Source organism: Schistocerca cancellata, chromosome 5 (genome assembly GCF_023864275.1).
Source record: "Schistocerca cancellata isolate TAMUIC-IGC-003103 chromosome 5, iqSchCanc2.1, whole genome shotgun sequence".
Taxonomy (NCBI): Eukaryota; Metazoa; Arthropoda; class Insecta; order Orthoptera; family Acrididae; genus Schistocerca; species Schistocerca cancellata.
Genome location: NC_064630.1, coordinates 822,844,088 through 822,916,176, shown reverse-complemented (window position 1 = coordinate 822,916,176; position 72,089 = coordinate 822,844,088).

Sequence of the window (72,089 nt, the reverse complement as noted above, 5' to 3'; positions counted from 1 at the left end):
GCAATAAAGGAGGAACAGTGCATTGGAAAAGAGATAATTGACTCCCAACATAAGATCCTGTCGTTGCCACGGAAACGTTCCTACATTTAGAAAGAGATGGCATTGAACCTATACTACTCCATAGTGACGTAATTTCGGTGTTAATTCCTCATTGTGAGGGATCGACGGATGCAATAAACAAGGAATAGTGCACCCGAAAAGAGATACTCGCCTCACAATATAAGATCCTGTCAATGCCATAGAAACGTTCCTCGATTTAGAAAGAGATGGCATAGAACCTATAGTATTTCATGGCGACGCAATTTCTGTGTTAATTCTTCATTGTGAGGGATCGACGGATGCAATAAAGAAGGAATAGTGCACCCGAAAAGAGATACTCGCCTCCCAATATAAGATCCTGTCGTTGCCATAGAAACGTTCCCCGATTTAGAAAGAGAAGGTATAGAACCTAAGGTATTTCATAGCGACGCAATTTCTCTGATAATTCGTCATTGTGAGTTATCGACGGATGCAATAAATAAGGAATAGTGCATCCGAAAAGAGATACTCGCTTCCCAATATAAGAGCCTGTCGTTGCCATAGAAACGTTTTTCTATTTAGAAAGGGAAAGCATAGATCCTATATTACTTCTTAGCGACGCAATTTCTGTGTTAAATCATCATTGTGAGAGATCGACAGATGCAATAAAGAAGGAATAGTGCATCCGAGAACAGATGCTCGCCTCCCAATAGAAGATCCTGTCGTTGCCATAGAAACGTTCCTACATTTAGAAAGACAAGGCATAGAACCTATAGTAGTTCATAGCGACGCAATTTCTGTGTTAATTCGTCATTGTGACGGGTCGAAGGATGCAATAAAGAAGGAATACCTCGATTAGAAAGAGAAGGCATAAAACATATGGTAATTCATAGCGACGCTTTTTCTGTCTTAATTCGTCAATGTGAGGGATCGACGAATGCAATAAAGAAGGAATAGTGCATCGGAAAAGAGATAATCGCCCCCAATATAAGATCCTGTCGTTGCCATAGAAACGTTCCCCGATTTGGTAAGAGAAGGTATAGAACCTATAGTAGTTCATAGCGACGCAATTTCTGTGTAAATTTGTCATTGTGAGTTATCGACGGATGCAATAATGAAGGAATAGTGCAACCAAAAAGAGATACTCGAATCCCAATATAAGATGCTGTCGTTGCCACAGAAACGTTCTTCTATTTAGAAAGAGAAGGCATAGATCCTACAATACTTCATAGCGACCCAATTTCTGTGTTAAATCAACATTGTGAGAGATCGACAGATGCAATAAAGAAGGAATAGTGCATCCGAAAACAGATGCTCGCCTCCCAATAGAAGATCCTGTCGTTGCCATAGAAACGTTCCTCGATTTAGAAAGAGAAGGCATAGAACCTATAGTATTTCATAGCGACGCATTTTCTGTGTTAATTCGTCATTGTGAGGGATCGAAAGATGCAATAAAAAAGGAATAGTGCATCCTAAAAGAGATACTCGCCTCCCAATATAAGTAACTGTCGTTGCCATAGAAACGTTCCTCGATTTAGAAAGAGAAGGCATAGAACCTATACTATTTCATAGCGATGCAATTTCTGTGTTAATTCTTCATTGTGAGGGATCGACGGATGCAATAAAGAAGGAATAGTGCACCCGAAAAGAGATACTCGCCTCCCAATATAAGATCCTGTCGTTGCCATAGAAACGTTCCCCGATTTAGAAAGAGAAGGTATAGAACCTAAGGTATTTCATAGCGACGCAATTTCTCTGATAATTCGTCATTGTGAGTTATCGACGGATGCAATAAATAAGGAATAGTGCATCCGAAAAGAGATACTCGCTTCCCAATATAAGAGCCTGTCGTTGCCATAGAAACGTTTTTCTATTTAGAAAGGGAAAGCATAGATCCTATATTACTTCTTAGCGACGCAATTTCTGTGTTAAATCATCATTGTGAGAGATCGACAGATGCAATAAAGAAGGAATAGTGCATCCGAGAACAGATGCTCGCCTCCCAATAGAAGATCCTGTCGTTGCCATAGAAACGTTCCTCGATTTAGAAAGAGAAGGCATAGAACCTATTGTATTTCAGAGCGATGCAATTTATGTTTTAATTCGTCATTGTGAGGGATCGACGGATGCAATAAAGGAGGAATAGTGCATTGGAAAAGAGATACTTGCCTCATAATATAAGATCCCGTCGTTACCACAGAAACGTTCCTACATTTAGAAAGACAAGGCATAGAACCTATAGTAGTTCATAGCGACGCAATTTCTGTGTTAATTCGTCATTGTGACGGGTCGAAGGATGCAATAAAGAAGGAATACCTCGATTAGAAAGAGAAGGCATAAAACATATGGTATTTCATAGCGACGCTTTTTCTGTGTTAATTCGTCAATGTGAGGGATCGACGAATGCAATAAAGAAGGAATAGTGCATCGGAAAAGAGATAATCGCCCCCAATATAAGATCCTGTCGTTGCCACAGAAACGTTCTTCTATTTAGAAAGAGAAGGCATAGATCCTATAATACTTCATAGCGACCCAATTTCTGTGTTAAATCAACATTGTGAGAGATCGACAGATGCAATAAAGAAGGAATAGTGCATCCGAAAACAGATGCTCGCCTCCCAATAGAAGATCCTGTCGTTGCCATAGAAACGTTCCTCGATTTAGAAAGAGAAGGCATAGAACCTATAGTATTTCATAGCGACGCATTTTCTGTGTTAATTCGTCATTGTGAGGGATCGAAAGATGCAATAAAAAAGGAATAGTGCATCCTAAAAGAGATACTCGCCTCCCAATATAAGTAACTGTCGTTGCCATAGAAACGTTCCTCGATTTAGAAAGAGAAGGCATAGAACCTATACTATTTCATAGCGATGCAATTTCTGTGTTAATTCGTCATTGTGAGGGATCGACGGATGCAATAAAGAAGGAATAGTGCATCCGAAAAGAGATACTCGCCTCCCAACATAAGATCCTGTCGTTGCCATAGAAACGTTCCTCGATTTAGAAAGAGAAGGCATACAAGCTATTGTATTTCATAGCGACGCAATTTCTGTTTTAATTCGTCATTGTGAGGGATAGACGGATGCAATAAAGGAGGAATAGTGCATTGGAAAAGAGATACTTGCCTACCAATATAAGATCATGTCGTTGCCACAGAAACGTTCCTACATTTAGAAAGAGAAGGCATAGAACCTATAGAATTTCATAGCGACGCAATTTCTGTGTTGATTCCTCAATGTGACGGGTCGACGGATTGAATAAAGAGGGAATAGTGCATCCGAAAAGAGATACTGGCCTCCCAATATAAGATCCTGTCGTTGCCATAGAAACGTTCCTCGATTTAGAAAGAGAAGGCATAGAACATAGGGTATTTCATAGCGACGCAATTTCTGTGTTAATTCGTCATTATGAATTATCGACGGATGCAATAAAGAAGGAATAGTGCATCCGGAAAGAGATATTCGCCTCCAAATATGAGATCCTGTCGTTGCCATAGAAACGTTCCGCGATTTAGAAGGCGAAGGCATAGAACCTATAGTATTTCATAGCCACGCATTTTCTGTGTTAATTCGTTATTGTGAGGGATCGACGGAAGCAATAAAGAAGGAATAGTGAATCCGAAGAGAGATACTCGCCTCCCAATATAATATCCTGTCGTTGAGATAGAAACGTTCCTCGATTTAGAAAGAGTAGGCATAGAACCTAAGTTATTTCATAGCGACTTAATTTCTAAGTTAATTCGTCATTGTGAGGGATCGACGGATGCAATAAAGAAGGAATAGTGCATCCGAAGAGAGATACTCGCCTCCCAATATAATATCCTGTCGTTGCCATAGAAACGTTCCTCGATTTAGAAAGAGAAGGCATAGAACATAGGGTATTTCATAGCGACGCAATTTCTGTGTTAATTCGTCATTATGAGTTATCGACGGATGCAATAAAGAAGGAATAGTGCATCCGGAAAGAGGTATTCGCCTCCAAATATGAGATCCTGTCTTTGCCATTGAAACGTTCCTCGATTTAGAAAGAGAAGGCATAGAACATATAGTATTTCATAGGGACGCAATTTCTGTGTTAATTCGTCATTTACAGGGATCCACGGATGCAATAAAGAAGGAATAGTGCATCCGAAATGAGATACCCGCCTCCCAATATAAGAACCTGACGTTGCCATAGAAACGTTCCTCGATTTTGAAAGAGAAGGCATAGAAACTATAGTATTTCATAGCGACGCAATTTCTTTGTTAATTCGTCATTGTGAGGGATCGACGGATGCAATAAAGAAGGAATAGTGCATCCGAAAAGAGATACTCGCCTCTCAATATGAGATACTGTCGTTGCCATTGAAACGTTCCTCGATTTAGAAAGAGAAGGCATAGAACCTATAGTATTTCATAGCGACGCATTTTCTGTGTGAATTCGTCATTGTGAGGGATCGAAAGATGCAATAAAAAAGGAATAGTGCATCCTAAAGGAGATACTCGCCTCCCACTATAAGTAACTGTCATTGCCATAGAAACGTTCCTCGATTTAGAAAGAGAATTCATAGAACCTATACTATTTCAGAGCGATGCAATTTCTGTGTTAATTCGTCATTGTGAGGGATCGACGGATGCAATAAAGAAGGAATAGTGCATCCGAAAAGAGATATTCGCCTCCCAACATAAGATCCTGTAGTTGACATAGAAACGTTCCTCGATTTAGAAACAGAAGGCATAGAACCTAAGGTATTTCATAGCGACGCAATTACTGTGTTAATTCGTCATTGTGAGTTATCGACGGATGCAATAAAGGAGGAATAGAGCATCCGAAAAGAGATACTCGCCTCCCAATATAAGATCCTGTCGTTCCATAGAAACGTTCCTCGATTTAGAAAGAGAAGTCATAGAACCTACAGTATTTCATAGGGACGTAATATCTGTGTTAATTCGACACTGTGAGGGATCGAAGATGCAATAAAAAAAGAATAGTGCATCAGAAAAGAGATACTCGCCTCCAAATATAAGATCCTGTCGTTGGCATAGAAACGTTCTTCTATTTAGATAGAGAAGGCATGGATCCTATATTACTTCATAGCGATGCAATTTGTGTGTTAAATCAACATTGTGAGAGATCGACAGATGCAATAAAGAAGGAATAGTGCATCCGAAAACAGATGCTCGCCTCCCAATAGAAGATTTTGTCGTTGCCATAGAAACGTTCCTCGATTTAGAAAGAGAAGGCATAGAACCTATGGTATTTCATAGCGACGCAATTTCTGTTTTAATTCGTCATTGTGAGTTATCGACGGATGCAATAAAGAAGGAATAGTGCATCCGAAAAGAGATACTCGCTTCCCAATATAAGAACCTGTCGTTGCCATAGAAAGGTTACTCGATTTAGAAAGAGAAGTCATAGTACCTATAGTATTTCATAGGGACGTAATTTCGGTGTTAATTCGTCATTGTAAGGGATCTTCGGATGCAATAAAAAAAGAATAGTGCATCAGAAAAGAGATACTCGCCGCCCCATATATAAGATCCTGTCGTTGCCATAGAAACATTCTTCTATTTAGAAAGAGAAGGCATAGATCCTATAATACTTCATAGCGACCCAATTTCTGTGTTAAATCAACATTGTGAGAGATCGACAGATGCAATAAAGAAGGAATAGTGCATCCGAAAACAGATGCTCGCCTCCCAATAGAAAATCCTGTCGTTGCCATAGAAACGTTCCTCGATTTAGAAAGAGAAGGCATAGAACCTATAGTATTTCATAGCGACGCATTTTCTGTGTTAATTCGTCATTGTGAGGGATCGAAAGATGCAATAAAAAAGGAATAGTGCATCCTAAAAGAGATACTCGCCTCCCAATATAAGTAACTGTCGTTGCCATAGAAACGTTCCTCGATTTAGAAAGAGAAGGCATAGAACCTATACTATTTCATAGCGATGCAATTTCTGTGTTAATTCGTCATTGTGAGGGATCGACGGATGCAATAAAGAAGGAATAGTGCATCCGAAAAGAGATACTCGCCTCCCAACATAAGATCCTGTCGTTGCCATAGAAACGTTCCTCGATTTAGAAAGAGAAGGCATACAAGCTATTGTATTTCATAGCGACGCAATTTCTGTTTTAATTCGTCATTGTGAGGGATAGGCGGATGCAATAAAGGAGGAATAGTGCATTGAAAAAGAGATACTTGCCTACCAATATAAGATCATGTCGTTGCCACAGAAACGTTCCTACATTTAGAAAGAGAAGGCATAGAACCTATAGAATTTCATAGCGACGCAATTTCTGTGTTGATTCCTCAATGTGACGGGTCGACGGATTGAATAAGGAGGGAATAGTGCATCCGAAAAGAGATACTGGCCTCCCAATATAAGATCCTGTCGTTGCCATAGAAACGTTCCTCGATTTAGAAAGAGAAGGCATAGAACATAGGGTATTTCATAGCGACGCAATTTCTGTGTTAATTCGTCATTATGAATTATCGACGGATGCAATAAAGAAGGAATAGTGCATCCGGAAAGAGATATTCGCCTCCAAATATGAGATCCTGTCGTTGCCATAGAAACGTTCCGCGATTTAGAAGGAGAAGGCATAGAACATATAGTATTTCATAGCCACGCATTTTCTGTGTTAATTCGTCATTGTGAGGGATCGACGGATGCAATAAAGAAGGAATAGTGAATCCGAAGAGAGATACTCGCCTCCCAATATAATATCCTGTCGTTGCCATAGAAACGTTCCTCGATTTAGAAAGAGTAGGCATAGAACATAAGTTATTTCATAGCGACTTAATTTCTAAGTTAATTCGTCATTGTGAGGGATCGACGGATGCAATAAAGAAGGAATAGTGCATCCGAAGAGAGATACTCGCCTCCCAATATAATATCCTGTCGTTGCCATAGAAACGTTCCTCGATTTAGAAAGAGAAGGCATAGAACATAGGGTATTTCATAGCGACGCAATTTCTGTGTTAATTCGTCATTATGAGTTATCGACGGATGCAATAAAGAAGGAATAGTGCATCCGGAAAGAGATATTCGCCTCCAAATATGAGATCCTGTCGTTGCCATAGAAACGTTCCTCGATTTAGAAAGAGAAGGCATAGAACATATAGTATTTCATAGGGACGCAATTTCTGTGTTAATTCGTCATTTACAGGGATCCACGGATGCAATAAAGAAGGAATAGTGCATCCGAAATGAGATACCCGCCTCCCAATATAAGAACCTGACGTTGCCATAGAAATGTTCCTCGATTTTGAAAGAGAAGGCATAGAAACTATGGTATTTCATAGCGACGCAATTTCTTTGTTAATTCGTCATTGTGAGGGATCGACGGATGCAATAAACAAGGAATAGTGCATCCGAAAAGAGATACTCGCCTCCCAATAGAAGATCCTGTCGTTGCCATAGAAACGTTGCTCGATTTAGAAAGAGAAGGCATAGAACCTAATGTATTTCATAGGACGCAATTTCTGTGTTAATTCGTCATTGTGAGTTATCGACAGATGCAATAAAGAAGGAATAGTGCATCCGAAAAGAGATACTCGCCTCTCAATAAGAGATACTGTCGTTGCCATAGAAACGTTCCTCGATTTAGAAAGAGAAGGCATAGAAACTATAGTATTTCATAGCGACGCATTTTCTGTGTTAATTCGTCATTGTGAGGGATCGACGGATGCAATAAAAAAGGAATAGTGCATCCTAAAAGAGATACTCGCCTCCCAATATAAGTTCCTGTCGTTGCCATAGAAACGTACCTCGATTTAGAAAGGGAAGGCATAGAATCTATAGTATTTTAGAGTGACGCAATTTCTGTGTTAATTCGTCATTGTGAGGGATCGACGGATGCAATAAAGAATAAATAGTTCATCCGAAAAGAGATATTCGCCTCCAAATATGAGATCCTGTCGTTGCCATAGAAACGTTCCTCGATTTAGAAAGAGAAGGCATAGAACATATAGTATTTCATAGCGACGCAATTTCTGTTTTAATTCGTCATTGTGAGGGATCGACGGATGCAATAAAGGAGGAACAGTGCATTGGAAAAGAGATAATTGACTCCCAACATAAGATCCTGTCGTTGCCACGGAAACGTTCCTACATTTAGAAAGAGATGGCATTGAACCTATAGTACTCCATAGTGACGTAATTTCGGTGTTAATTCCTCATTGTGAGGGATCGACGGATGCAATAAAGAAGGAATAGTGCATCGGAAAAGAGATAATCGCCCCCAATATAAGATCCTGTCGTTGCCATAGAAACGTTCCTCGATTTAGAAAGAGAAGGCATAGAACCTATAGTATTTCAGGGCGTCGCAATATCTTTGTTAATTCGTCATTGTGAGGGATCGACGGATGCAATTAACAAGGAATAGTGCACCCGAAAAGAGATACTCGCCTCACAATATAAGATCCTGTCAATGCCATAGAAAAGTTCCTCGATTTAGAAAGAGATGGCATAGAACCTATAGTATTTCATGGCGACGCAATTTCTGTGTTAATTCTGCATTGTGAGGGATCGACGGATGCAATAAAGAAGGAATAGTGCACCCGAAAAGAGATACTCGCCTCCCAATATAAGATCCTGTCGTTGCCATAGAAACGTTCCCCGATTTAGAAAGAGAAGGTATAGAACCTAAGGTATTTCATAGCGACGCAATTTCTCTGTTAATTCGTCATTGTGAGTTATCGACGGATGCAATAAAGAATAAATAGTTCATCCGAAAAGAGATACTCTCCTCCAAATAAGAGATCCTGTCGTTGCCATAGAAACGTTCCTCGATTTAGTAAGAGAAGGCATAGAACCTATAGTATTTCATAGCGACGCAATTTCTGTGTTAATTCCTCATTGTGAGCGATCGACGGATGCAATAAAGAAGGAATAGTGCATCCAAGAACAGATGCTCGCCTCCCAAGAGATTATCATGTCGTTGCCATAGAAACGACCCTCGATTTAGCAAGAGTAGGCATAGAACCTATTGTATCTCATAGCGACGCAATTTCTGTTTTAATTCGTCATTGTGAGGGATCGACGGATGCAATAAAGGAGGAACAGTGCATTGGAAAAGAGATAATTGACTCCCAACATAAGATCCTGTCGTTGCCACGGAAACGTTCCTACATTTAGAAAGAGATGGCATTGAACCTATAGTACTCCATAGTGACGTAATTTCGGTGTTAATTCCTCATTGTGAGGGATCGACGGATCCAATAAAGAAGGAATAGTGCATCGGAAAACAGATAATCGCCCCCAATATAAGATCCTGTCGTTGCCATAGAAACGTTCCTCGATTTAGAAAGAGAAGGCATAGAACCTATAGTATTTCAGGGCGTCGCAATATCTTTGTTAATTCGTCATTGTGAGGGATCGACGGATGCAATAAACAAGGAATAGTGCACCCGAAAAGAGATACTCGCCTCACAATATAAGATCCTGTCAATGCCATAGAAAAGTTCCTCGATTTAGAAAGAGATGGCATAGAACCTATAGTATTTCATGGCGACGCAATTTCTGTGTTAATTCTGCATTGTGAGGGATCGACGGATGCAATAAAGAAGGAATAGTGCACCCGAAAAGAGATACTCGCCTCCCAATATAAGATCCTGTCGTTGCCATACAAACGTTCCCCGATTTAGAAAGAGAAGGTATAGAACCTAAGGTATTTCATAGCGACGCAATTTCTCTGTTAATTCGTCATTGTGAGTTATCGACGGATGCAATAAATAAGGAATAGTGCATCCGAAAAAAGATACTCGCCTCCCAATATAAGATCCTGTCGTTGCCATAGAAACGTTCCCCGATTTAGAAAGAGATGGCATAGAACCTATAGTATTTCATGGCGACGCAATTTCTGTGTTAATTCTGCATTGTGAGGGATCGACGGATGCAATAAAGAAGGAATAGTGCACCCGAAAAGAGATACTCGCCTCCCAATATAAGATCCTGTCGTTGCCATAGAAACGTTCCCCGATTTAGAAAGAGAAGGTATAGAACCTAAGGTATTTCATAGCGACGCAATTTCTCTGTTAATTCGTCATTGTGAGTTATCGACGGATGCAATAAATAAGGAATAGTGCATCCGAAAAGAGATGCTCGCCTCCCAATAGAAGATCCTGTCGTTGCCATAGAAACGTTCCTCGATTTAGAAAGAGAAGGCATAGAACCTATTGTATTTCAGAGCGATGCAATTTCTGTTTTAATTCGTCATTGTGAGGGATCGACGGATGCAATAAAGGAGGAATAGTGCATTGGAAAAGAGATAGTTGCCTCATAATATAAGATCCCGTCGTTGCCACAGAAACGTTCCTACATTTAGAAAGACAAGGCATAGAACCTATAGTAGTTCATAGCGACGCAATTTCTGTGTTAATTCGTCATTGTGACGGGTCGACGGATGCAATAAAGAAGGAATACCTCTATTAGAAAGAGAAGGCATAAAACATATGGTATTTCATAGCGACGCTTTTTCTGTGTTAATTCGTCAATGTGAGGGATCGACGAATGCAATAAAGAAGGAATAGTGCATCGGAAAAGAGATAATCGCCCCCAATATAAGATCCTGTCGTTGCCATAGAAACGTTCCCCGATTTGGTAAGAGAAGGTATAGAACCTATAGTAGTTCATAGCGACGCAATTTCTGTGTAAATTTGTCATTGTGAGTTATCGACGGATGCAATAATGAAGGAATAGTGCAACCAAAAAGAGATACTCGAATCCCAATATAAGATGCTGTCGTTGCCACAGAAACGTTCTTCTATTTAGAAAGAGAAGGCATAGATCCTATAATACTTCATAGCGACCCAATTTCTGTGTTAAATCAACATTGTGAGAGATCGACAGATGCAATAAAGAAGGAATAGTGCATCCGAAAACAGATGCTCGCCTCCCAATAGAAGATCCTGGCGTTGCCATAGAAACGTTCCTCGATTTAGAAAGAGAAGGCATAGAACCTATAGTATTTCATAGCGACGCATTTTCTGTGTTAATTCGTCATTGTGAGGGATCGAAAGATGCAATAAAAAAGGAATAGTGCATCCTAAAAGAGATACTCGCCTCCCAATATAAGTAACTGTCGTTGCCATGGAAACGTTCCTCGATTTAGAAAGAGAAGGCATAGAACCTATACTATTTCATAGCGATGCAATTTCTGTGTTAATTCGTCATTGTGAGGGATCGACGGATGCAATAAAGAAGGAATAGTGCATCCGAAAAGAGATATTCGCCTCCCAACATAAGATCCTGTCGTTGCCATAGAAACGTTCCTCGATTTAGAAAGAGAAGGCATACAAGCTATTGTATTTCATAGCGACGCAATTTCTGTTTTAATTCGTCATTGTGAGGGATAGACGGATGCAATAAAGGAGGAATAGTGCATTGGAAAAGAGATACTTGCCTACCAATATAAGATCATGTCGTTGCCACAGAAACGTTCCTACATTTAGAAAGAGAAGGCATAGAACCTATAGAATTTCATAGCGACGCAATTTCTGTGTTGATTCCTCATTGTGACGGGTCGACGGATTGAATAAAGAGGGAATAGTGCATCCGAAAAGAGATACTGGCCTCCCAATATAAGATCCTGTCGTTGCCATAGAAACGTTCCTCGATTTAGAAAGAGAAGGCATAGAACATAGGGTATTTCATAGCGACGCAATTTCTGTGTTAATTCGTCATTATGAATTATCGACGGATGCAATAAAGAAGGAATAGTGCATCCGGAAAGAGATATTCGCCTCCAAATATGAGATCCTGTCGTTGCCATAGAAACGTTCCTCGATTTAGAAAGAGAAGGCATAGAACATATAGTATTTCATAGGGACGCAATTTCTGTGTTAATTCGTCATTTACAGGGATCCACGGATGCAATAAAGAAGGAATAGTGCATCCGAAATGAGATACCCGCCTCCCAATATAAGAACCTGACGTTGCCATAGAAACGTTCCTCGATTTTGAAAGAGAAGGCATAGAAACTATAGTATTTCATAGCGACGCAATTTCTTTGTTAATTCTTCATTGTGAGGGATCGACGGATGCAATAAACAAGGAATAGTGCATCCGAAAAGAGATTCTCGCCTCCCAATAGAAGATCCTGTCGTTGCCATAGAAACGTTGCTCGATTTAGAAAGAGAAGGCATAGAACCTAATGTATTTCATAGGACGCAATTTCTGTGTTAATTCGTCATTGTGAGTTATCGACAGATGCAATAAAGAAGGAATAGTGCATCCGAAAAGAGATACTCGCCTCTCAATATGAGATACTGTCGTTGCCATAGAAACGTTCTTCGATTTAGAAAGAGAAGGCATAGAAACTATAGTTTTCATGGCGACGCATTTTCTGTGTTAATTCGTCATTGTGAGGGATCGACGGATGCAATAAAAAAGGAATAGTGCATCCTAAAAGAGATACTCGCCTCCCAATATAAGTACCTGTCGTTGCCATAGAAACGTACCTCGATTTAGAAAGGGAAGGCATAGAATCTATAGTATTTCAGAGTGACGCAATTTCTGTGTTAATTCGTCATTGTGAGGGATCGACGGATGCAATAAAGAATAAATAGTTCATCCGAAAAGAGATACTCTCCTCCAAATAAGAGATCCTGTCGTTGCCATAGAAACGTTCCTCGATTTAGTAAGAGAAGGCATAGAACCTATAGTATTTCATAGCGACGCAATTTCTGTGTTAATTCCTCATTGTGAGGGATCGACGGATGCAATAAAGAAGGAATAGTGCATCCGAGAACAGATGCTCGCCTCCCAATAGATTATCATGTCGTTGCCATAGAAACGACCCTCGATTTAGCAAGAGTAGGCATAGAACCTATTGTATCTCATAGCGACGCAATTTCTGTTTTAATTCGTCATTGTGAAGGATCGACGGATGCAATAAAGGAGGAATAGTGCGTTGGAAAAGAGATAATTGACTCCCAACATAAGATCCTGTCGTTGCCACGGAAACGTTCCTACATTTAGAAAGAGATGGCATTGAACCTATAGTACTCCATAGTGACGTAATTTCGATGTTAATTCCTCATTGTGAGGGATCGACGGATGCAATAAAGAAGGAATAGTGCATCGGAAAAGAGATAATCGCCCCCAATATAAGATCCTGTCGTTGCCATAGAAACGTTCCTCGATTTAGAAAGAGAAGGCATAGAACCTATAGTATTTCAGAGCGTCGCAATATCTTTGTTAATTCGTCATTGTGAGGGATCGACGGATGCAATAAACAAGGAATAGTGCACCCGAAAACAGATACTCGCCTCACAATATAAGATCCTGTCAATGCCATAGAAACGTTCCTCGATTTAGAAAGAGATGGCATAGAACCTATAGTATTTCATGGCGTCGCAATTTCTGTGTTAATTCGTCATTGTGAGGGATCGACGGATGCAATAAAGAAGGAATAGTGCACCCGAAAATAGATACTCGCCTCCCAATATAAGATCCTGTCGTTGCCATAGAAACGTTCCCCGATTTAGAAAGAGAAGGTATAGAACCTAAGGTATTTCATAGCGACGCAATTTCTCTGTTAATTCGTCATTGTGAGTTATCGACGGATGCAATAAATAAGGAATAGTGCATCCGAAAAGAGATACTCGCTTCCCAATATAAGAGCCTGTCGTTGCCATAGAAACGTTTTTCTATTTAGAACGGGAAAGCATAGATCTTATATTACTTCTTAGCGACGCAATTTCTGTGTTAAATCATCATTGTGAGAGATCGACAGATGCAATAAAGAAGGAATAGTGCATCCGAGAACAGATGCTCGCCTCCCAATAGAAGATCCTGTCGTTGCCATAGAAACGTTCCTCGATTTAGAAAGAGAAGGCATAGAACCTATTGTATTTCAGAGCGATGCAATTTCTGTTTTAATTCGTCATTGTGAGGGATCGACGGATGCAATAAAGGAGGAATAGTGCATTGGAAAAGAGATACTTGCCTCCCAATATAAGATCCCGTCGTTGCCACAGAAACGTTCCTACATTTAGAAAGACAAGGCATAGAACCTATAGTAGTTCATAGCGACGCAATTTCTGTGTTAATTCGTCATTGTGACGGGTCGACGGATGCAATAAAGAAGGAATACCTCGATTAGAAAGAGAAGGCATAAAACATATGGTATTTCATAGCGACGCTTTTTCTGTGTTAATTCGTCAATGTGAGGGATCGACGAATGCAATAAAGAAGGAATAGTGCATCGGAAAAGAGATAATCGCCCCCAATATAAGATCCTGTCGTTGCCATAGAAACGTTCCCCGATTTGGAAAGAGAAGGTATAGAACCCATAGTAGTTCATAGCGACGCAATTTCTGTGTAAATTCGTCATTGTGAGTTATCGACGGATGCAATAATGAAGGAATAGTGCAACCAAAGAGAGATACTCGAATCCCAATATAAGATGCTGTCGTTGCCACAGATACGTTCTTCTATTTAGAAAGAGAAGGCATAGATCCTATATTACATCATAGCGACGCAATTTCTGTGTTAAACCAACATTGTGAGAGGTCGACAGATGCAATAAAGAAGGAATAATGCATCCGAAAACAGATGCTCGCCTCCCAATAGATTATCCTGTCGTTGCCATAGAAACGTTCCTCGATTTAGAAAGAGTAGGCATAGAACCAATTTCTATTTCATAGCGACGCAATTTCTGTTTTGATTCGTCATTGTGAGGGATCGACGAATGCAATAAAGGAGTAATAGTGCATTGGAAAAGAGATAGTTGCCTCCCAACATAAGATCCTGTCGTTGCCACGGAAACGTTCCTACATTTAGAAAGAGATGGCATAGAACCTATAGTATTCCATAGTGACGCAATTTCTGTGTTAATTCCTCATTGTGAGGGGTCGACGGATGCAATAAAGAAGGAATAGTGCATCGGAAAAGAGATACTCGCCTCCTAATATAAGATCCTGTCGTTGCCATAGAAACGTTCCCCGATTTAGGAAGAGAAGGCATAGAAACTATAGTATTTCATAGCGATGCTATTTCTGTGTAAATTCGTCATTGTGAGGGATCGACGGATGCAATAAAAATAAAGAGCGCATCAGAAAAGAGATACTCACCTCCCAAAATAGGATCCTGTCGTTGCCATAGAAACGTTCCTCGATTTAGAAAGAGAAGGTATAGAACCTATAGTATTTCATAGCGACGTAATTTCTGTTTCAATTCGTCATTGTGAGCAATCGACTGATGTAATAAAGAAGGAATAGTGTATTGGAAATGAGATAATCGCCTCCCAATATAAGATCCTGTCGTTGCCATACAAACGTTCCTCGATATAGAAAGAGAAGGCATAGAACCTATAGTACTTCATAGCGACGCAATTTCTGCGTTGATTCGTCATTGTGAGGGATCGACGGATGCAATAAAGAAGGAATAGTGCATCCGAAAAGAGATACTCGATTCCCAACATAAGATCCTGTCGTTGACATAGAAACGTTCCTCGATTTAGAAACAGAAGGCATAGAACCTAAGGTATTTCATAGCGACGCAATTTCTGTGTTAATTCGTCATTGTGAGTTATCGACGGATGCAATAAAGGAGGAATAGAGCATCCGAAAAGAGATACTTGCTTCCCAATATAAGAACCTGTCGTTGCCATAGAAACGTTCCTCGATTTAGAAAGAGAAGTCATAGAACCTATAGTATTTCATAGGGACGTAATTTCTGTGTTAATTCGACACTGTGAGGGATCGAAGATGCAATAAAAAAAGAATAGTGCATCAGAAAAGAGATACTCGCCTCCAAATATAAGATCCTGTCGTTGGCATAGAAACGTTCTTCTATTTAGATAGGAAGGCATAGATCCTATATTACTTCATAGCGACGCAATTTGTGTGTTAAATCAACAATGTGAGAGATCGACAGATGCAATAAAGAAGGAATAGTGCATCCGAAAACAGATGCTCGCCTCCCAATAGAAGATCCTGTCGTTGCCATAGAAACGTTCCTCGATTTAGAAAGAGAAGTCATAGAACCTATGGTATTTCATAGCGACGCAATTTCTTTTTTAATTCGTCATTGTGAGTTATCGACGGATGCAATAAAGAAGGAATAGTGCATCCGAAAAGAGATACTCGCTTCTCAATATAAGAACCTGTCGTTGCCATAGAAAGGTTCCTCGATTTAGAAAGAGAAGTCATAGAACCTATAGTATATCATAGCGACGTAATTTCTGTGTTAATTCGACACTGTGGAGGATCGAAGATGCAATAAAAAAAGAATAGTGCATCAGAAAAGAGATACTCGCCTTCCAATATAAGATCCTGTCGTTGCCATAGAAACATTCTTCTATTTAGAAAGAGAAGGCATAGATCCTATAATACTTCATAGCAACCCAATTTCTGTGTTAAATCAACACTGTGAGTGATCGACAGGTGCAATAAAGAAGGAATAGTGCATCCGAAAACAGATGCTCGCCTCCCAATAGAAGATCCTGTCGTTGCCATAGAAACGTTCCTCGATTTAGAAAGAGAAGGCATAGAACCTATAGTATTTCATAGCGACGCAATTTCTGTTTTAATTCGTCATTGTGAGGGATAGACGGATGCAATAAAGGAGGAATAGTGCATTGGAAAAGAGATACTTGCCTACCAATATAAGATCATGTCGTTGCCACAGAAACGTTCCTACATTTAGAAAGAGAAGGCATAGAACCTATAGAATTTCATAGCGACGCAATTTCTGTGTTGATTCCTCATTGTGACAGGTCGACGGATCCAATAAAGAGGGAATAGTGCATCCGAAAAGAGATACTGGCCTCCCAATATAAGATCCTGTCGTTGCCATAGAAACGTTCCTCGATTTAGAAAGAGAAGGCATAGAACATAGAATATTTCATAGCGACGCAATTTCTGTGTTAATTCGTCATTATGAGTTATCGACGGATGCAATAAAGAAGGAATAGTGCATCCGGAAAGAGATATTCGCCTCCAAATATGAGATCCAGTCGTTGCCATAGAAACGTTCCTCGATTTAGAAGGAGAAGGCATAGAACCTATAGTATTTCATAGCGACGCATTTTCTGTGTTAATTCGTCATTGTGAGGGATCGACGGATGCAATAAAGAAGGAATAGTGCATCCGAAGAGAGATACTCGCCTCCCAATATAATATCCTGTCGTTGCCATAGAAACGTTCCTCGATTTAGGAAGAGTAGGCATAGAACTTAAGTTATTTCATAGCGACTTAATTTCTAAGTTAATTCGTCATTGTGAGTTATCGACGGATGCAATAAAGAAGGAATAGTGCATCCGAAAAGAGATACTCGCCTCCGAATAGAAGATTTTCTGTGTTAATTCGCCAATTTAGAGGGATCGACGAATGAAATAAAGAAGGAATAGTGCAATCGAAAGGAGATAACCGCCTCCCAATATAAGAACCTGTCGTTGCCATAGAAACGTTCCTCGATTTAGAAATAGAAGGCATAGAACCTATAGTATATCATAACGACGAAATTACTGTGTTAATTCGCCATTTAGAGGGATCGACGGATGCAATAAAGAAGGAATAGTGCATCCGAAAAAAGATACTCGCCTCCCAACATAAAACCCTGCCGTTGCCAAAGAAACGTTCCTCGATTTAGAAAGAGAAGGCATAGAACCTATAGTATTTCATAGCGACGCAATTTCTGTGTTAATTCGTCATTAACAGGGATCCACGGATGCAATAAAGAAGGAACAGTGCATCCGAAAAGAGATACTTGCCTCCCAATATGAGATCCTGTCGTTGCCATAGAAACGTTCCTCGATTTAGAAAGAGAAGGCATAGAACCTACAGTAATTCACAACGACGCAATTTCTGTGTTAATTCGTCATGTGGAGGGATCGATGGATGCAATAAAGAAGGAATAGTGCATCCGAAAAGAGATACTCGCATCCCAATATAAGAACCTGACGTTGCCATAGAAACGTTCCTTGATTTGGAAAGAGAAGGCATAGAAACTATAGTATTTCATAGCGATCAAATTTCTGTTTAATTCGTTATTGTGAGGGATCGACGGATGCAATAAAGAAGGAATAGTGCATCCGAAAAGAGATACTCGCCTCCCAATAGAAGATCCTGTCGTTGACATAGAAACGTTCCTCGATTTGGAAAGAGAAGGCATAGAACCTATAGTATTTCAGAGCGACGCAATTTCTGTGTTAAATCGTCACTGTGAGGGATCGCCGGATGCAATAAAGAAGTAACAGTGCATCCGAAAAGAGATACTCGCCTCCCAATATAAGATTCTCTCGTTGCCATAGAAACGTTCCTCGATTTAGAAAGAGAAGGCATAGAACATATAGTATTTCATAACGACGCATTTTCTGTGTTAATTCGATAAATAGAGGGATCGACGGATGCAATAAAGATGGAATAGTGCATCCGAAAAGAGATACTCGCCTCCCAATATAAGAACCTGTCGTTGCCATAGAAACGTTCCTCGATTTAGAAAGAGAAGGCATAGAACCTATAGTATTTCATAACGACGAAATTACTGTGAAAATTCGCCATTTAGAGGGATCGACGGATGCAATAAAGAAGGAATAGTGCATCCGAAAAAAGATACTCGCCTCCCAACATAAGATCCTGTCGTTGCCATAGAAACGTTCCTCGATTTAGAAAGAGAAGGCATAGAACCTATAGTATTTCATAGCGACGCAATTTATGTGTTAATTCGTCATTTACAGTTATCCACGGATGCAATAAAGAAGGAATAGTGCATCCGAAATGAGATAATCGCCTCCTAATATAAGAACCTGACGTTGCCATAGAAACGTTCCTCGATTTAGAAAGAGAAGTCATAGAAACTATAGTATTTCATAGCGATGCAATTACTTTGTTAATTCGTCATTGTGTGGGAACGACGGATGCAATAAAGAAGGAATAGTGCATCCGAAAAGAGATACTCGCCTCCCAATATAAGATCCAGTCGTTGGCATAGAAATGTTCCTCGATTTAGAAAAAGAAGGCACAGATCCTATACTATTTCATAGCGACGCAATTTCTGTGTTAATTCGTCATATAGAGGGATCGACGGATGCAATAAAGAATGAATAGTGCATCCGAAAGGAGATACTCGCCTCCGAATATAAGAACCTGACGTTGCCATAGAAACGTTCCTCGATTTAGAAAGAGAAAGCATAGAACCTAAGGTATTTCATAGGACGCAATTTCTGTGTTAATTCGTCATTGTGAGTTATCGATGGATGCAATAAAGAAGGAATAGTGCATCCGAAAAGAGATACTCGCCTCCCAATATAAGATCCTGTCGTTGCCATAGAAACGTTCCTCGATTTAGAAAGAGAAGGCATAGAACATAGGGTATTTCATAGCGACGCAATTTCTACGATAATTCGTCATTGGGAGTTATCGACGGATGCAATAAAGAAGGAATAGTGCATCCGAAAAGAGATACTCGCCTCCCAATATAAGATCCTGTCGTTGCCATAGAAACGTTCCTCGAATTAGAAAGAGAAGGCATAGAACCTATAGTATTCCATAGTGACGCGATTTCTGTGTTAATTCGTCATTGTGAGTGATCGACGGATGCAATAAAGAAGGAATAGTGCATCCGAAAAGAGATACTCGCCTCCCAATATAAGAACCTGTCGTTGCCTTAGAATCGTTCCTCGATTTAGGAAGAGAAGGCATATAACCTATAGTATTTCATAGCGATGCTATTTCTGTGTAAATTCCTCATTGTGAGGGATCGACGGATGCAATAAAAAGTAAATAGTGCATCAGAAAAGAGATACTCGCCTCCCAATATAAGATCCTGTCGGTGCCATAGAAACGTTCCTCTATTTAGAAAGAGAAAGCATAGAACCTATAGTATTTCATAGTGACGCAATTTCTGTGTTAATTCCACATTGTGAGGAATCGACGGATGCAATAAAGATGGAATAGTGCATCCGGAAAGAGATACTCGCCTCCAAATATACGAGGCTGTCGTCGCCATAGAAACGTTCCTCGATTTAGAGAGAGATGGCGTAGAACCTATAGTATTTCATAGCGACGCAATTTCTGTGTTAATTCGTCATTGTGAGAGATCGACGGATGCAATAAAGAATGAATTTTGCATCCAAAAAGAGATACTCGCCTCCCAATATAAGTAACTGTCGTTTCCATTGAAACGTTCCTCCATTTAGAAAGAGAAGGCATAGAACCTAAAGTAATTCATAGCGACGCAGTTTTAATATTAATTCGTCATTGTGAGGGATCGACAGGTGCAATAAAGAGGTAATAGTGCATCCGAAAAGAGATACTCGCCTCCCAAAATAAGATCCTGTCGTTGCCATAGAAACGATCCTCGATATAAGAAGAGAAGGAATATAACCTATAGTATTTCATAGCGATGCTATTTCCGTGTAAATTCGTCATTGTGAGGGATCGACGGATGCATTAAAAATAAATACACATCAGAAAAGAGATACTCGCCTCCCAATATAAGATCCTGTCGTTGCCATAGAAACGTTACTCCATTTAGAAAGAGAAAGCATAGAACTTATAGTATTTCATAGCGACGCAATTACTGTGTTAATCCGTAAATGTGAGGGATCGACGGATGCAATAAAGAAGGAAAAGTGCATCCGAAAAGAGATACTCGCCTCCCAATAGAAGATCATGTCGTTGCCATAGAAACATTCTTCGATTTAGAAAGAGAAGGTATAGAATCTATAGTATTTCATAGCGACGCAATTTCTGTTTTAATTCGTCATGGTGAGGGATCGACGGATGTAATAAAGAAGGAATAGTGTATTGCAAATGAGATACTCGCCTCCCAATATAAGATCCTGTCGTTGCCATAGAAACGTTCCTAGATTTAGAAAGAGAAGCCATAGAACCTATAGTATTTCATAGCCACGCAATTTCTGTGTTAATTCCACATTGTGAGAGATCGCTGGATGCAATAAAGAAGGAATAGTGCATCCGAAAAGGGATACTCGCCTATAAATAAAAGATGCTGTCGTTGCCTTAGAAACGTTCCTCGATTTAGAAAGAGAAGGCATAGAACCAATAGTATTTCATAGTGACGCAATTTCTGTGTTAATTCGTCATTGTGAGGGATCAACGGATGCAATAAAGAAGGAATAGTGCAAAAGAAGAGAGATACTCGCCTTCCAATATAACTCCCTGTCGTTGCCATGGAAACGTTCCTCGATTTAGAAAGAGAGGGCATAGAACGCATAATATTTCAGAGCGACGCAATTTCTGTGTTAATTCGTCATTGTGAGGGATCGACGGATGCAATAAAGAAGGAACAGTGCATACGAAAAGAGATACTCGCCTCCAAATATAAGATCCTGTCGTTGCCATAGAAACGTTCCTCGATTTAGAAACAGAAGGCATAGAACTTATAGTATTTCATAGCGACGCAATTTCTGTGTTAATTCGTCATTGTGAAGGATCGACGGATGCAATAAAGAAGGAATAGTGCATCTGAAAAGAGATATTCGCCTGCCAATATAAGATCCTGTCGTTGCCATAGAAACGTTCCTCGATTTAGAAAGCGAAGGCATAGAACGTAAGGTATTTCATAGCGACGCAATTTCTGTTATAATTTGTCATTGTGAGTTATCGACGGATGCAATAAAGAAGGAATAGTGCATCCGAAAAGAGATACTCGCCTCCGAATAGAAGATCCTGTCGTTGCCATAGAAACGTTCCTCTATTTAGAAAGAGAAGGCATAGAACATATAGTATTTCATAGGGACGCAATTTCTGTGTTAATTCGTCATTTACAGGGATACACGGATGCAATGAAGAAGGAATAGTGCATCCGAAATGAGATACCCGCCTCCCAATATGAGAACCTGACGTTGCCATAGAAACGTTCCTCGATTTAGAAAGAGAAGGCATAGAACCTATAGTATTTCATAGCGACGCAATTTCTGTGTTAATTCGTCATTGTGAGGGGTCGACGGATGCAATAAAAAAGGAATAGTGCATCCTAAAAGTGATACTCGCCTCCCAATATAAGTACCTGTCGTTGCCATAGAAACGTACCTCGATTTAGAAAGGGAAGGCATAGAACCTATAGTATTTCAGAGTGACGCAATTTCTGTGTTAATTCGTCATTGTGAGGGATCGACGGATGCAATAAAGAATAAATAGTTCATCCGAAAAGAGATACTCTCCTCCAAATAAGAGATCCTGTCGTTGCCATAGAAACGTTCTTCGATTTAGTAAGAGAAGGCATAGACTCTATAGTATTTCAGAGCGACGCAATTTCTGTGTTAATTCGTCATTGAGAGGGATCGACGGATGCAATAAAGAAGGAATAGTGCATCCGAAAAGAGATACTCGCCTCCCAATAGATGATCCTGTCGTTGAGATAGAAACGTTCCTCGATTTAGAAAGAGAAGGCATAGAACCTAATGTATTTCATAGGACGCAATTTCTAAGTTAATTCGTCATTGTGAGTTATCGACGGATGCAATAAAGAAGGAATAGTGCATCCGAAAAGAGATACTCGCCTCTTAATATGAGATACTGTCGTTGCCATAGAAACGTTACTCGATTTAGAAAGAGAAGGCATAGAGGCTATAGTAATTCACAACGACGCAATTTCTGTGTTAATTCGTCATGTGGAGGGATCGATGGATGCAATAAAGAAGGAATAGTGCATCCGAAAAGAGATACTCGCAATCCCAATATAAGAACCTGACGTTGCCATAGAAACGTTCCTCGATTTAGAAAGAGAAGGCATAGAAACTATAGTATTTCATAGCGATGAAATTTCTCTGTTAATTCGTTATTGTGAGGGATCGACGGATGCAATAAAGAAGGAATAGTGCATCCGAAAAGAGATACTCGCCTCCCAATAGAAGATCCTGTCTTTGCCATAGAAACGTTCCTCGATTTAGAAAGAGAAGGCATAGAACCTATAGTATTTCAGAGCGACGCAATTTCTGTGTTAAATCGTCACTGTGAGGGATCGCCGGATGCAATAAAAAAGTAACAGTGCATCCGAAAAGAGATACTCGCCTCTCAATATAAGATTCTGTCGTTGCCATAGAAACGTTCCTCGATTTAGAAAGAGAAGGCATAGAACATATAGTATTTCATAACGACGCATTTTCTGTGTTAATTCGCCAATTTAGAGGGATCGACGGATGAAATAAAGAAGGAATAGTGCAATCGAAAGGAGATAACCGCCTCCCAATATAAGAACCTGTCGTTGCCATAGAAACGTTCCTCGATTTACAAAGAGGAGGCATAGAACCTATAGTATTCCATAACGACGAAATTTCTGTGTTAATTCGCCATTTAGAGGGATCGACGGATGCAATAAAGAAGGAATAGTGCATCCGAAAAAAGATACTCGCCTCCGAATATAAGAACCTGACGTTGCCATAGAAACGTTCCTCGATTTAGAAAGACAAGGCATAGAAACTATAGTATTTCATAGTGATGCAATTTCTGTGTTAATTCGTCATTGTGAAGGATCGACGGATGCAATAAGGAAGGAATAGTGCATCCGAAAAGAGATACTCGCCTCCCAATAGAAGATCCTGTCGTTGCCATAGAAACGTTCCTCGATTTAGAAAGAGAAGGCATAGAACCTAAGGTATTTCATAGGACGCAATTTCTGTGTTAATTCGTCATTGTGAGTTATCGACGGATGCAATAAAGAAGGAATAGTGCATCCGAAAAGAGATACTCGCCTCCCAATATAAGATCCTGTCGTTGCCATAGAAACGTTCTTCGAATTAGAAGGAGAAGGTATAGAGCCTATAGTATTTCATAGCGACGCTATTTTTCTTTTAATTCGTCATTATGAGGGATCGACGGATGTAATAAAGAAGGAATAGTGTATTGGAAGTGAGATACTCGCCTCCCAACATAAGATCCTGTCGTAGCCATAGAAACGTTCCTAGATTTAGAAAGAGAAGTCCTAGAACCTATAGTATTTCATAGCGACGCAATTTCTGTGTTAATTCCGCATTGTGAGGGATCGTCGGATGCAATAAAGAAGGAACAGTGCAAGCGAAAAGAGATACTTGCCTCCCAATATGAGATCCTGTCGTTGCCATAGAAACGTTCCTCGATTTAGAAAGAGAAGGCATAGAACCTATAGTAATTCACAACGACGCAATTTCTGTGTTAATTCGTCATGTGGAGGGATCGATGGATGCAATAAAGAAGGAATAGTGCATCCGAAAAGAGATACTCGCAATCCCAATATAAGAACCTGACGTTGCCATAGAAACGTTCCTCGATTTAGAAAGAGAAGGCATAGAAACTATAGTATTTCATAGCGATGAAATTTCTCTGTTAATTCGTTATTGTGAGGGATCGACGGATGCAATAAAGAAGGAATAGTGCATCCGAAAAGAGATACTCGCCTCCCAATAGAAGATCCTGTCTTTGCCATAGAAACGTTCCTCGATTTAGAAAGAGAAGGCATAGAACCTATAGTATTTCAGAGCGACGCAATTTCTGTGTTAAATCGTCACTGTGAGGGATCGCCGGATGCAATAAAAAAGTAACAGTGCATCCGAAAAGAGATACTCGCCTCTCAATATAAGATTCTGTCGTTGCCATAGAAACGTTCCTCGATTTAGAAAGAGAAGGCATAGAACATATAGTATTTCATAACGACGCATTTTCTGTGTTAATTCGCCAATTTAGAGGGATCGACGGATGAAATAAAGAAGGAATAGTGCAATCGAAAGGAGATAACCGCCTCCCAATATAAGAACCTGTCGTTGCCATAGAAACGTTCCTCGATTTAGAAATAGAAGGCATAGAACCTATAGTATTTCATAACGACGAAATTTCTGTGTTAATTCGCCATTTAGAGGAATCGACGGATGCAATAAAGAAGGAATAGTGCATCCGAAAAAAGATACTCGCCTCCCAACATAAGACCCTGCCGTTGATAAAGAAACGTTCCTCGATTTAGAAAGAGAAGGCATAGAACCTATAGTATTTCATAGCGACGCAATTTCTGTGTTAATTCGTCATTAACAGGGATCCACGGATGCAATAAAGAAGGAACAGTGCATCCGAAAAGAGATACTTGCCTCCCAATATGAGATCCTGTCGTTGCCATAGAAACGTTCCTCGATTTAGAAAGAGAAGGCATAGAACCTACAGTAATTCACAACGACGCATTTTCTGTGTTAATTCGCCAAATAGAGGGATCGACGGATGCAATAAAGATGGAATAGTGCATCCGAAAAGAGATACTCGCCTCCCAATATAAGAACCTGTCGTTGCCATAGAAACGTTCCTCGATTTAGAAAGAGAAGGCATAGAACCTATAGTATTTCATAACGACGAAATTACTGTGAAAATTCGCCATTTAGAGGGATCGACGGATGCAATAAAGAAGGAATAGTGCATCCGAAAAGAGATACTCGCCTCCCAATATAAGATCCTGTCGTTGCCATAGAAACGTTCCTCGAATTAGAAAGAGAAGGCATAGAACCTATAGTATTTCAGAACGACGCAATTTCTCTGTTAATTCGTCATTGTGAGGGATCGACAGATGCAATAAAGAAGGAATAGTACACCCGAAAAGAGATACTCAGCTACCAATATAAGATGCTGTCGTTGCCATTGAAACGTTCCTCGTTTTAAAAAGAGATGGCATAGAGCCATGGTATTCGATAGTGACGCAATTTCTGTGTTAATTCGTCATTGTGAGGGATCGACGTATGCAATAAAGAAGGAATAGTGCATCCGAAAAGAGATACTCGCCTCCCAATATAAGAACCTGTCGTTGCTTTAGAAACGTTCCTCGATTTAGGAAGAGAACGTATAGAACCTATAGTATTTCATAGTGACGCAATTTTTGTTTTAATTCGTCATTGTGAGTGATTGACGGATGTAATAAAGAAGGAATAGTGTATTGGAACTGAGATACTCGCCTCCCAACATAAGATCCTGTCGTTGCCATAGTAACGTTCCTAGATGTAGAAAGAGAAGGCATAGAACCTACAGTAGTTCATAGCGACGCAATTTCTGTGTAAATTCCTCATTGTGAGGGATCGCAGGATGCAATAAAGAAGGAACAGTGCATCCGAAAAGAGATACTCGACTCCCAATATAAGATCCTGTCGTTGCCATAGAAACGTTCCTCGATTTAGAAAGAGAAGGCATAGAACCTATAGTATTTCAGAGCGACGCAATTTCTGTGTTAAATCGTCACTGTGAGGGATCGACGGATGCAATAAAGAAGTAACAGTGCATCCGAAAAGAGATGCTCGCCTCCCAGTTTAAGATCCTGTCGTTGCAATAGAAACGTTCCTCGATTTAGAAAGAGAAGGCATAGAACATATAGTATTTCATAACGACGCAATTTCTGTGTTATTTCGCCATTTAGAGGGATCGACGGATGCAATAAAGAAGGAATAGTGCATCCGAAGAGAGATACTAGCCTCCCAATATAAGAACCTGTCGTTGCCATAGAAACGTTCCTCGATTTAGAAAGAGAAGGCATAGAACCTATAGTATTTCATAACGACGAAATTTCTGTGTTAATTCGCCATTTAGAGGGATCGACGGATGCAATAAAGAAGGAATAGTGCATCCGAAAAAGGATACTCGCCTCCCAACATAAGATGCTGTCGTTGCCATAGAAACGTTCCTCGATTTAGAAAGATAAGTCATAGAACCTATAGTATTTCATAGCGACGCAATTTCTGTGTTAATTCGTCATTTACAGGGATCCACGGATGCAATAAAGAAGGAATGGTGCATCCGCCTCCCTATATAATAACCTAACGTTGCCATAGAAACATTCCTCGATTTAGAAAGAGAAGGCATAGAAACTAAGGTATTTCATAGCGATGCAATTTCTTTGTTAATTCGTCATTGTGAGGGATCGACGGATGCAATAAAGAAGGAATAGTGCATCCGAAAAGAGATACTCGCCTCCCAATATAAGATCCAGTCGTTGCGATAGAAACGATCCTCGATTTAGAAAAACAAGGCACAGATCCTATAGTATTTCATAGCGACGCAATTTCTGTGTTAATTCGTCATTTAGAGGGATCGACGGATGCAATAAAGAATGAATAGTGCATCCGAAAAGAGATACTCGCCTAACAATATAAGAACCTGACGTTGCCATACAAACGTTCCTCGATTTAGAAAGAGAAGGCATAGAAACTATAGTATTTCATAGCGATGCAATTTCTGTGTTAATTCGTCATTGTGATTGATCAATGGATGCAATAAAGAAGGAATAGTGAATCCGAAAAGAGATACTCGCCTCCCAATAGAAGATCCTGTCGTTGCCATAGAAACGTTCCTCGATTTAGAAAGAGAAGGCATAGAACATAGGGTATTTCATAGCGACGCAATTTCTACGATAATTCGTCATTGGGAGTTATCGACGGATGCAATAAAGAAGGAATAGTGCATCCGAAAAGAGATACTCGCCTCCCAATATAAGTGCGTGTCGTTGCCATAGAAACGTTCCTCGAATTAGAAAGAGAAGGCATAGAACCTATAGTATTCCATAGTGACGCGATTTCTGTGTTAATTCGTCATTGTGAGTGATCGACGGATGCAATAAAGAAGGAAAAGTGCATCCGAAAAGAGATACTCGCCTCCCAATATAAGAACCTGTCGTTGCCTTAGAATCTTTCCTCGATTTAGGAAGAGAAGGCATATAACCTATAGTATTTCATAGCGATGCTATTTCTGTGTAAATTCCTCATTGTGAGGGATCGACGGATGCAATAAAAAGTAAATAGTGCATCAGAAAAGAGATACTCGCCTCCCAATATAAGATCCTGTCGGTGCCATAGAAACGTTCCTCTATTTAGAAAGAGAAAGCATAGAACCTATAGTATTTCATAGTGACGCAATTTCTGTGTTAATTCCACATTGTGAGGAATCGACGGATGCAATAAAGAAGGAATAGTGCATCCGAAAAGAGATACTCGCCTCCCAATAGATGATCCTGTCGTTGAGATAGAAACGTTCCTCGATTTAGAAAGAGAAGGCATAGAACCTAATGTATTTCATAGGACGCAATTTCTAAGTTAATTCGTCATTGTGAGTTATCGACGGATGCAATAAAGAAGGAATAGTGCATCCGAAAAGAGATACTCGCCTCTTAATATGAGATACTGTCGTTGCCATAGAAACGTTACTCGATTTAGAAAGAGAAGGCATAGAGGCTATAGTAATTCACAACGACGCAATTTCTGTGTTAATTCGTCATGTAGGGGGATCGACGGATGCAATAAAGAAGGAATAGTGCATCCGAAAAGAGATACTCGCATCCCAATATAAGAACCTGACGTTGCCATAGAAACGTTCTTCGATTTAGAAAGTGAAGACATAGAAACTATAGTATTTCATAGCGATGAAATTTCTGTGTTAATTCATCATTGTGAGGGATCGACGGATGAAATAATGAAGAAATAGTGCATCCGAAAAGAGATACTCTCCTCCCAATAGAAGATCCTGTCGTTGCCATAGATACGTTCTTCGATTTAGAAAGAGAAGGCATAGAACCTATAGTATTTCAGAGCGACGCAATTTCTGTGTTAAATCGTTTCTGTGAGGGATCGACGGATGCAATAAAGAAGTAACAATGGATCCAAAAAGAGATACTCGCCTCCCAATAGACGATCCTGTCGTTGCCATAGAAACGTTCCTCGATTTAGAAAGAGAAGGCATAGAACCCATAGTATATCATAACGACGCTATTTCTGTGTTAATTCGTCATATAGAGGGATCGACGGATGCAATAAAAAATGAATAGTGCATCCGAAAAGAGATACTCGCCTCCCAATATAAGAAATTGTCGTTGCCATAGAAACGTTCCTCGATTTACAAAGAGGAGGCATAGAACCTATAGTATTCCATAACGACGAAATTTCTGTGTTAATTCGCCATTTAGAGGGATCGACGGATGCAATAAAGAAGGAATAGTGCATCCGAAAAAAGATACTCGCCTCCGAATATAAGAACCTGACGTTGCCATAGAAACGTTCCTCGATTTAGAAAGACAAGGCATAGAAACTATAGTATTTCATAGTGATGCAATTTCTGTGTTAATTCGTCATTGTGAAGGATCGACGGATGCAATAAGGAAGGAATAGTGCATCCGAAAAGAGATACTCGCCTCCCAATAGAAGATCCTGTCGTTGCCATAGAAACGTTCCTCGATTTAGAAAGAGAAGGCATAGAACCTAAGGTATTTCATAGGACGCAATTTCTGTGTTAATTCGTCATTGTGAGTTATCGACGGATGCAATAAAGAAGGAATAGTGCATCCGAAAAGAGATACTCGCCTCCCAATATAAGATCCTGTCGTTGCCATAGAAACGTTCTTCGAATTAGAAGGAGAAGGTATAGAGCCTATAGTATTTCATAGCGACGCTATTTTTCTTTTAATTCGTCATTATGAGGGATCGACGGATGTAATAAAGAAGGAATAGTGTATTGGAAGTGAGATACTCGCCTCCCAACATAAGATCCTGTCGTAGCCATAGAAACGTTCCTAGATTTAGAAAGAGAAGTCCTAGAACCTATAGTATTTCATAGCGACGCAATTTCTGTGTTAATTCCGCATTGTGAGGGATCGTCGGATGCAATAAAGAAGGAACAGTGCAAGCGAAAAGAGATACTTGCCTCCCAATATGAGATCCTGTCGTTGCCATAGAAACGTTCCTCGATTTAGAAAGAGAAGGCATAGAACCTATAGTAATTCACAACGACGCAATTTCTGTGTTAATTCGTCATGTGGAGGGATCGATGGATGCAATAAAGAAGGAATAGTGCATCCGAAAAGAGATACTCGCAATCCCAATATAAGAACCTGACGTTGCCATAGAAACGTTCCTCGATTTAGAAAGAGAAGGCATAGAAACTATAGTATTTCATAGCGATGAAATTTCTCTGTTAATTCGTTATTGTGAGGGATCGACGGATGCAATAAAGAAGGAATAGTGCATCCGAAAAGAGATACTCGCCTCCCAATAGAAGATCCTGTCTTTGCCATAGAAACGTTCCTCGATTTAGAAAGAGAAGGCATAGAACCTATAGTATTTCAGAGCGACGCAATTTCTGTGTTAAATCGTCACTGTGAGGGATCGCCGGATGCAATAAAAAAGTAACAGTGCATCCGAAAAGAGATACTCGCCTCTCAATATAAGATTCTGTCGTTGCCATAGAAACGTTCCTCGATTTAGAAAGAGAAGGCATAGAACATATAGTATTTCATAACGACGCATTTTCTGTGTTAATTCGCCAATTTAGAGGGATCGACGGATGAAATAAAGAAGGAATAGTGCAATCGAAAGGAGATAACCGCCTCCCAATATAAGAACCTGTCGTTGCCATAGAAACGTTCCTCGATTTAGAAATAGAAGGCATAGAACCTATAGTATTTCATAACGACGAAATTTCTGTGTTAATTCGCCATTTAGAGGAATCGACGGATGCAATAAAGAAGGAATAGTGCATCCGAAAAAGATACTCGCCTCCCAACATAAGACCCTGCCGTTGATAAAGAAACGTTCCTCGATTTAGAAAGAGAAGGCATAGAACCTATAGTATTTCATAGCGACGCAATTTCTGTGTTAATTCGTCATTAACAGGGATCCACGGATGCAATAAAGAAGGAACAGTGCATCCGAAAAGAGATACTTGCCTCCCAATATGAGATCCTGTCGTTGCCATAGAAACGTTCCTCGATTTAGAAAGAGAAGGCATAGAACCTACAGTAATTCACAACGACGCATTTTCTGTGTTAATTCGCCAAATAGAGGGATCGACGGATGCAATAAAGATGGAATAGTGCATCCGAAAAGAGATACTCGCCTCCCAATATAAGAACCTGTCGTTGCCATAGAAACGTTCCTCGATTTAGAAAGAGAAGGCATAGAACCTATAGTATTTCATAACGACGAAATTACTGTGAAAATTCGCCATTTAGAGGGATCGACGGATGCAATAAAGAAGGAATAGTGCATCCGAAAAGAGATACTCGCCTCCCAATATAAGATCCTGTCGTTGCCATAGAAACGTTCCTCGAATTAGAAAGAGAAGGCATAGAACCTATAGTATTTCAGAACGACGCAATTTCTCTGTTAATTCGTCATTGTGAGGGATCGACAGATGCAATAAAGAAGGAATAGTACACCCGAAAAGAGATACTCAGCTACCAATATAAGATGCTGTCGTTGCCATTGAAACGTTCCTCGTTTTAAAAAGAGATGGCATAGAGCCATGGTATTCGATAGTGACGCAATTTCTGTGTTAATTCGTCATTGTGAGGGATCGACGTATGCAATAAAGAAGGAATAGTGCATCCGAAAAGAGATACTCGCCTCCCAATATAAGAACCTGTCGTTGCTTTAGAAACGTTCCTCGATTTAGGAAGAGAACGTATAGAACCTATAGTATTTCATAGTGACGCAATTTTTGTTTTAATTCGTCATTGTGAGTGATTGACGGATGTAATAAAGAAGGAATAGTGTATTGGAACTGAGATACTCGCCTCCCAACATAAGATCCTGTCGTTGCCATAGTAACGTTCCTAGATGTAGAAAGAGAAGGCATAGAACCTACAGTAGTTCATAGCGACGCAATTTCTGTGTAAATTCCTCATTGTGAGGGATCGCAGGATGCAATAAAGAAGGAACAGTGCATCCGAAAAGAGATACTCGACTCCCAATATAAGATCCTGTCGTTGCCATAGAAACGTTCCTCGATTTAGAAAGAGAAGGCATAGAACCTATAGTATTTCAGAGCGACGCAATTTCTGTGTTAAATCGTCACTGTGAGGGATCGACGGATGCAATAAAGAAGTAACAGTGCATCCGAAAAGAGATGCTCGCCTCCCAGTTTAAGATCCTGTCGTTGCAATAGAAACGTTCCTCGATTTAGAAAGAGAAGGCATAGAACATATAGTATTTCATAACGACGCAATTTCTGTGTTATTTCGCCATTTAGAGGGATCGACGGATGCAATAAAGAAGGAATAGTGCATCCGAAGAGAGATACTAGCCTCCCAATATAAGAACCTGTCGTTGCCATAGAAACGTTCCTCGATTTAGAGAGAGAAGGCATAGAACCTATAGTATTTCATAACGACGAAATTTCTGTGTTAATTCGCCATTTAGAGGGATCGACGGATGCAATAAAGAAGGAATAGTGCATCCGAAAAAGGATACTCGCCTCCCAACATAAGATGCTGTCGTTGCCATAGAAACGTTCCTCGATTTAGAAAGATAAGTCATAGAACCTATAGTATTTCATAGCGACGCAATTTCTGTGTTAATTCGTCATTTACAGGGATCCACGGATGCAATAAAGAAGGAATGGTGCATCCGCCTCCCTATATAATAACCTAACGTTGCCATAGAAACATTCCTCGATTTAGAAGAGAAGGCATAGAAACTAAGGTATTTCATAGCGATGCAATTTCTTTGTTAATTCGTCATTGTGAGGGATCGACGGATGCAATAAAGAAGGAATAGTGCATCCGAAAAGAGATACTCGCCTCCCAATATAAGATCCAGTCGTTGCGATAGAAACGATCCTCGATTTAGAAAAACAAGGCACAGATCCTATAGTATTTCATAGCGACGCAATTTCTGTGTTAATTCGTCATTTAGAGGGATCGACGGATGCAATAAAGAATGAATAGTGCATCCGAAAAGAGATACTCGCCTAACAATATAAGAACCTGACGTTGCCATACAAACGTTCCTCGATTTAGAAAGAGAAGGCATAGAAACTATAGTATTTCATAGCGATGCAATTTCTGTGTTAATTCGTCATTGTGATTGATCAATGGATGCAATAAAGAAGGAATAGTGAATCCGAAAAGAGATACTCGCCTCCCAATAGAAGATCCTGTCGTTGCCATAGAAACGTTCCTCGATTTAGAAAGAGAAGGCATAGAACATAGGGTATTTCATAGCGACGCAAATTTCTACGATAATTCGTCATTGGGAGTTATCGACGGATGCAATAAAGAAGGAATAGTGCATCCGAAAAGAGATACTCGCCTCCCAATATAAGTGCGTGTCGTTGCCATAGAAACGTTCCTCGAATTAGAAAGAGAAGGCATAGAACCTATAGTATTCCATAGTGACGCGATTTCTGTGTTAATTCGTCATTGTGAGTGATCGACGGATGCAATAAAGAAGGAAAAGTGCATCCGAAAGAGATACTCGCCTCCCAATATAAGAACCTGTCGTTGCCTTAGAATCTTTCCTCGATTTAGGAAGAGAAGGCATATAACCTATAGTATTTCATAGCGATGCTATTTCTGTGTAAATTCCTCATTGTGAGGGATCGACGGATGCAATAAAAAGTAAATAGTGCATCAGAAAAGAGATACTCGCCTCCCAATATAAGATCCTGTCGGTGCCATAGAAACGTTCCTCTATTTAGAAAGAGAAAGCATAGAACCTATAGTATTTCATAGTGACGCAATTTCTGTGTTAATTCCACATTGTGAGGAATCGACGGATGCAATAAAGAAGGAATAGTGCATCCGAAAAGAGATACTCGCCTCCCAATAGATGATCCTGTCGTTGAGATAGAAACGTTCCTCGATTTAGAAAGAGAAGGCATAGAACCTAATGTATTTCATAGGACGCAATTTCTAAGTTAATTCGTCATTGTGAGTTATCGACGGATGCAATAAAGAAGGAATAGTGCATCCGAAAAGAGATACTCGCCTCTTAATATGAGATACTGTCGTTGCCATAGAAACGTTACTCGATTTAGAAAGAGAAGGCATAGAGGCTATAGTAATTCACAACGACGCAATTTCTGTGTTAATTCGTCATGTAGGGGGATCGACGGATGCAATAAAGAAGGAATAGTGCATCCGAAAAGAGATACTCGCATCCCAATATAAGAACCTGACGTTGCCATAGAAACGTTCTTCGATTTAGAAAGTGAAGACATAGAAACTATAGTATTTCATAGCGATGAAATTTCTGTGTTAATTCATCATTGTGAGGGATCGACGGATGAAATAATGAAGAAATAGTGCATCCGAAAAGAGATACTCTCCTCCCAATAGAAGATCCTGTCGTTGCCATAGATACGTTCTTCGATTTAGAAAGAGAAGGCATAGAACCTATAGTATTTCAGAGCGACGCAATTTCTGTGTTAAATCGTTTCTGTGAGGGATCGACGGATGCAATAAAGAAGTAACAATGGATCCAAAAAGAGATACTCGCCTCCCAATAGACGATCCTGTCGTTGCCATAGAAACGTTCCTCGATTTAGAAAGAGAAGGCATAGAACCCATAGTATATCATAACGACGCTATTTCTGTGTTAATTCGTCCATATAGAGGGATCGACGGATGCAATAAAAAATGAATAGTGCATCCGAAAAGAGATACTCGCCTCCCAATATAAGAAATTGTCGTTGCCATAGAAACGTTCCTCGATTTACAAAGAGGAGGCATAGAACCTATAGTATTCCATAACGACGAAATTTCTGTGTTAATTCGCCATTTAGAGGGATCGACGGATGCAATAAAGAAGGAATAGTGCATCCGAAAAAAGATACTCGCCTCCGAATATAAGAACCTGACGTTGCCATAGAAACGTTCCTGCGATTTGAGAAAGACAAGGCATAGAAACTATAGTATTTCATAGTGATGCAATTTCTGTGTTAATTCGTCATTGTGAAGGATCGACGGATGCAATAAGGAAGGAATAGTGCATCCGAAAAGAGATACTCCGCCTCCCAATAGAAGATCCTGTCGTTGCCATAGAAACGTTCCTCGATTTAGAAAGAGAAGGCATAGAACCTAAGGTATTTCATAGGACGCAATTTCTGTGTTAATTCGTCATTGTGAGTTATCGACGGATGCAATAAAGAAGGAATAGTGCATCCGAAAAGAGATACTCGCCTCCCAATATAAGATCCTGTCGTTGCCATAGAAACGTTCTTCGAATTAGAAGGAGAAGGTATAGAGCCTATAGTATTTCATAGCGACGCTATTTTTCTTTTAATTCGTCATTATGAGGGATCGACGGATGTAATAAAGAAGGAATAGTGTATTGGAAGTGAGATACTCGCCTCCCAACATAAGATCCTGTCGTAGCCATAGAAACGTTCCTAGATTTAGAAGAGAAGTCCTAGAACCTATAGTATTTCATAGCGACGCAATTTCTGTGTTAATTCCGCATTGTGAGGGATCGTCGGATGCAATAAAGAAGGAACAGTGCAAGCGAAAAGAGATACTTGCCCTCCCAATATGAGATCCTGTCGTTGCCATAGAAACGTTCCTCGATTTAGAAAGAGAAGGCATAGAACCTATAGTAATTCACAACGACGCAATTTCTGTGTTAATTCGTCATGTGGAGGGATCGATGGATGCAATAAAGAAGGAATAGTGCATCCGAAAAGAGATACTCGCAATCCCAATATAAGAACCTGACGTTGCCATAGAAACGTTCCTCGATTTAGAAAGAGAAGGCATAGAAAACTATAGTATTTCATAGCGATGAAATTTCTCTGTTAATTCGTTATTGTGAGGGATCGACGGATGCAATAAAGAAGGAATAGTGCATCCGAAAAGAGATACTCGCCTCCCAATAGAAGATCCTGTCTTTGCCATAGAAACGTTCCTCGATTTAGAAAGAGAAGGCATAGAACCTATAGTATTTCAGAGCGACGCAATTTCTGTGTTAAATCGTCACTGTGAGGGATCGCCGGATGCAATAAAAAAGTAACAGTGCATCCGAAAAGAGATACTCGCCTCTCAATATAAGATTCTGTCGTTGCCATAGAAACGTTCCTCGATTTAGAAAGAGAAGGCATAGAACATATAGTATTTTCATAACGACGCATTTTCTGTGTTAATTCGCCAATTAGAGGGATCGACGGATGAAATAAAGAAGGAATAGTGCAATCGAAAGGAGATAACCGCCTCCCAATATAAGAACCTGTCGTTGCCATAGAAACGTTCCTCGATTTAGAAATAGAAGGCATAGAACCTATAGTATTTCATAACGACGAAATTTCTGTGTTAATTCGCCATTTAGAGGAATCGACGGATGCAATAAAGAAGGAATAGTGCATCCGAAAAAAGATACTCGCCTCCCAACATAAGACCCTGCCGTTGATAAAGAAACGTTCCTCGATTTAGAAAGAGAAGGCATAGAACCTATAGTATTTCATAGCGACGCAATTTCTGTGTTAATTCGTCATTAACAGGGATCCACGGATGCAATAAAGAAGGAACAGTGCATCCGAAAAGAGATACTTGCCTCCCAATATGAGATCCTGTCGTTGCCATAGAAACGTTCCTCGATTTAGAAAGAGAAGGCATAGAACCTACAGTAATTCACAACGACGCATTTTCTGTGTTAATTCGCCAAATAGAGGGATCGACGGATGCAATAAAGATGGAATAGTGCATCCGAAAAGAGATACTCGCCTCCCAATATAAGAACCTGTCGTTGCCATAGAAACGTTCCTCGATTTAGAAAGAGAAGGCATAGAACCTATAGTATTTCATAACGACGAAATTACTGTGAAAATTCGCCATTTAGAGGGATCGACGGATGCAATAAAGAAGGAATAGTGCATCCGAAAAGAGATACTCGCCTCCCAATATAAGATCCTGTCGTTGCCATAGAAACGTTCCTCGAATTAGAAAGAGAAGGCATAGAACCTATAGTATTTCAGAACGACGCAATTTCTCTGTTAATTCGTCATTGTGAGGGATCGACAGATGCAATAAAGAAGGAATAGTACACCCGAAAAGAGATACTCAGCTACCAATATAAGATGCTGTCGTTGCCATTGAAACGTTCCTCGTTTTAAAAAGAGATGGCATAGAGCCATGGTATTCGATAGTGACGCAATTTCTGTGTTAATTCGTCATTGTGAGGGATCGACGTATGCAATAAAGAAGGAATAGTGCATCCGAAAAGAGATACTCGCCTCCCAATATAAGAACCTGTCGTTGCTTTAGAAACGTTCCTCGATTTAGGAAGAGAACGTATAGAACCTATAGTATTTCATAGTGACGCAATTTTTGTTTTAATTCGTCATTGTGAGTGATTGACGGATGTAATAAAGAAGGAATAGTGTATTGGAACTGAGATACTCGCCTCCCAACATAAGATCCTGTCGTTGCCATAGTAACGTTCCTAGATGTAGAAAGAGAAGGCATAGAACCTACAGTAGTTCATAGCGACGCAATTTCTGTGTAAATTCCTCATTGTGAGGGATCGCAGGATGCAATAAAGAAGGAACAGTGCATCCGAAAAGAGATACTCGACTCCCAATATAAGATCCTGTCGTTGCCATAGAAACGTTCCTCGATTTAGAAAGAGAAGGCATAGAACCTATAGTATTTCAGAGCGACGCAATTTCTGTGTTAAATCGTCACTGTGAGGGATCGACGGATGCAATAAAGAAGTAACAGTGCATCCGAAAAGAGATGCTCGCCTCCCAGTTTAAGATCCTGTCGTTGCAATAGAAACGTTCCTCGATTTAGAAAGAGAAGGCATAGAACATATAGTATTTCATAACGACGCAATTTCTGTGTTATTTCGCCATTTAGAGGGATCGACGGATGCAATAAAGAAGGAATAGTGCATCCGAAGAGAGATACTAGCCTCCCAATATAAGAACCTGTCGTTGCCATAGAAACGTTCCTCGATTTAGAAAGAGAAGGCATAGAACCTATAGTATTTCATAACGACGAAATTTCTGTGTTAATTCGCCATTTAGAGGGATCGACGGATGCAATAAAGAAGGAATAGTGCATCCGAAAAAGGATACTCGCCTCCCAACATAAGATGCTGTCGTTGCCATAGAAACGTTCCTCGATTTAGAAAGATAAGTCATAGAACCTATAGTATTTCATAGCGACGCAATTTCTGTGTTAATTCGTCATTTACAGGGATCCACGGATGCAATAAAGAAGGAATGGTGCATCCGCCTCCCTATATAATAACCTAACGTTGCCATAGAAACATTCCTCGATTTAGAAAGAGAAGGCATAGAAACTAAGGTATTTCATAGCGATGCAATTTCTTTGTTAATTCGTCATTGTGAGGGATCGACGGATGCAATAAAGAAGGAATAGTGCATCCGAAAAGAGATACTCGCCTCCCAATATAAGATCCAGTCGTTGCGATAGAAACGATCCTCGATTTAGAAAAACAAGGCACAGATCCTATAGTATTTCATAGCGACGCAATTTCTGTGTTAATTCGTCATTTAGAGGGATCGACGGATGCAATAAAGAATGAATAGTGCATCCGAAAAGAGATACTCGCCTAACAATATAAGAACCTGACGTTGCCATACAAACGTTCCTCGATTTAGAAAGAGAAGGCATAGAAACTATAGTATTTCATAGCGATGCAATTTCTGTGTTAATTCGTCATTGTGATTGATCAATGGATGCAATAAAGAAGGAATAGTGAATCCGAAAAGAGATACTCGCCTCCCAATAGAAGATCCTGTCGTTGCCATAGAAACGTTCCTCGATTTAGAAAGAGAAGGCATAGAACATAGGGTATTTCATAGCGACGCAATTTCTACGATAATTCGTCATTGGGAGTTATCGACGGATGCAATAAAGAAGGAATAGTGCATCCGAAAAGAGATACTCGCCTCCCAATATAAGTGCGTGTCGTTGCCATAGAAACGTTCCTCGAATTAGAAAGAGAAGGCATAGAACCTATAGTATTCCATAGTGACGCGATTTCTGTGTTAATTCGTCATTGTGAGTGATCGACGGATGCAATAAAGAAGGAAAAGTGCATCCGAAAAGAGATACTCGCCTCCCAATATAAGAACCTGTCGTTGCCTTAGAATCTTTCCTCGATTTAGGAAGAGAAGGCATATAACCTATAGTATTTCATAGCGATGCTATTTCTGTGTAAATTCCTCATTGTGAGGGATCGACGGATGCAATAAAAAGTAAATAGTGCATCAGAAAAGAGATACTCGCCTCCCAATATAAGATCCTGTCGGTGCCATAGAAACGTTCCTCTATTTAGAAAGAGAAAGCATAGAACCTATAGTATTTCATAGTGACGCAATTTCTGTGTTAATTCCACATTGTGAGGAATCGACGGATGCAATAAAGATGGAATAGTGCATCCGGAAAGAGATACTCGCCTCCAAATATACGAGGCTGTCGTCGCTATAGAAACGTTCCTCGATTTAGAGAGAGATGGCGTAGAACCTATAGTATTTCATAGCGACGCAATTTCTGTGTTAATTCGTCATTGTGAGAGATCGACGGATGCAATAAAGAAGGAATTTTGCATCCAAAAAGAGATACTCGCCTCCCAATATAAGTAACTGTCGTTTCCATTGAAACGTTCCTCCATTTAGAAAGAGAAGGCATAGAACCTAAAGTAATTCATAGCGACGCAGTTTTAATATTAATTCGTCATTGTGAGGGATCGACAGGTGCAATAAAGAGGTAATAGTGCATCCGAAAAGAGATACTCGCCTCCCAAAATAAGATCCTGTCGTTGCCATAGAAACGATCCTCGATATAAGAAGAGAAGGAATATAACCTATAGTATTTCATAGCGATGCTATTTCTGTGTAAATTTGTCATTGTGAGGGATCGACGGATGCATTAAAAATAAATACACATCAGAAAAGAGATACTCGCCTCCCAATATAAGATCCTGTCGTTGCCATAGAAACGTTCCTCCATTTAGAAAGAGAAAGCATAGAACTTATAGTATTTCATAGCGACGCAATTACTGTGTTAATCCGTAAATGTGAGGGATCGACGGATGCAATAAAGAAGGAAAAGTGCATCCGAAAAGAGATACTCGCCTCCCAATAGAAGATCATGTCGTTGCCATAGAAACGTTCTTCGATTTAGAAAGAGAAGGTATAGAATCTATAGTATTTCATAGCGACGCAATTTCTGTTTTAATTCGTCATTGTGAGGGATCGACGGATGTAATAAAGAAGGAATAGTGTATTGCAAATGAGATACTCGCCTCCCAATATAAGATCCTGTCGTTGCCATAGAAACGTTCCTAGATTTAGAAAGAGAAGTCGTAGAACCTATAGTATTTCATAGCCACGCAATTTCTGTGTTAATTCATCATTGTGAGAGATCGCTGGATGCAATAAAGAAGGAATAGTGCATCCGAAAAGAGATACTCGCCTATAAATAAAAGATGCTGTCGTTGCCTTAGAAACGTTCCTCGATTTAGAAAGTGAAGGCATAGAACCAATAGTATTTCATAGTGACGCAATTTCTGTGTTAATTCGTCATTGTGAGGGATCGACGGATGCAATAAAGAAGGAATAGTGCAAAAGAAGAGAGATACTCGCCTTCCAATATAACTACCTGTCGTTGCCATGGAAACGTACCTCGATTTAGAAAGAGAGGGCATAGAACGCATAATATTTCAGAGCGACGCAATTTCTGTGTTAATTAGTCATTGTGAGGGATCGACGGATGCAATAAAGAAGGAACAGTGCATACGAAAAGAGATACTCGCCTCCAAATATAAGATCCTGTCGTTGCCATAGAAACGTTCCTCGATTTAGAAACAGAAGGCATAGAACTTATAGTATTTCATAGCGACGCAATTTCTGTGTTAATTCGTCATTGTGAAGGATCGACGGATGCAATAAAGAAGGAATAGTGCATCTGAAAAGAGATATTCGCCTGCCAATATAAGATCCTGTCGTTGCCATAGAAACGTTCCTCGAATTAGAAAGCGAAGGCATAAAACGTAAGGTATTTCATAGCGACGCAATTTCTGTTATAATTTGTCATTGTGAGTTATCGACGGATGCAATAAAGAAGGAGTAGTGCATCTGAAAAGAAACACTCGCCTCCCAATATAAGATCCTGTCGTTGCCATAGATACGTACCTCGATTTAGAAAGAGAAGGCATAGAACCTATAGTATTTCATAACGACGCAATTTCTGTGTTAATTCGCCAGTTAGTGGGATCGCCGGATGCAATAAAGAAGGAATAGTGCATCTGAAAAGAGATACTCGCCTCCCAATATAAGAACGTGTCGTTGCCATAGAAACGTTCCTCGATTTAGAAAGAGAAGGCATAGAACCTATAGTATTTCATAGCGACGCATTTTCTGTGTTAATTCCTCATTGTGGGGGATCGACGGATGCAGTAAAGAAGGAATAGTGCATCCGAAAAAAGATACTCGCCTCCCAACATAAGATCCTGTCGTAGTCATAGAAACGTTCCTCGATTTAGAAAGAGAAGGCATAGAACCTAAGGTATTTCATAGCGACGCAATTTCTATGTTAATTCGTCATTGTGAGTTATCGACGGATGCAATAAAGAAGGAATAGTGCATCCGAAAAGAGATACTCGCCTCCAAATAAAAGATGCTGTCGTTGCCTTAGAAACGTTCCTCGATTTAGAAGGAGAAGGCATAGAACCTATAGTATATCATAGCGACGCAATTTCTTTGTTAATTCGTCATTGTGAGGGATTGACGGAAGCAATAAAGAAGGAATAGAGCATCCGAAAATAGATACTCGCCTCCCAATATAAGATCCTGTCGTTGCCATAGAAACGTTCCTCGATTTAGAAAGAGAAGGCATAGAAACTACAGTATTTCATAGCAATGCAATTTCTGTGTTGATTCGTCATTGTGAGGGATCGACGGATGCAATAAAGAAGGAATAGTGCATCCGAAAAGAGATATTCGCCTCCCAATATAAGATCCAGTCGTTGCCATGGAAACGTTCCTCGATTTAGAAAGGGAAGGCATAGAACCTATAGTATTTCAAAACGACGCAATTTCTGTGTTAATTCGTCATTTAGAGGGGTCGACGGATGCAATAAAAATAAATAGCGCATCAGAAAAGAGATCCTCGACTCCCAATATATGATCCTGTCGTTGCCATAGAAACGGTCCTCCATTTAGAAAGAGAAAGCATAGAACCCATAGTATTTCATAGCGACGCAATTACTGTGTTAATCCGTAAATGTGAGGGATCGACGAATGCAGTAAAGAATGAAAAGTGCATCCGAAAAGAGATACTCGCTTCCCAATAGAAGTTCCTGTCGTTGCCATAGAAACGTTCTTCGATTTAGAAAGAGAAGGTATAGAATCGGTAGTATTTCATAGCGACGCAATTTCTGTTTAGATTCGTCATTGTGAGGGATCGACGGATGTAATAAAGAAGGAATAGTGTACTGGAAATGAGATACTCGCCTCCCAATATAAGATCATGTCGTTGCCATGGAAACGTTCCTAGATTTAGAAAGAGAAGGCATAGAACGTATAGTATTTCATAGCGGCGCAATTTCTGTGTTAATTCCTCATTGTGAGGGATCGCCGGATGCAATAAAGAAGGAATAGTGCATCCGAAAAGAGATACTCGCCTCCCAATATAAGATCGTGTCGTTGCCATAGAAACGTTTCTCGATTTAGAGAGAGAAGGCATAGAACCTAAGGTATATCATAGCGACGCAATTTCTGTGTTAATTCGTCATTGTGAGTTATCGACGGATGCAATAAAGAAGGAATAGTGTGCATCCGAAAAGAGATTATCGCCACCAAATAAAAGATGCTGTCGTTGCCTTAGAAACGTTCCTCGATTTAGAAAGAGAAGGCATAGAACCTATAGTATTTCATAGCGACGCAATTTCTGTGTTAATCCGTCATTGTGAGGGATCGACGGATGCAATAAAGAAGGAATAGTGCATCCGAAAAGAGATACTCGCATCCCAATATAAGTACCTATCGTTGCCATAGAAACGTTCCTCGATTTAGAAAGAGAAGGCATAGAACCTATAGTATTTCAGAGCGACGCAATTTCTGTGTTAATTCGTCATTGTGAGGGATCGACGGATGCAATAAAGAAGGAACAGTGCATCCGAAAAGAGATACTCGTCTCCCAATATAAGATCCTGTCGTTGCCATAGAAACGTTCCTCGATTTAGAAAGAGAATGCATAGAACCTATAGTATTTAATAGCGACGCAATTTCTGTGTTAATTCGTCATTGTGAGGGATCGACGGATGCAATAAAGAAGGAATAGTGCATCCGAAAAGAGATATTCGCCTGCCAATATAAGATCCTGTCGTTGCCATAGAAACGTTCCTCCATTTAGACAGCGAAGGCATAGAATTTAAGGTATTTCATGGCGACGCAATTTCTGTGATAATTCGTCATTGTGAGTTATCGACGGATGCAATAAAGAAGGAATAGTGCATCCGAAAAGAGATACTCGCCTCCCAATATAAGATCCTGTCGTTGCCATAGATACGTTCCTCGATTTAGAAAGAGAAGGCATAGAACCTATAGTATTTCAAAACAACGCAATTTCTGTGTTAATTCGCCATTTAGAGGGATCGACGGATGCAATAAAGAAGGAATAGTGCATCCGAAAAGAGATACTCGCCTCCCAATATATGAACCTGTCGTTGCCATAGAAACGTTCCTCGATTTGGAAAGAGAAGGCATAGAACCTATAGTATTTCATAGCGACGCAATTTCTGTGTTAATTCCTCATTGAGGGGGATCGACGGATGCAATAAAGAGGGAATAGTGCATCCGAAAAAAGATACTCGCCTCCCAACATAAGATCCTGTCGTTGTCATAGATACGTTCTTCGATTTAGAAAGAGAAGGCATAGAACCTAAAGTATATCATAGCGACGCAATTTCTGTGTTAATTCGTCATTGAGAGTTATCGACGGATGCTATAATGAAGGAATTGTGCATCCGAAAAGAGATACTCGCCTCCAAATAAAAGATGCTGTCGTTGCCTTAGAAACGTTCCTCGATTTAGAAGGAGAAGGCATAGAACATATAGTATATCATAGCGACGCAATTTCTGTGTTAATTCGTCTTTTTGAGGGATCGACGGATGCAATAAAGAAGGAATAGAGCATCCGAAAATAGATACTCGCCTCCCAATATAAGATCCTGTCGTTGCCATAGAAACGTTCCTCGATTTAGAAAGAGAAGGCATAGAAACTATAGTATTTCATAGCGACGCAATTTCTGTGTTAATTCTTCATTGTGAGGGATCGACGGATGCAATAAAGAAGGAATAGTGCATCCGAAAAGAGATACTCGCCTCCCAATATAAGATCCAGTCGTTGACATGGAAACGTTCCTCGATTTAGATAAAAGAAGGCACAGATCCTATACTATTTCTTAGCGACGCAATTTCTGTGTTAATTCGTCATTGTGAGGGATCGACAGATGCAATAAAGATGGAATAGTACATCCGAAAAAAGATACCCGCCTCCCAATATAAGATCCTGTCGTTGCCATAGAAACGTTCCTCGATTTAGAAATAGAAGGCATAGAACCTATAGTATTTCATAGCGACGCAATTACTGTGTTAATTCGTCATTGTGTGGGATCGACGGATGCGATGAAGAAGAAATTGTCCATCCGAAAAGAGATTATCGCCTCCCATTAGAAGATCCTGTCGTTGCCATAGAAACGTTCTTCGAATTAGAAAGAGAAGGCTTAGAAACTAAGGTATTTCATAGGACGCAATTTCTGTGTTAATTCGTCATTGTGAGTTATCGATGGATGCAATAAAGAAAGAATAGTGCATCCGAAAAGAGATCCTCGCCTCCCGATATAAGATCCTGTCGTTGCTATAGAAACGTTCCTCGATATAGAAATAGAAGGCATAGAACCTATAGTATTTCATAACGACGCAATTTCTGTGTTAATTCGCCATTTAGAGGGATCGACTGATGCAATAAAGACGGAATAGTGTATCCGAAAAGAGATACTCGCCTCCCAATATATATACCTGTCGTTGCCATAGAAACGTTCCTCGATTTAGAAAGAGAAGGCATAGAAGCTAAGGTATTTCATAGGACGCAATTTCTGTGTTAATTCGTCATTGTGAGTTATCGACGGATGCTATATAGAAGGAATAGTGCATCCGAAAAGAGATACTCGCCTCTCAATATAAGATACTGTCGTTGCCATAGAAACGTTCCTCGATTTAGAAAGAGAATGCATAGAACCTACAGTATTTCATAACGACGCAATTTCTGTGTTAATTCGTCATTTAGAGGGATCGACGGATGCAATAATGAAGGAATAGTGCATTCGAAAAGAGATACCCGCATCCCAATATAAGAACCTAACGTTGCCATAGAAACGTTCCTCGAATTAGAAAGAGAAGGCATAGAACCTATAGTTTTTAACAACGACGCAATTACTGTGTTAGTTCGTCATAGTGTGGGATCGACGGATGCAATAAAGAATGAATAGTGCATCCGAATAGAGATACTCGCCTCCCAGTATAAGAACCTGTCGTTGCCATGGAAACGTTCTTCGATTTAGAAAGAAATGGCATAGAAACTATAGTATTTCATAGCGACGCAATTTCTGTGTTAATTCCTCATTGTGTGGGATCGACAGATGCAATAAAGAAGGAATAGTGCATCCGAAAAGAGATACTCGCCTCCCAATATAAGAACCTGTTGCTGCCATAGAAACGTTCATCGATATAGAAAGAGAAGGCATAGAACCTATAGTTTTTAATAGTTACGCATTTTCTGTGTTAATTCGTCATTGTGAGGGATCGACGGATGCAATAAAGAAGGAATAATGCATCCGGAAAGAGATACTCGCCTCCAAATTTAAGATCCTGTCGTTGCCATAGAAACGTTCCTCGATTTTGAAAGAGATGGCATAGAACCTATAGTATTTCATAGCGACGCAATTTCTGTATTAATTCGTCATTGTGAGGGACCGACTGATGCAATAAAGAAGGAATAGTGCATCCGAAAAGAGATACTCGCATCCCAATATAAGAACCTAACGTTGCCATAGAAACGTTCCTCGAATTAGAAAGAGAAGGCATAGAACCTATAGTATTTAACAATGACGCAATTACTGTGTTAGTTCGTCATAGTGTGGGATCGACGGATGCAATAAAGAAGGAATAGTGCATCCATAAAGAGATACTCGCCTCCCCATATAAGAACCTGACGTTACCATAGAAACGTTCCTCGATTTAGAAAGAGAAGGCATAGAAACTATAGTATTTCATAGCGACGCAATTTCTGTGTTAATTCGTCATTGTCAGTTATCGACGGATGCAATAAAGAAGGAATAGTGCATCCGAAAAGAGATACTGGCCAACCAATATAAGATGCTGTCGTTGCCATAGAAACGTTCCACGATTTAGAAAGAGAAGGCATAGAACCTATAGTACTCCATAGTGACGCAATTTCTGTGTTAATTCGTCATTGTGAGGGATCGACGAATGCAATAAAGAAGGAATAGTGCATCCGAAAAGAGATACTCGCCTCCCAATATAAGATCCTGTAGTTGCCATAGAAACGTTTCTCGATTTAGGAAGGGAAGGCATATAACTTATAATATATCATAGCGACGCAATTTCTGCGTTAATTCGTCATTGTGAGGGATCGACGGATGCAATAAAGACGGAATAGTGCATCCGAAAAGATATACACGCATCCCAATATAAGTACCTGTCGTTGCAATAGAAACGTTCCTCGATTTAGAAAGAGAAGGCATAGAAGCTAAGGTATTTCATAGGACGGAATTTGTGTGTTAATTCGTCATTGTGAGTTATCGACGGATGCAATAAAGAAGGAATAGTGCATCCGAAAAGAGATACTCGCCTCTCAATATAAGATACTGTCGTTGCCATAGAAACGTTCCTCGATTTAAAAAGGGAAGGCATAGAACCTATAGTGTTTCATAACGACGCAATTTCTGTGTTAATTCGTCATTTAGAGGGATCGACGGATGCAAAAAGAAGGAATAGTGCATCCGAAAATAGATACTCGCATCCCAATATAAGAACCTGACGTTGCCATAGAAACGTTCCTCGATTTAGAAAGAGAAGGCATAGAAACTATAGTATTTCATAGCGATGAAATTTCTGTGTTAATTCGTCATTGTGAGGGATCGACGGATGCAATAAAGAAGGAATAGTGCATCCGAAAAGATATACTCGCCTCCCAATTGAAGAACCTGTCGTTACCATAGAAACGTTCTTCGATTTAGAAAGAGAAGTCATAGAACATAAGGTATTTCATAGCGACGCTATTTCTGTGTTAATTCGTCATTGTGAGGGATCGACAGATGCCATAAAGAAGGAATAGTGCATCCGAAAAGAGATACTTGCTTCCCAATATAAGAACCTGTCGTTGCCATAGAAACGTTCCTCGATTTAGAAAGACAAGGCATAGAACCTATAGTATTTCATAGCGACGCAATTTCTGTGTTAATTCCTCATTGTGGGGGATCGACGGATGCAATAAAGAAGGAATAGTGCATCCGAAAAGAGACACTCGCCTCCCAATATAAGATCCTGACGTTGCCATACAAACGTCTTCGATTTAGAAAGAGAAGGCATAGAAACTATAGTATTTCATAGAGACGCAATATCTGTGTTAATTCGTCATTGTGAGTTATTGACGGCTGCAATAAGGAAGGAATAGTGCATCCGAAAAGAGATACACGCCTCCCGATATAAGATCCTGTCGTTACCATAGCAACGTTCCTCGATTTAGAAAGAGAAAGCATAGAACCTATAGTATTTCATAACGACGCAATTTCTGTGTTAATTCGCCATTTACAGGGATCGACGGATGCAATAAAGACGGAATAGTGCATCCGAAAAGAGATACTCGCCTCCCAATATATGTACCTGTCGTTGCCATAGAAACGTTCCTCGATTTAGAAAGAGAAGGCATAGAAGCTAAGGTATTTCATAGGACGCAATTTCTGTGTTAATTCATCGTCGTGAGTTATCGACGGATGCTATAAAGAAGGAATAGTGCATAAGAAAAGAGATACTCGCCTCTCAATATACGATACTGTCGTTGACATAGAAACGTTCCTCGATTTAGAAAGAGAAGGCATAGAACCTATAGTATTTCATAACGACGCAATTTCTGTGTTAATTCGTCATTTAGAGGGATCGACGGATGCAATAAAGAAGGAATAGTGCATCCGAAAAGAGATACTCGCATCCCAATATAAGAACCTAACGTTGCCATAGAAACGTTCCTCGAATTAGAAAGAAAAGGCATAGAACCTATAGTATTTAACAACGACGCAATTTCTGTGTTAATTCGCCATTTAGAGGGATCGACGGATGCAATAAAGACGGAATAGTGCATCCGAAAAGAGATACTCGCCTCCCAATATATGTACCTGTCGTTGCCATAGAAACGTTCCTCGATATAGAAAGAGAAGGCATAGAACCTATAGTATTCCATAGTTACGCATTTTCTGTGTTAATTCGTCTTTGTGAGGGATCGACGGATGCAATAAAGAAGGAATAGTGCATCCGAAAAGAGATACTCGCCTCCCAATATAAGAACCAGTCGCTGCCATAGAAACGTTCCTCGATATAGAAAGAGAAGGCATAGAACCTATAGTATTCCATAGTTACGCATTTTCTGTGTTAATTCGTCATTGTGAGGGATCGACGGATGCAATAAAGAAGGAATAGTGCATCCGGAAAGAGATACTCGCCTCCAAATATAAGATCCGGTCGTTGCCATAGAAACGTTCCTCGATTTAGAAAGAGATGGCATAGAACCTATAGTATTTCATTGCGACGCAATTTCTGTATTAGTTCGTCATTGTGAGGGACCGACTGATGCAATAAAGAAGGAATAGTGCATCCGAAAAAGGATACTCGCATTACAATATACGAACCTAACGTTGCCATAGAAACGTTCCTCGAATTAGAAAGAGAAGGCATAGAACCTATAGTATTTAACAACGACGCAATTACTGTGTTAGTTCGTCATAGTGTGGGATCGACGGATGCAATAAAGAAGGAATAGTGCATCCATAAAGAGATACTCGCCTCCCCATATAAGAACCTGACGTTACCATAGAAACGTTCCTCGATTTAGAAAGAGAAGGCATAGAAACTATAGTATTTCATAGCGACGCAATTTCTGTGTTAATTCGTCATTGTGAGTTATCGACGGATGCAATAAAGAAGGAATAGTGCATCCGAAAAGAGATACTGGCCAACAAATATAAGATGCTGTCGTTGCCATAGAAACGTTCCTCGATTTAGAAAGAGATGGCATAGAACCTATAGTATTCCATAGTGACGTAATTTCTGTGTTAATTCGTCATTGTGAGGGATCGACGAATGCAATAAAGAAGGAATAGTGCATCCGAAAAGAGATACTCGCCTCCCAATATAAGATCCTGTAGTTGCCATAGAAACGTTCCTCGATTTAGGAAGGGAAGGCATATAACCTATAATATTTCATAGCGTCGCAATTTCTGCGTTAATTCGTCATTGTGAGGGATCGACGGATGGAATAAAGACGGAATAGTGCATCCGAAAAGAGATACACGCCTCCCAATATAAGTACCTGTCGTTGCAATAGAAACGTTCCTCGATTTAGAAAGAGAAGGCATAGAAGCTAAGGTATTTCATAGGACGGAATTTCTGTGTTAATTCGTCATTGTGAGTTATCGACGGATGCAATAAAGAACGAATAGTACATACGAAAAGAGATACCCGCCTCCCAATATAAGATCCTGTCGTTGCCATAGAAACGTTCCTCGATTTAGAAAGAGAAGTCATAGAACCTATAGTATTTCATAGCGACGCAATTTCTGTGTTAATTCGTCATAGTGTGGGATCGACGGATGCAATGAAGAAGAAATTGTCCATCCGATAAGAGATACTCGCCTCCCAATAGAAGATCCTGTCGTTGCCATAGAAACGTTCCTCGATTTAGAAAGAGAAGGCTTAGAACCTAAGGTATTTCATAGGATGCAATATCTGTGTTAATTCGTCATTGTGAGTTATCGACGGATGCAATAAAGAAGGAATTGTGCATCCGAAAAGAGATACACGCCTCCCGATATAAGATCCTGTCGTAACCATAGAAACGTTCCTCGATTTAGAAAGATAAGGCATAGAACCTATAGTATTTCATAACAACGCATTTTCTGTGTTAATCGCCATTTAGAGGGATCGACGGATTCAATGATGACGGAATAGTGCATCCGAAAAGAGATACACGCCTCCCAATATAAGTACCTGTCGTTGCAATAGAAACGTTCCTCGATTTAGAAAGAGAAGGCATAGAAGCTAAGGTATTTCATAGGACGGAATTTCTGTGTTAATTCGTCATTGTGAGTTATCGACGGATGCAATAAAGAAGGAATAGTGCATCCGAAAAGAGATACTCGCCTCTCAATATAAGATACTGTCGTTGCCATAGAAACGTTCCTCGATTTAAAAAGGGAAGGCATAGAACCTATAGTATTTCATAACGACGCAATTTCTGTGTTAATTCGTCATTTAGAGGGATCGACGGATGCAATAAAGAAGGAATAGTGCATCCGAAAAGAGATTCTCGCATCCCAATATAAGAACCTGACGTTGCCATAGAAACGTTCCTCGATTTAGAAAGAGAAGGCATAGAAACTATAGTATTTCATAGCGATGAAATATCTGTGTAAATTCGTCATTGTGTGTTATCGACGGATGCAATAAAGAAGGAATAGTGCATCCGAAAAGAGTTACTGGTGTACCAATAAAGGATGCTGTCGTTGCCATAGAAACGTTCTTCGATTTAGAAAGAGATGGCATAGAACCTATAGTATTTCATAGCGACGCAATTTCTGCGTTAATTCGTCATTGTGAGGGATCGACGGATGCAATAAAGAAGGATTAGTGCATCCGAAGAGAGTTACTCGCCTCCCAATAAAAGTACCTGTCGTTGAAATAGAAACGTTCCTCGATTTAGAAAGAGAAGGCATAGAACTTATAGTATTTCAGAGTGACGCAATTTCTGTGTTAATTCGTCATTGTGAGGGATCGACGGATGAAATAAATAAGGAATAGTGCATCCGAAAAGAGTTACTCGCCTACCAATATAAGATCCTGTCGTTGCCATAGAAACGTTCCTCGATTTACAAAGAGATGGCATAGAACATAAGGTATTTCATAGCGACGCAATTTCTGTGTTAATTCGTCATTCTGAGTTATCGACGGATGCAATAAAGAACGAATAGTACATACGAAAAGAGATACCCACCTCCCAATATAAGATCCTGTCGTTGCCATAGAAACGTTCCTCGATTTAGAAAGAGAAGTCATAGAACCTATAGTATTTCATAGCGACGCAATTTCTGTGTTAATTCGTCATAGTGTGGGATCGACGGATGCAATGAAGAAGAAATTGTCCATCCGATAAGAGATACTCGCCTCCCAATAGAAGATCCTGTCGTTGCCATAGAAACGTTCCTCGATTTAGAAAGAGAAGGCTTAGAACCTAAGGTATTTCATAGGATGCAATATCTGTGTTAATTCGTCATTGTGAGTTATCGACGGATGCAATAAAGAAGGAATTGTGCATCCGAAAAGAGATACACGCCTCCCGATATAAGATCCTGTCGTAACCATAGAAACGTTCCTCGATTTAGAAAGATAAGGCATAGAACCTATAGTATTTCATAACAACGCATTTTCTGTGTTAATCGCCATTTAGAGGGATCGACGGATTCAATGAAGACGGAATAGTGCATCCGAAAAGAGATACACGCCTCCCAATATAAGTACCTGTCGTTGCAATAGAAACGTTCCTCGATTTAGAAAGAGAAGGCATAGAAGCTAAGGTATTTCATAGGACGGAATTTCTGTGTTAATTCGTCATTGTGAGTTATCGACGGATGCAATAAAGAAGGAATAGTGCATCCGAAAAGAGATACTCGCCTCTCAATATAAGATACTGTCGTTGCCATAGAAACGTTCCTCGATTTAAAAAGGGAAGGCATAGAACCTATAGTATTTCATAACGACGCAATTTCTGTGTTAATTCGTCATTTAGAGGGATCGACGGATGCAATAAAGAAGGAATAGTGCATCCGAAAAGAGATTCTCGCATCCCAATATAAGAACCTGACGTTGCCATAGAAACGTTCCTCGATTTAGAAAGAGAAGGCATAGAAACTATAGTATTTCATAGCGATGAAATATCTGTGTAAATTCGTCATTGTGTGTTATCGACGGATGCAATAAAGAAGGAATAGTGCATCCGAAAAGAGTTACTGGTGTACCAATAAAGGATGCTGTCGTTGCCATAGAAACGTTCTTCGATTTAGAAAGAGATGGCATAGAACCTATAGTATTTCATAGCGACGCAATTTCTGCGTTAATTCGTCATTGTGAGGGATCGACGGATGCAATAAAGAAGGATTAGTGCATCCGAAGAGAGTTACTCGCCTCCCAATAAAAGTACCTGTCGTTGAAATAGAAACGTTCCTCGATTTAGAAAGAGAAGGCATAGAACTTATAGTATTTCAGAGTGACGCAATTTCTGTGTTAATTCGTCATTGTGAGGGATCGAAGGATGAAATAAATAAGGAATAGTGCATCCGAAAAGAGTTACTCGCCTACCAATATAAGATCCTGTCGTTGCCATAGAAACGTTCCTCGATTTACAAAGAGATGGCATAGAACATAAGGTATTTCATAGCGACGCAATTTCTGTGTTAATTCGTCATTCTGAGTTATCGACGGATGCAATAAAGAACGAATAGTACATACGAAAAGAGATACCCGCCTCCCAATATAAGATCCTGTCGTTGCCATAGAAACGTTCCTCGATTTAGAAAGAGAAGTCATAGAACCTATAGTATTTCATAGCGACGCAATTTCTGTGTTAATTCGTCATAGTGTGGGATCGACGGATGCAATGAAGAAGAAATTGTCCATCCGATAAGAGATACTCGCCTCCCAATAGAAGATCCTGTCGTTGCCATAGAAACGTTCCTCGATTTAGAAAGAGAAGGCTTAGAACCTAAGGTATTTCATAGGATGCAATATCTGTGTTAATTCGTCATTGTGAGTTATCGACGGATGCAATAAAGAAGGAATTGTGCATCCGAAAAGAGATACACGCCTCCCGATATAAGATCCTGTCGTAACCATAGAAACGTTCCTCGATTTAGAAAGATAAGGCATAGAACCTATAGTATTTCATAACAACGCATTTTCTGTGTTAATCGCCATTTAGAGGGATCGACGGATTCAATGAAGACGGAATAGTGCATCCGAAAAGAGATACACGCCTCCCAATATAAGTACCTGTCGTTGCAATAGAAACGTTCCTCGATTTAGAAAGAGAAGGCATAGAAGCTAAGGTATTTCATAGGACGGAATTTCTGTGTTAATTCGTCATTGTGAGTTATCGACGGATGCAATAAAGAAGGAATAGTGCATCCGAAAAGAGATACTCGCCTCTCAATATAAGATACTGTCGTTGCCATAGAAACGTTCCTCGATTTAAAAAGGGAAGGCATAGAACCTATAGTATTTCATAACGACGCAATTTCTGTGTTAATTCGTCATTTAGAGGGATCGACGGATGCAATAAAGAAGGAATAGTGCATCCGAAAAGAGATTCTCGCATCCCAATATAAGAACCTGACGTTGCCATAGAAACGTTCCTCGATTTAGAAAGAGAAGGCATAGGGACTATAGTATTTCATAGCGATGAAATTTCTGTGTTAATTCGTCATTGTGTGTTATCGACGGATGCAATAAAGAAGGAATAGTGCATCCGAAAAGAGTTACTGGTGTACCAATAAAGGATGCTGTCGTTGCCATAGAAACGTTCTTCGATTTAGAAAGAGATGGCATAGAACCTATAGTATTTCATAGCGACGCAATTTCTGCGTTAATTCGTCATTGTGAGGGATCGACGGATGCAATAAAGAAGGATTAGTGCATCCGAAGAGAGTTACTCGCCTCCCAATATAAGTACCTGTCGTTGAAATAGAAACGTTCCTCGATTTAGAAAGAGAAGGCATAGAAATTATAGTATTTCAGAGTGACGCAATTTCTGTGTTAGTTCGTCATTGTGAGGGATCGACGGATGAAATAAATAAGGAATAGTGCATCCGAAAAGAGTTACTCGCCTACCAATATAAGATCCTTTCGTTGCCATAGAAACGTTCCTCGATTTAGAAAGAGAAGGCTTAGAACCTAAGGTATTTCATAGGATGCAATATCTGTGTTAATTCGTCATTGTGAGTTATCGACGGATGCAATAAAGAAGGAATAGTGCATCCGAAAAGAGATACACTCCTCCCGATATAAGATCCTGTCGTAACCATAGAAACGTTCCTCGATTTAGAAAGATAAGGCATAGAACCTATAGTATTTCATAACAACGCATTTTCTGTGTTAATCGCCATTTAGAGGGATCGACGGATTCAATGAAGACGGAATAGTGCATCCGCAAAAAGAGATACTCGCCCCCCAATATAAGTACCTTTCGTTGCCATAGAAACGTTCCTCGATTTAGAAAGAGAAGTCATAGAAGCTAAGGTATATCATAGGGCGCAATTTCTGTGTAAATTCGTCATTGTGAGATATCGACGGATGCAATAAAGAAGGAATAGTGCATCCGAAATGAGATACTCGCATCCCAATGTTAGAACCTGACATTGCAATAGAAACGTTCCTCGAATTAGAAAGAGAAGCCATAGAACCTATAGTATTTCACAACAACGCAATTACTGTGTTAATTCGTCATAGTGTGGGATCGACGGATGCAATAAAGAATGAATAGTGCATCCGAAAAGAGATACTAGCCTCCCATTATAAGAACCTGACGTTGCCATAGAAATGTTCCTCGATTTAGAAAGAGAAGGCATAGAAACTATAGTATTTCATAGCGATGCAATTTCTGTGTTAATTCGACTTTGTGATGGTTCGACGGATGCAATAAAGAAGGAATAGTGCATTCGAAAAAGATACTCGCCTCCCAAAAGAAGATCCTGTCGTTGCCATAGAAACGTTCCTCGATTTAGGAAGAGAAGCCATAGAACCTATAGTATTTCATTGCGACGCAATTTCTGTGTTAATTCGTCATTGTGAGGGATCGACAGATGCAATAAATAAGGAATAGTGCATCCGAAAAGAGATACTGGCCTACCAATATAAGATGCTGTCGTTTAGAAAGAGATGGCATAGAACGTATAGTATTCCATAGTGACGCAATTTCTGTGTTAATTCGTCATTGTGAGGGATCGACGAATGCAACAAAGAAGGAATAGTGCATCCGAAAAGAGATACTCGCCTACCAATATAAGATCCTGTAGATGCCATAGAAACGTTCCTCGATTTTGGGAAGGGAAGGCATATAATCTATAGTATTTCATAGCGACGCAATTTCTGTGTTAATTCGTCATTGTGAGGGATCGACGGATGCAATAAAGAAGGATTAGTGCATCCGAAAAAAGTTACTCGCCTCCCAATTTAAGTACCTGTCGTTGAAATAGAAACGTTACTCGATTTAGAAAGAGAAGGCATAGAACCCATAGTATTTCAGAGTGACGCAATTTCTGTGTTAATTCGGCATTGTAAGGGATCGACGGATGCAGTAAAGAAGGAATAGTACATCCGAAAAGAGATACTCGTCTCCCAATATGAGTACCTGTCGTTGCCATAGAAACGTTCCTCGATTTAGAAAGAGAAGGCATAGAAGCTATGGTATTTCATAGGACGCAATTTCTGTGTTAATTCGTCATTGTGAGTTATCGACGGATGCAATAAAGAAGGAATAGTGCATCCGAAAAGAGATGCTCGCCTCTCAATATAAGATACTGTCGTTGTCATAGAAACGTTCCTCGATTTAGAAAGAGAAGGCATAGAACCTATAGTATTTTATAAACGACGCAATTTTTGTGTTAATTCGTCATTTAGAGGGATCGACGGATGCAATAAAGGAGGAATAGTGCGTCTGAAGAGAGATACTTGCATCCCAATATAAGAACCTGACGTTGCCATAGAAACGTTCCTCGAATAAGAAAGAGAAGGCATAGAACCTATAGTATTTCAAGACGACGCAATTACTGTGTTAATTCGTCATAGTGTGGGATCGACGGATGCAATAAAGAATAAATAGTGCATCCGAAAAGAGATACTCGCCTCCCATTATAAGAACCTGACGTTGCCATAGAAACGTTCCTCGATTTAGAAAGCGAAGGCATAGTAACTATAGTATTTCATAGCGATGCAATTTCTGTGTTAATTCGTCATTGTGATGGATCGACTGATGCAATAAAGAAGGAATAGTGCATTCGAAAAGAGATACTCGCCTCCCAATAGAAGATCCTGTCGTTGCCATAGAAACGTTCCTCGATTTAGAAAGAGAAGGCACAGAAGCTAAGGTATTTCATAGGACGCAATTTCTGTGTTAATTCGTCATTGTGAGTCATCGACAGATGCAATAAAGAAGGAATAGTGCATCCATAAAGAGATATTTGCCTCCCCTTATAAGAAACTGACGTTGCCATAGAAACGTTCCTCGATTTAGAAAGAGAAATCATAGAAACTATAGTATTCATAGCGACGCAATTTCTGTGTTATTTCCTCATTGTGAGGGATCGACGGATGCAATAATGAAGGAATAGTGCAACCGAAAAGAGATACACGCCTCCCAATATTAAAACCAGTCGTTGCCATAGAAACAATTCTCGATTTAGAAAGAGAAGGCATAGACCCTAGGTATATCATAGGACGCAATTTCTGTGTTACTTCGTCATTGTGAGTTATCGACGGATGCCATAAAGAAGGAATAGTGCATCCGAAAAGAGATACCAGCCACTCTATATAAGATACTGTCGTTGCCATAGAAACGTTCCTCGATTTAGAAAGAGAAGGCATAGAACCTATAGTATTTCATAAGGACGCAATTTCTGGGTTAATTCGTCATTTAGAGGGATCGACGGATGCAATAAAGAAGGAACAGTGCGTCCGAAAAGAGATACTCGCATCCAAATATTAGAACCTGACGTTGCCATAGAAACGTTCCTCGAATTAGAAAGAGAAGGCATAGAACCCATAGTATTTCACAACGACGCAATTACTGTGTCAATTCGTCATAGTGTGGGATCGACGGATGCAATAAAGAATGAATAGTGCATCCGAAAAGAGATACTCGCCTCCCGTTATAAGAACCTGACGTTGCCATAGAAACTTTCCTCGATTTAGAAAGAGAAGGCATAGAAACTATAGTATTTCATAGCGATGCAATTTCTGTGTTAATTCGTCATTGTGATGGATCGACGGATGCAATAAAGAAGGAATAGTGCATACGAAAAGAGATACTCGTTTCCCAATGGAAGATCCTGTCGTTGCCATAGAAACGTTCCTCGATTTAGAAAGAGAATGCATAGAACCTATAGTATTTCATTGCGACGCAATTTCTGTGTTAATTCGTCATTGTGAGTGACCGACGGATGCAATAAAGAAGGAATTGTGCATACGAAAAGAGATATTCGCCTCCCAATATAAGTAAATGACGTTGCCCTAGAAACGTTCCTCGATTTAGAAAGAGAAGGCATAGAACCTATGGTATTTCAGAGCGACGCAATTTCTGTGTTAATTCGTCATTGTGAGGGATCGACAGATGCAATGAAGAGTGAATAGTGAATCCATAAAGAGATACTCGCCTCCCCATATAAGAACCTGTAGTTGCCATAGAAACGTTCCTCGATTTAGAAAGAGAAGGCATAGAAACTATAGTATTTCAGAGTGACGCAATTTCTGTGTTAATTCGACATTGTGAGGGATCGATGGACGCAATAAAGAAGGAATAGTGCATCCGGAAAGAGATACTAGCCTCCAAATATAAGATCCTGTCGTTGCCATAGAAACGTTCCTCGATTTGGAAAGAGATGGCACATAACCTATAGTATTTCATAGCGACGCAATTTCTGTGTTAATTCGTCATTGTGAGGGATCGACAGATGCAATAAAGTAGGAATAGTGCATCCATAAAGAGATACTCGCCTCCCCATATAAGAACCTGACGTTGCCATAGAAACGTTCCTCGATTTAGAAAGAGAAGGCATAGAAACTATTGTATTTCAGAGTGACGCATTTTCTGTGTTAATTCGTCATAGTGAGGGATCGACGGACGCAATAAAGAAGGAATAGTGCATCCGAAAACAGATACTCGCCTCCCAATATAAGATCCTGTCGTTGCCATAGAAACGTTCCTCGATTTAGAAAGAGAAGGCATAGAACCTATAGTATTTCGTAGCGACGCAATTTCTGTGTTAATTCCTCATTGTGAGGGATCGACAGATGCAATAAAGAAGGAATAGTGCATCCGAAAAAAGATACGGGCCTACCAATATAAGATGCTGTCGTTGCCATAGAAACGTTCCTCGATTTAGAAAGAGATGGCATAGAAACTATAGTTTTCCATAGTGATGCAATTTCTGTGTTAATTCGTCATAGTGAGGGATCGACGAATGCAATCAAGAAGGAATGGTGCATCCGAAAAGAGATACTCGCCTCCCAATATAAGATTCTGTAGTTGCCATAGAATCGTTCCTCGATTTAGGAAGGGAAGGCATATATCCTATAGTATTTCATAGCGACGCAATTTCTGCGATAATTCGTCATTGTGAGGGATCGGCGGATGCAATAAAGAAGGATTAGTGCATCCGAAAAGAGATACTCGCCTGCCAATATAAGATCCTGTCGTTGCCATAGAGACATTCCTCGATTTAGAAAGAGCAGGCTTAGAACCTAAGGTATTTCATAGGACGCAATTTCTGTGTTAATTCGTCATTGTGAGTTATCGACGGATGCATTAAAGAAGGAATAGTGCATCCGAAAAGAGATACATGCCTCCCGATATAAGATCCTGTCGTTACCATAGAAACGTTCTCGAATTAGAAAGAGAAGGCATAGAACATCTAGTATTCCACAACGACGCAATTACTGTGTTAATTCGTCATAGTGTGGGATCGACGGATGCAATAAAGAATGAATAGTGCATCCGAAAACAGATACTCGCCTCCCATTATAAGAACCTGACGTTGCCATAGAAACGTTTCTCGATTTAGAAAGAGAAGTCATAGAAACTATAGTATTTCATAGCGATGCAATTTCTGCGTTAATTCGTCATTGTGATGGATCGACTGATGCAATAAAGAAGGAATAGTGCATTCGAAAAGAGATACTCGCCTCCCAATAGAAGATCCTGTCGTTGCCATAGAAACGTTCTTCGATTTAGAAAGAGAAGGCACAGAACCTAAGGTATTTCATAGGACGCAATATCTGTGTTAATTCGTCATTTTGAGTTATCGACGGATGCAATAAAGAAGGAATAGTGCATCCGAAAAGAGATACACGCCTCCCGATATAAGATCCTGACGTAACCATAGAAACGTTCCTCAATTTAGAAATTAGAAGGCATAGAACCTATAGTATTTCATTACAACGCATTTTCTGTGTTAATTCGCCATTTAGAGGTATCGACGGATGCAATAAAGACGGAATAGTGCATCCGAAAAGAGATACTCGCCTCCCAATATAAGTACCTGTCGTTGCCATAGAAACGTTCCTCGATTTAGAAAGAGAAGGCATAGAAGCTAAGGTATATCATAGGGCGCAATTACTGCGTAAATTCGTCATTGTGAGATATCGACGGATGCAATAAACAAGGAATAGTGCATCCGAAAAGAGATACTGGCCTCTCAATATAAGATACTGTCGTTGCCATAGAAACGTTTCTCGATTTAGAAAGAGAAGGCATAGAACCTATAGTTTTTCATAACGACGCAATTTCTGTGTTAATTCGTCATTGTGAGTGACCGACGGATGCAATAAAGAAGGAATAGTGCATTCGAAAAGAAATACTCGCCTCCCAATAGAAGATCCTGTCGTTGCCATAGAAACGTTCCTCGATTTAGAAAGAGAAGGCACAGAAGCTAAGGTATTTCATAGGATGCAATTTCTGTGTTAATTGGTCATTGTGAGTTATCGACGGATGCAATAAAGAAGGAATAGTGGATCCGAAAAGAGATAGATGCCTCCCGATATAAGATCCTGTCGTTACCATAGAAACGTTCCTCGAATTAGAAAGAGAAGGCATAGAACCTCCAGTATTTCACAACGACGCAATTACTGTGTTAATTCATCATAGTGTGGGATCGACGGATGCAATAAAGAATGAAAAGTGCATCCGAAAAGAGATACTCGCCTCCCATTATAAGAACCTGACGTTGCCATAGAAACGTTCCTCGATTTAGAAAGAGAAGGCATAGAAACTATAGTATTTCATAGCGATGCAATTTCTGTGTTAATTCGTCATTGTGATGGATCGACTGATGCAATAAAGAAGGAATAGTGCATTCGAAAAGAAATACTCGCCTCCCAATAGAAGATCCTGTCGTTCCCATAGAAACGTTCCTCGATTTAGAAAGAGAAGGCACAGAAGCTAAGGTATTTCATAGGACGCAATTTCTGTGTTAATTCGTCATTGTGAGTTATCGACAGATGCAATAACGAAGGAATAGTGCATCCATAAAGAGATATTTGCCTCCCCATATAAGAACCTGTCGTTGCCATAGAAACGTTCCTCGATTTAGAAAGAGAAGTCATAGAAACTATAGTATTTCATTGCGACGCAATTTCTGTGTTAATTCCTCATTGTAAGGGATCGACGGATGCAATAATGAAGGAATAGTGCAACCGATAAGACATACACGCCTCCCAATATAAGATCCTGTCGTTGCCATAGAAACAATCCTCGATTTAGAAAGAGAAGGCATAGAAACTATAGTATTTCATAGCGATGCAATTTCTGTGTTAATTCGTCATTGTGATGGATCGACTGATGCAATAAAGAAGGAATAGTGCATCCGAAAAGAGATACTCGCCTCCCATTATAAGAACCTGACGTTGCCATAGAAACGTTCCTCGATTTAGAAAGAGAAGGCATAGAAACTATAGTATTTCATAGCGATGCAATTTCTGTGGTAATTCGTCATTGTGATGGATCGACGGATGCAATAAAGAAGGAATAGTGCATTCGAAAAGAGATACTCGTCTCCCATATAAGATCCTGTCGTTGCCATAGAAACGTTCCTCTATTTAGAAAGAGAAGGCATAGAACCCATAGTATTTAATTGCGACGCAATTTCTGTGTTAATTCGTCATTGTGAGTGACCGACGGATGCAATAAAGAAGGAATTGTGCATCCGAAAAGAGATATTCGCCTCCCAATATAAGTAACTGTCGTTGCCCTAGAAACGTTCCTCGATTTAGAAAGAGAAGGCATAGAACCTATAGTATTTCAGAGCGACGCAATTTCTGTGTTAACTCGTCATTGTGAGGGATCGACGGATGCAATAAAGAAGGAATAGTGAATCCATAAAGAGATACTCGCCTCCCCATATAAGAACCTGACGTTGCCATAGAATCGTTCCTCGATTTAGAAAGAGAAGGCATAGAAACTATAGTATTTCATAGCGACGCAATTTCTGTGTTAATTCGTCATTGTGAGGGATCGATGGACCCAATAAAGAAGGAATAGTGCATCCGAAAAGAGATACTCGCCTCCCAATATAAGATCCTGTCGTTGCCATAGAAACGTTCCTCGATTTAGAAAGAGTAGGCAGAGAACCTATAGGATTTCATAGCGACGCAATTTCTGTGTTAATTCGTCATTGTGAGGGATCGACGGACGCAATATAGAAGGAATAGTGCATCCGAAAAGAGATACTCGCCTCCCAATATAAGATCCTGTCGTTGCCATAGAAACGTTCCTCGATTTAGAAAGAGAAGGCATAGAACATAAGGTATTTCATAGAGACGGAATTTCTGTGTTTATTCGTCATTGTGCGTTGTCGACGGATGCATTAAAGAAGGAATAGTGCATCCGAAAAGAGATACTCGCCTCTCAATATAAAATACTGTCGTTGCCTTAGAAACGTTCCTCGATTTAGAAAGAGAAGGCATAGAACCTGTAGTATTTCATAACGACGCAATTTCTGTGTTCATTCGTCGTTGTGTGGGATCGACGGATGCGATGAAGAAGAAATTGTCCATCCGATAAGAGATACTCGCCTCCCAATATAAGATCCTGTCGTTGCCATAGAAACAATCCTCGATTTAGAAAGAGCAGGCTTAGAACCCAAGGTATTTCATAGGACGCAATTTCTGTGTTAATTCGTCATTGTGAGTTATCGACGGATGCAATAAAGAAGGAATAGTGCATCCGAAAAGAGATACATGCCTCCCGATATAAGATCCTGTCGTTACCATAGAAACGTTCCTCGAATTAGAAAGAGAAGGCATAGAACCTCTAGTATTTCACAACGACGCAATTACTGTGTTAATTCGTCATAGTGTGAGATCGACGGATGCAATAAAGAATGAATAGTGCATCCGAAAAGAGATACTCGCCTCCCATTATAAGAACCTGACGTTGCCATAGAAACGTTCCTCGATTTAGAAAGAGAGGGCATAGAAACTGTAGTATTTCATAGCGATGCAATTTCTGTCTTAATTCGTCATTGTGATGGATCGACGGATGCAATAAAGAAGGAATAGTGCATTCGAAAAGAAATACTCGCCTCCCAATAGAAGATCCTGTCGTTGCCATAGAAACGTTCCTCGATTTAGAAAGAGAAGGCACAGAAGCTAAGGTATTTCATAGGACGCAATTTCTGTGTTAATTCGTCATTGTGAGTTATCGACGGATGCAATAAAGAAGGAATAGTGCATCCGAAAAGAGATACATGCCTCCCGATATAAGATCCTGTCGTTACCATAGAAACGTTCCTCGAATTAGAAAGAGAAGGCATAGAACCTCTAGTATTTCACAACGACGCAATTACTGTGTTAATTCGTCATAGTGTGAGATCGACGGATGCAATAAAGAATGAATAGTGCATCCGAAAAGAGATACTCGCCTCCCATTATAAGAACCTGACGTTGCCATAGAAACGTTCCTCCATTTAGAAAGAGAAGGCATAGAAGCTATAGTATATCATAGCGATGCAATTTCTGTGTTAATTCGTCATTGTGATGGATCGACGGATGCAATAAAGAAGGAATAGTGCATTCGAAAAGAGATACTCGCCTCCCATAGGAACATCCTGTCGTTGCCATAGAAACGTTCCTCGATTTAGAAAGAGAAGGCATAGAACCTACAGTATTTCATTGCGACGCAATTTCTGTGTTAATTCGTCATTGTGAGGGACCGACGGATGCAATAAAGAAGGAATTGTGCATCCGAAAAGAGATATTCGCCTCCCAATAGAAGTAACTGTCGTTGCCCTTGAAACGTTCCTCGATTTAGAAAGAGAAGGCATAGAACCTATAGTATTTCAGAGCGACGCAATTTCTGGGTTAATTCGTCATTGTGAGGGATCAACAGATGCAATAAAGAAGGAATAGTGCATCCATAAAGAGATACTCGCCTCCCCATATAAGAACCTGATGTTGCCATAGAAACGGTCCTCGATTTAGAAAGAGAAGTCATAGAAACTATAGTATTGCATAACGACGCAATTTTTGTGTTAATTCGTCATTTAGAGGGATCGACGGATGCAATAAAGAAGGAATAGTGCGTCCGAAGAGAGATACTCGTATCCCAACATAAGAACCTGACGTTGCCATAGAAACGTTCCTCGAATTAGAAAGAGAAGGCATAGAACCTATAGTATTTCACAACGACGCAATTTCTGTGTTAATTCGTCATATTGTGTGATCGACGGATGCAATAAAGAATAAATAGTGCATCCGAAAAGAGATACTCGCCTCCCATTATAAGAACCTGACGTTGCCATAGAAACGTTCCTCGATTTAGAAAGAGAAGGCATAGAAACTATAGTATTTCATAGCGATGCAATTTCTGTGTTAATTCGTCATTGTGATGGATCGACTGATGCAATAAAGAAGGAATAGTGCATTCGAAAAGAGATACACGCCTCCCAATAGAAGATCCTGTCGTTGCCATAGAAACGTTCCTCGATTTAGAAAGAGAAGGCACAGAAGCTAAGGTATTTCATAGGACGCAATTTCAGTGTTAATTCGTCATTGTGAGTTATCGACAGATGCAATAAAGAAGGAATAGTGCATCCATAAAGAGATATTTGCCTCCCCATATAAGAATCTGACGTTGCCATAGAAACGTTCCTCGATTTAGAAAGAGAAATCATAGAAACTATAGTATTTCATAGCGACGAAATTTCTGTGTTAATTCCTCATTGTGAGGGATCGACGGATGCAATAATGAAGGAATAGTGCAACCGAAAAGAGATACACGCCTCCCAATATAAGATCCTGTCGTTGCCATAGAAACTATCCTCGATTTAGAAAGAGAAGGCATAGACCCTAGGTATATCATAGGACGCAATTTCTGTGTTAATTCGTCATTGTGAGTTATCGACGGATGCAATAAAGAAGGAATTGTGCATCCGAAAAGAGATACCCGCCTCTCTATATAAGATACTGTCGTTGCCATAGAAACGATCCTCGAGTTAGAAAGAGAAGGCATAGAACCTATAGTATTTCGTAACGACGCAATTTCTGTGTTAATTCGTCATTTAGAGGGATCGACGGATGCAATAAAGAAGGAATAGTGCGTCCGAAAAGAGATACTCGCCTACCAATATAAGATCCTGTCGTTGCCATAGAAACGATCCTCGATTTAGAAAGAGAAGGCATAGAACATAAGGTATTTCATAGCGATGCAATTTCTGTGTTAATTCGTCATTGTGAGTTATCGACGGATGCAATAAAGAAGGAATAGTACATACGAGAAGAGATACCCGTATCCCAATATAAGATCCTGTCGTTGCCAAAGAAACGTTCTTCGATTTAGAAAGAGAAGGCATAGAACCTATAGTAATTCATAGCGACGCAATTTCTGTGTTAATTCGCCATTGTGTGGGATCGACGGATGCGATGAAGAAGAAATTGTCCATCCGATAAGAGATACTCGCCTCCCAATAGAAGATCCTGTCGTTGCCATAGAAACGTTCCTCGATTCAGAAAAAGCAGGCTTAGAACCTAAGGTATTTCTTAGGACGCAATTTCTGTGTTAATTCGTCATTGTGAGTTATCGACGGATGCAATAAAGAAGGAATAGTGCATCCGAAAAGAGATACATGCCTCCCGATATAAGATCCTGTCGTTACCATAGAAACGTTCCTCGAATTAGAAAGAGAAGGCATAGAACCTCCAGTATTTCACAACGACGCAATTACTGTGTTAATTCATCATAGTGTGGGATCGACGGATGCAATGAAGAATGAAAAGTGCATCCGAAAAGAGATACTCGCCTCCCATTATAAGAACCTGACGTTGCCATAGAAACGTTCCTCGATTTAGAAAGAGAAGGCATAGAAACTATAGTATTTCATAGCGATGCAATTTCTGTGTTAATTCGTCATTGTGATGGATCGACTGATGCAAAAAAGAAGGAATAGTGCATTCGAAAAGAAATACTCGCCTCCCAATAGAAGATCCTGTCGTTGCCATAGAAACGTTCCTCGATTTAGAAAGAGAAGGCACAGAAGCTAAGGTATTTCATAGGATGCAATTTCTGTGTTAATTCGTCATTGTGAGTTATCGACAGATGCAATAAAGAAGGAATAGTGCATCCATAAAGAGATATTTGCCTCCCCATATAAGAACCTGACGTTGCCATAGAAACGTTCCTCGATTTAGAAAGAGAAGTCATAGAAACTATAGTATTTCATTGCGACGCAATTTCTGTGTTAATTCCTCATTGTAAGGGATCGACCGATGCAATAATGAAGGAATAGTGCAACCGATAAGAGATACACGCCTCCCAATATAAGATCCTGTCGTTGCCATAGAAACAATCCTCGATTTAGAAAGAGAAGGCATAGAAACTATAGTATTTCAGAGTGACGCAATTTCTGTGTTAATTCGTCATTGTGAGGGATCGATGGACCCGATAAAGAAGGAATAGTGCATCCGAAAAGAGATACTCGCATCCCATTATAAGAACCTGACGTTGCCATAGAATCGTTCCTCGATTTAGAAAGAGAAGGCATAGAAACTATAGTATTTCATAGCGATGCAATTTCTCTGGTAATTCGTCATTGTGATGGATCGACGGATGCAATAAAGAAGGAATAGTGCATTCGAAAAGATATACTCGTCTCCCATAGAAGATCCTGTCGTTGCCATAGAAACGTTCCTCGATTTAGAAAGAGAAGGCATAGAACATATAGTATTTAATTGCGACGCAATTTCTGTGTTAATTCGTCATTGTGAGTGACCGACGGATGCAATAAAGAAGGAATTGTGCATCTGAAAAGAGATATTCGCCTCCCAATATAAGTAACTGTCGTTGCCCTAGAAACGTTCCTCGATTTAGAAAGAGAAGGCATAGAACCTATAGTATTTCATAGCGACGCAATTTCTGTGTTAATTCGTCATTGTGAGGGATCGACGGACGCAATATAGAAGGAATAGTGCATCCGAAAAGAGATACTCGACTCCCAATATAAGATCCTGTCGTTGCCATATAAACGTTCCTCGATTTAGAAAGAGAAGGCATAGAACATAAGGTATTTCATAGCGACGCAATTTCTGTGTTAATTCGTCATTGTGAGTTATCGACGGATGCAATAAAGAAGGAATAGTACATACGAGAAGAGATACCCGTATCCCAATATAAGATCCTGTCGTTGCCATAGAAACGTTCCTCGATTTAGAAAGAGAAGGCATAGAACCTATAGTATTTCATAGCGACGCAATTTCTGTGTTCATTCGTCATTGTGTGGGATCGACGGATGAGATGAAGAAGAAATTGTCCATCCGATAAGAGATACTCGCCTCCCAATAGGAGATCCTGTCGTTGCCATAGAAACGTTCCTCGATTTAGAAAGAGCAGGCTTAGATTCCAAGGTATTTCATAGGACGCAATTTCTGTGTTAATTCGTCATTGTGAGTTATCGACGGATGCAATAAAGAAGGAATAGTGCATCCGAAAAGAGATACATGCCTCCCGATATAAGATCCTGTCGTTAACGTAGAAACGTTCCTCGAATTAGAAAGAGAAGGCATAGAACCTCTAGTATTTCACAACGACGCAATTACTGTGTTAATTCGTCATAGTGTGGGATCGACGGATGCAATAAAGAATGAATAGTGCATCCGAAAAGAGATACTCGCCTCCCATTATAAGAACCTGACGTTGCCATAGAAACGTTCCTCGATTTAGAAAGAGAGGGCATAGAAACTGTAGTATTTCATAGCGATGCAATTTCTGTCTTAATTCGTCATTGTGATGGATCGACGGATGCAATAAAGAAGGAATAGTGCATTCGAAAAGAAATACTCGCCTCCAATAGAAGATCCTGTCGTAGCCATAGAAACGTTCCTCGATTTAGAAAGAGAAGGCACTGAAGCTAAGGTATTTCATAGGACGCAATTTCTGTGTTAATTCGTCATTGTGAGTTATCGACAGATGCAATAAAGAAGGAATAGTGCATCCATAAAGAGATATTTGCCTCCCCATATAAGAACCTGACGTTGCCATAGAAACGTTCCTCGATTTAGAAAGAGAAATCATAGAAACTATAGTATTTCAAAGCGACGCAATTTCTGTGTTAATTCCTCATTCAAGGGATCGACGGATGCAATAATGAAGGAATAGTGCAACCGAAAAGAGATACACGCCTCCCAATATAAGATCCTGTCGTTGCCATAGAAACCGTCCTAGATTTAGAAAGAGAAGGCATAGACACTAGTTATTTCATAGGACGCAATTTCTGTGTTAATTCGTCATTGTGAGTTATCGACGGATGCAATAAAGAAGGAATAGTGCATCCGAAAAGAGATACTCGCCTCTCAATATAAAATACTGTCGTTGCCTTAGAAACGTTCCTCGATTTAGAAAGAGAAGGCATAGAACCTGTAGTATTTCATAACGACGCAATTTCTGTGTTAATTCGTCATTTAGAGGGATCGACGGATGCAATAAAGAAGGAATAGTGCGTCCGAAAAGAGATACTCGCATCCCAATATTAGAACCTGACGTTGCCATAGAAACGTTCCTCGAATTAGAAAGAGAAGGCATGGAACCTATAGTATTTCACAACGACGCAATTACTGTGTTAATTCGTCATAGTGTGGGATCGACGGATGCAATAAAGAATGAATAGTGCATCCGAAAAGAGACACTCGCCTCCCATTATAAGAACCTGACGTTGCCATAGAAACGTTCCTCGATTTAGAAAGAGAAGGCATAGAAACTATAGTATTTCATAGCTATGCAATTTCTGTGTTAATTCGTCATTGAGATGGATCGACGGATGCAATAAAGAAGGAATAGTGCATTCGAAAAGAGATACTCGCCTCCCATAGGAAGATCCTGTCGTTGCCATAGAAACGTTCCTCGATTTAGAAAGAGAAGGCATAGAACCTACAGTATTTCATTGCGACGCAATTTCTGTGTTAATTCGTCATTGTGAGGGACCGACGGATGCAATAAAGAAGGAATTGTGCATCCGAAAAGAGATATTCGCCTCCCAATAGAAGTAACTGTCGTTGCCCTAGAAACGTTCCTCGATTTAGAAAGAGAAGGCATAGAACCTATAGTATTTCAGAGCGACGCAATTTCTGTGTTAATTCGTCATTGTGAGGGATCGACAGATGCAATAAAGAAGGAATAGTGCATCCATAAAGAGATTCTCGCCTCCCCATATAAGAACCTGATGTTGCCATAGAAACGTTCCTCGATTTAGAAAGAGAAGGCATAGAAACTATAGTATTTCATAGCGATGCAATTTCTGTGTTAATTCGTCATTGTGACGGATCGACTGATGCAATAAAGGAGGAATAGTGCATTCGAAAAGAAATACTCGCCTCCCAATAGAAGATCCTGTCGTTGCCATAGAAACGTTCCTCGATTTAGAAAGAGAAGGCACAGAAACTAAGGTATTTCATAGGACGCAATTTCTGTGTTACTTCGTCATTGTGAGTTATCGACAGATGCAATAAAGATGGAATAGTGCATCCATAAAGAGATATTTGCCTCCCCATATAAGAACCTGACGTTGCCATAGAAACGTTCCTCGATTTAGAAAGAGAAGTCATAGAAACTATAGTATTTCATAGCGACTTAATTTCTGTGTTAATTCCTCATTGTAAGGGATCGACGGATGCAATAATGAAGGAATAGTGCAACCGATAAGAGATACACGCCTCCCAATATAAGATCCTGTCGTTGCCATAGAAACAATCCTCGATTTAGAAAGAGTAGGCATAGACACTAGTTATATCATAGGACGCAATTTCTGTGTTAATTCGTCATTGTGAGTTATCGACGGATGCAATAAAGAAGGAATAGTGCATCCGAAAAGAGATACTCGCCTCCCAATATAAAATACTGTCGTTGCCTTAGAAACGTTCCTCGATTTAGAAAGAGAAGGCATAGAACCTGTAGTATTTCATAACGACGCAATTTCTGTGTTAATTCGTCATTTAGAGGGATCGACGGATGCAATAAAGAAGGAATAGTGCGTCCGAAAAGAGATACTCGCATCCCAATATTAGAACCTGACGTTGCCATAGAAACGTTCCTCAAATTGGAAAGAGAAGGCATGGAACCTATAGTATTTCACAACGACGCAATTACTGTGTTTATTCGTCATATTGTGGGATCGACGGATGCAATAAAGAATGAATAGTGCATCCGAAAAGAGATACTCGCCTCCCATTATAAGGACCTGTCGTTGCCGTAGAGACGTTCCTCGATTTAGAAAGAGAAGGCATTGAAACTATAGTATTTCATAGCGATGCAATTTCTGTGTTAATTCGTCATTGTGAGGGATCGACGGACGCAATAAAGAAGGAATAGTGCATCCGAAAAGAGATACTCGCCTCCCAATATAAGATCCTGTCGTTGCCATAGAAACGTTCCTCGATTTAGAAAGAGAAGGCAGAGAACCTATAGTATTTCATAGCGACGCAATTTCTGTGTTAATTCGTCATTGTGAGGGATCGATGGACGCAATAAAGAAGGAATAGTGCATCCGAAAAGAGATATTCGCCTCCCAATATAAGTAACTGTCGTTGCCCTAGAAACGTTCCTCGATTTAGAAAGAGAAGGCATAGAACCTATAGTATTTCAAAGCGACGCAATTTCTGTGTTAATTCGTCATTGTGAGGGATCGACAGATACAATAAAGAAGGAATCGTGAATCCATAAAGAGATACTCGCCTCCCCATATAAGAACCAGACGTTGCCATAGAAACGTTCCTCGATTTAGAAAGAGAAGGCATAGAAACTATAGTATTTCAGAGTGACGCAATTTCTGTGTTAATTCGTCATTGTGAGGGATCGATGGACGCAATAAAGAAGGAATAGTGCATCCGAAAAGAGATACTCGCCTCCCAATATAAGATCCTGTCGTTGCCATAGAAACGTTCCTCGATTTAGAAAGAGTAGGCAGAGAACCTATAGTATTTCATAGCGACGCAATTTCTGTGTTAATTCGTCATTGTGAGGGATCGATGGACGCAATAAAGAAGGAATAGTGCATCCGAAAAGAGTTACTCGCCTCCCAATATAAGTACCTGTCGTTGAAATAGAAACGTTCGTCGATTTAGAAAGAGAAGGCATAGAACCTATAGTATTTCAGAGTGACCCAATTTCTGTGTTAATTCGTCATTGTGAGGGATCGACGGATGCAATAAAGAAGGAATAGTGCATCCGAAAAGAGATACTCGCCTACCAAAATAAGATCCTGTCGTTGCCATAGAAACGTTCCTCGATTTAGAAAGAGAAGGCATATAACATAAGGTATTTCATAGCGACGCCATTTCTGTGTTAATTCGTCATTGTGAGTTATCGACGGATGCAATAAAGAAGGAATAGTACATACGAGAAGAGATACCCGTATCCCAATATAAGATCCTGTCGTTGCCATAGAAACGTTCCTCGATTTAGAAAGAGAAGGCATAGAACCTATAGTATTTCATAGCGACGCAATTTCTGTGTAAATTCGTCATTGTGTGGGATCGACGATTGCGATGAAGAAGAAATTGTCCAACCGATAAGAGATACACGCCTCCCAATAGAAGATCCTGTCGTTGCCATAGAAACGTTCCTGGATTTAGAAAGAGCAGGCTTAGAACCTAAGGTATTTCATAGGACGCAATTTCCTGGTTAATTCGTCATTGTGAGTTATCGACGGATGCAATAAAGAAGGAATAGTACATCCGAAAAGAGATACATGCCTCCCGATATAAGATCCTGTCGTTACCATAGAAACGTTCCTCGAATTAGAAAGAGAAGGCATAGAACCTCTAGTATTTCACAACGACGCAATTACTGTGTTAATTCGTTATAGTGTGGGATCGACGGATGCAATAAAGAAGGAATAGTGAATCCATAAAGAGATACTCGCCTCCCCATATAAGAACCTGACGTTGCCATAGAAACGTTCCTCGATTTAGAAAGAGAAGGCATAGAAACTATAGTATTTCAGAGTGACGCAATTTCTGTGTTAATTCGTCATTGTGAGGGATCGATGGACCCAATAAAGAAGGAATAGTGCATCCGAAAAGAGATACTCGACTCCCAATATAAGATCCTGTCGTTGCCATAGAAACGTTCCTCGATTTAGAAAGAGTAGGCAGAGAACCTATAGGATTTCATAGCGACGCAATTTCTGTGTTAATTCGTCATTGTGAGGGATCGACGGACGCAATATAGAAGGAATAGTGCATCCGAAAAGAGATACTCGCCTCCCAATATAAGATCCTGTCGTTGCCATAGAAACGTTCCTCGATTTAGAAAGAGAAGGCATAGAACATAAGGTATTTCATAGCGACGCAATTTCTGTGTTAATTCGTCATTGTGAGTTATCGACGGATGCAATAAAGAAGGAATAGTACATACGAGAAGAGATACCCGTATCCCAATATAAGATCCTGTCGTTGCCATAGAAACGTTCCTCGATTTAGAAAGAGAAGGCACAGAAGCTAAGGTATTTCATAGGACGCAATTTCTGTGTTAATTCGTCATTGTGAGTTATCGACAGATGCAATAAAGAAGGAATAGTGCATCCATAAAGAGATATTTGGCTCCCCATATAAGAACCTGACGTTGCCATAGAAACGTTCCTCGATTTAGAAAGAGAAATCATAGAAACTATAGTATTTCAAAGCGACGCAATTTCTGTGTTAATTCCTCATTGCAAGGGATCGACGGATGCAATAATGAAGGAATAGTGCAACCGAAAAGAGATACACGCCTCCCAATATAAGATCCTGTCGTTGCCATAAAAACCGTCCTCGATTTAGAAAGGGAAGGCATAGACACTAGTTATATCAT